At 39.3% G+C, this 60,948-nt stretch overlaps 1 protein-coding gene across 3 annotated transcripts; it reads left to right on the top strand.

Annotated features, from left to right (window-relative positions):
• Nucleotides 1–3,837: 3,837 nt before the first annotated feature.
• ect2 (epithelial cell transforming 2) lies at nucleotides 3,838–39,790 on the top strand. 3 transcript variants are annotated; one of them, XM_069680141.1, is made up of 25 exons: nucleotides 3,838–3,970; nucleotides 5,680–5,759; nucleotides 8,340–8,432; nucleotides 10,256–10,438; nucleotides 11,168–11,257; nucleotides 11,658–11,765; nucleotides 13,371–13,444; nucleotides 14,754–14,884; nucleotides 15,008–15,123; nucleotides 15,645–15,707; nucleotides 16,772–16,997; nucleotides 18,613–18,737; nucleotides 20,714–20,833; nucleotides 20,961–21,029; nucleotides 21,707–21,817; nucleotides 22,608–22,704; nucleotides 22,955–23,036; nucleotides 24,226–24,304; nucleotides 24,814–24,933; nucleotides 26,621–26,759; nucleotides 28,278–28,432; nucleotides 29,282–29,389; nucleotides 31,883–32,017; nucleotides 33,217–33,811; nucleotides 39,654–39,725. In XM_069680141.1, the coding sequence occupies exons 1-24, from the start codon at nucleotides 3,838–3,840 to the stop codon at nucleotides 33,778–33,780; spliced, it is 3,201 nt and encodes a 1,066-aa protein (XP_069536242.1). In that variant the 3' UTR covers nucleotides 33,781–33,811; nucleotides 39,654–39,725. The 3 variants fall into 3 exon arrangements, with proteins under 3 accessions (XP_069536242.1, XP_069536244.1, XP_069536243.1); XM_069680143.1 differs by lacking the exons at nucleotides 8,340–8,432; nucleotides 33,217–33,811 and having other exon boundaries at nucleotides 16,772–16,917; nucleotides 18,617–18,737; nucleotides 39,654–39,790; XM_069680142.1 differs by lacking the exons at nucleotides 8,340–8,432; nucleotides 33,217–33,811 and having other exon boundaries at nucleotides 39,654–39,790.
• Nucleotides 39,791–60,948: the final 21,158 nt, after the last annotated feature.

Genomic DNA, 60,948 nt, shown 5'->3' with positions numbered 1-60,948 from the left:
TGTGTGTGTGTGTGTGTGTGTGTGTGTGTGTGTCCCTAACCTGAAGCAGAGGGGGTTGCTGTCTGCCTGAGAGGAATTCATCATCTGTGTGTGTGAGAAACACTTTTGTTCCACTGTGCTAGAGAAACAAAAGCCAGTTCACAGAGCTCTGGGCCTTTTAGAAATTATGATTTTTACTCTTTCATACAAACCCGCTCTGGAAAAGTGCTCTTCACCTTCCCTTTACTCTGAGAGGTGAAACTATCTCAAACATATTTTATTGTGACTGTCAGTACAGATTACATTCAACTTTATTGTTTTTGTTAGTGTACTGGGACAAAACTATGCAGTTAAGCATCTAACCAGAAGTAAGATATACAGTGGGTAATGCTGGACAATATAGGGTAGATTTATATTAAGATATAAAGTTTGAACAGTATTGACATGAACATTGTGACTAAAGCACACACGATATACACAATATTAACAGAAGAACTGTAGCAGTAGGAGAATAAAGTGCAGTACTGCACATAGCACATTGAGATGCATTTGATAAAGATGCACTCAATGGTGCAGCAGTCATAGATCACCAGAATCTGAGGAGACAGATGGGGTTTCTTCAGTCTCTTGCTCTTCGAGAAGAAGAAAAGCTGGAAGCCTTCTTAACCACGACCGAGTGTTCTTGGTGCTCTGCGGCTAAATGTTGCAGATTGATTGGTCGAAATTGTCTGGTGCTAACTTACGTAAGCACGCATGAAATTTAGTTTTACCGGAAGAAAAAATGATCAAATTTTGATATAAGATGACGAAGAAATGGATTTTATGTATTTTTTTTGGCCTATATTGTCAAATAGATGCACAATATTACCGAGGATGTGATCTAAAAGGATTAAAATTACATTTTTCATTTCACCTTGACATTAAATATTTCTTAATGCAATGACAAACCTCAGGTCAAGTGCTTTTTAAAAAAAAATCTGTTTTGTTTAACAAAGCAGATTGCTACAGCAGCTTGGTAAAAAGCATCATTTTGCAACAGCCCTGTGGATTAGGTTATTTTCATTTATTTTACATGGCTTGCGGTGGTCCTAAGGTCTACATATAATTTAAAACACAAGACAATTCTTTAATTAAGCCAGGAGTAGGCCTTAATGTGTACTAGTTAAACCAGGAAATTTAAGTGGCTTTCATGGACGTGGCCTAAGTTTAGCTTAGTTAGTCGGTGACTATGGAGTCCTGGAGTAAGGTAAGTAAGCCTAAAAGAGAACACCAGGGTTAAGCCTCATTAGGTTAAGTATGAGCACATGCTGTTGGTCTAATGGTGCTCATAAAAACCCGGAATGGAATTGAAAAACACAGTGACTGGTGTGAACCTGGAGATAAAACAACGGCAGAAGCAAAGAGAATTTGTTCAAAATACTTTAGTGAGTCTGAAAAAAGTCTGAAAAAACTAAAACAAAACTGTGTCAAACAATCCAGTAACTGAAAGTAAAAGCCAGACTGCTTTCACTGAGCAAGAGAAGAAGAGTGGTTGGGCTGCAATTTGCAGTAAATTCAACACAAATTAAAATATAACAAGAAAAGTTTAACTTCTTGTGAGATATCTTTATTGTTTTCAGTGTTTTACTTTTCTCATATTTCTATTTTTGTGACATACACTTTAGAATGATATCTGCCTTTATAGACTCTGTGGAATAACCTTAAACTGGTGTAAACAAATAGAGAATGCAGAGATTGGAAGAGAGCGAATTAATACTGGTGAATTGTACACCTCATGATGACCTAAAGTAAATTGGTCAGTGTTTTTGGTCAATATATTCCACTGTCTGCGTCAATCTTTATTCTTTTTTCATACCAAGGACCAAATGAGTTTATTGCTTCTAATGGAGTATTTTAACCACCGCAAACAATATCTTAAGACGGCCTTGATTTTCTCATTTGATTTTCCGTGCACAATATTTAAATAAAAAAATAAAATTAAAAAAGCCATAATAAATACACTACATATTTAAATGCGTCTCATCTGGTTGTGCTTCAATGTAAAAGCATCTCTGTATGCAAGTCCTTGTTTGTCATTGCTGGCCTGAGCCATGGGCACAACTGCCTGATCCTGATTTTCCATTGGAGGATCAGGACAGTAGCGCTTTTTCAGGTAGTTGTGCAGCACTCTGATTACACTTATCCACAAGTACTCTTCTGGCTGGCCTCTGTAGTGCATGTTGGTCTTCATTTAGATATTCCAAATAGTCCATGCTTCTTCACAAACAGGACTAAGCAGAAGTTAAACCTGCCTCTTTGAAGGACTAATTTAAGCTTCAATTTAGGCCTAGAGTAGCTCTAACCTTCCCTCTTGCAATCAGCTTAGTTCAATCCAGAACAGGATAAGTCTATGACTATTTTAAAATAGGTCTGTGCAAGTCGCTTTTAGTTAAGACAGCTCAAACAGGCATTTTAGTCTGGGACTAGGCTTAAGCCTTGTCTGTGAAACCGGCCCTAAGTTTCCTAAACAGTACAGCTGAAATATCGTTTCCTTGTGAACCGTTTCAATGAATATATACTTATCACAGACAGACATAATACATAGATAGGCAGAAAATTAGGCTTCAATATATCAATTTAGAATCCACGTTTTTTCGTCTCGCAAAATAATTCATTTTGTCTGAAGGTTGCAGCTACGGGAAGCAAGCAAACGGAGCAAAGTCTGTGCGCATCGTGATTTGAATGAACGGACCAATCAGCGGGCTTTCCAGGCGGAAGCCGCTGGCTTTCCGTCATTCTTGCCCAATCAGCACGAGGCAGCGTTGTTTGCCTTGCTTTTTGAATTGTGCTCGAACAGTGGGCTGACACCTACCCTGGATTACTACTAGCTGTCAACAAACTAAAGCAGCTACATTTCAACATTTTTTATGTTTTATGCTAAAAGGACAACATGCAATGATATCAGAATTGAGATTTGACGGAAGATGTCACAGATTTTTTGAAGATTATTTTGGACCGAAGAGGAACTCTTCATTGTATCGTGGTGACTTTCTAGCTCGGTAGCTAATTTAGCTAAGTTAGCTGGAGAGCTTTATATATTTAACTGGTCAGCGGCCAGTTAAGCTCCGCTAAGTTCTCCTTTTTCTGTTGTTCTTTTATCAACGATACCAGCCGTCGAAAAAGTCGGTAAGTTTGGCCAACTTTGAGTTAATTTTATTGTGTTGGTAGAAACGTTACATACTTGCCACTTAACGTTTGCTCACTTCTGGTGACGTTAAGCTACGGGAATTTGGAGAGAGAAGCTAACCTAACTGGGTTAGCGTTGCAGTAAAGTTGATTATCCCGTTCGCCGGACAATTAAAGACGTTTTTCTCATTATACTATAGAAGAAAACTTTAACATAACCCTGACTCTCTTTTGACATCCATTAAATGTTCTAAACTAACTAGTGTGTAAATAAAGTGTCCTGTCTTTAATTGTTTGACGTTAGTCATAACCATAATTTATACGTTTTATTTTCCGCTCTTAGAATTACTGTACTCAGCTTGTGTGCATTGAGTATTTTTATTGTGCCCGTTAGAGGTTGTTACATGGCTGCTCATATGTAAACAACCAAACAAAAGCTTAGTAAAAACTGCTTTAACCTCTTTGCCTAGCTGAACAAACGTTAACACAGTTCACAAATAAGTTGCTTTCTCTCTAGTTGAACTGACATACTTAGGCAGCATTTGTGTTTGACAGTTGTCATATGTCTTTTCTTCCTTGTTACTATTCTCTCTCTCCTCCCTGACTTGCTATGTTCTCCCTCTGTGTTTCCCCCTTTTTAATTCCTGTAACTTTGGTAGTTTGGACAGTTTGGGTCCTCCTTCGGTTCCTGCCATGGCTGACAGCAGCATACTGACTTTGGGGACAGCTCGGAGCCTGTTGGTGGATTCTTCAGTCTATGATTCGAGGATCGCCGAAACCACCAAGGACCACATATTACTGGGCATGGCATGTGAAGATGGAGATGGTCAGTGTGCAGAGTAACATTTATTTTTCTTTTGCCCCTAACCCTGCTCCTCTCTTAGAATATCTCAAAATACCCCAGACAACAGCAGATACAACACATATGATATGACATTCAATTTCAGTGTAGATAAAAAGACCTAGATTTCCTTGTATGTGTGCAAGGCAGTCACTTACAACTTTTACAGAAAGACAAACAAACCAGTGTTATAGATTCCAAAATGCTGTGGAGGAATAGCGCAGTAAAACCTGGAAAAAATAATTGGCATCAAATCTAATCCTTACATCTCCTCCTGTACAATCACATGTCAGTCTAACACAACAAAATCAAATTAAACATTAATTATAACCACCAGTATGATCATTGAGTTGAATCAACACATCTTTAAAATATTGTCAACAAAAACTTTTTAATTCATGATTTTTTGCATGGGTGTTTATTATGGCTCCACCATGGTCTTTGTTGTAACCTCTGCACAATTGCGTATGCATACAATTAATGCACTTAACAATGAATACGAACATACCTACCAGAGTTACCCTCTTATCAGTGACATTGTGTGTAGGTACTTTGGCCCAATCGACAAAAATATACCAGAAGGAGAAGGCCACTGTAAAAGAAAGTGGAAGAAAAGCTGAATAGGTTCAAAGTCAAAACTAGTGCTTTTACAGTCTTTGTGTTGCCATTGAACAACAGCTGTTCTTTGTTTGCATTTTTGTTCTGATTTTTACAACATTGCCATCATCCTGTCTGATGAAGGAGAGAAGAGCAAGAACATTTTAGTTCAAACCCTGCTGAGACACTACAAAGTTTAGTGGTATATAATATTTTTCATGTCCTTGTCTCTCATAATTAAGAAATATCACATGAGAGGGGGTGATACTCGACCGGTCGTAGGCCGCAGATAATCACAGTCGTGATGATATTCAGTACAAAATCATATTCTCGAATGTGATATTGCTTTTATACAACAGTAACACAAGCTGCAAATTGTAGTAAAAAGTAAGAATCAACAACAGATTACTTTTTGCTCCACCAACCCAACTAGTTCCACAACTTAACTGAAACTGGACTTTTGTTGCCAAGCAACCCAAACATTCTTCTACACTCTGTGTCTACAGGTTACCACCGTTCAGCTGTTTTTTTATCCTGAACATTTATCTGTAGGTTTAAATTGTGTGATTCAGAGGTACCAGCTTCAATAATGTAGACTTACACAGTCTGCTGTAATGTTAATTAACAGTTTTCAGAACACCTGGCTAAGGCGGAGTGATACACAGAGTGAAAAGTCCCAGTGATGTTTTCTATATAGCCACTAACCCTAAAATGGTCAGCTTTCTGTAATCACTACGCAATTACAGGCATTTATTTCTGCAGCTTGAAGGTGTGAAATAGTCTGGCAGCCGATGTAAAACAGTTTTTCCAAACGTTTTTTAACTTGGGATTTAAAAAGAGATCTCATGTTCCATTAAAGGGAACATCATTTAGCTTATTCCTTTTTTTTTTTTTTTGCCCTCTTAATCAATGATACAGGTGTGCTGTCTGGCTGTAACCCCCGCCTATCAGTCAAAGTGAGGAAAACTTACATCACTGCCCAGAGACGGCCGACTCCTTGATCTGTCTCTTTTACAATTCTATTTTGTCTGTGTGTGTATCATATTCTCCGTTCGCCCCTGGTTCACAGTGTCTGTCTGTTGCTCTTCATCTCACAGATATGCTGCCAAAAGTCGAGACGAGGGTTGTTCTGGTGGGAGATGCAGGCAGAAATGGAATGCTGGTCAAAGCACTGCAGGTACATCATTCCTCTATTATTATGAAGGTCCACTTGGGCCCACTTTTATCAAGGTGGCAGGCATCTACCATATGAAGTGGACAACTTCACTGCTCTTCTCGGTTTGATAAGTAGGACACAGGTACTCTGTTTTGATGGATGATACCAAGCTTCCGGATAACAACTGAAAATTCATCGTGAGTTAGATGTTTGTTAAATTAATTGATGACAATATAGATCGGCTGAGACTTTGTTTTTGCTCTTATCTTGGTTTTCTGAGGCATATCTCTCCGGTTCTGTTAGTATCCATTGGATGTACCTTTTAGCGCTTGCTTTATTTTTCCAATTTGGTAACATTGTTATGTTTAGAGTGTTTAATCTAAGGGAGAAGTGCACACACTTTTCTCCAGTATCTGTACACCCTCATACATGCCTGTTAGAGGAGATAAGGTATGTAATACACCGGTCTGTGTGTAGTATTTGGCAGTCTGCAGAGCCTTCACAACTTACAGTATTTAAGTGAAGATTTTGCATAGGAATGAGTGACCTGTAACATTTGGTAACAGCTGCTGGCTGTGGCTGGTCTGTTTATTTTCAAGCTCAATACACAACTCTACTTAGCTGAGAAGGCCTTTAACTTTGAACAATGTTTTTGTGCTTGCATAACAAGTGAGAGGCAAAAGAAAATTACCTTGTCCAGTTTTCTTACAATCTTTGACAACAAGGGAATTAATACGGTTAAATGATGACATTAATTAATCTAATATATGCATGACACCACCTGGTTGACATCTGTTATCTGGTCGTGGGAGACTTGTAATTTTTTTTTATACTCCAGAAGAAACATAATCTGGCCTCTGACACAACAACACTGTATAGCACGGTCCTCTCATAGCGGTTCTGAAGCTTTTGATTCAATCACAAATTCCCTCATTAGATGAGAGACTTCTTAATAACTGTTGACAGGAAACCTTGGACTGCAAATGTAGTTCATTTATTACTCTTTTTATTATAAACTTGAAACTGTGGGAGTTTTTTTGATTTGTGGATCTTTATCAGAAAAGAAATTTATGTAATGTCATCCCCAATGTAAGAATGCCCTGGGAGAGCAGCTAACACTAATGTGCAATGGTCGCGTATTCGAAGTCCACAAGAACTGACAGTGAAATACAGTTAATATTACTCGGGTTGTATGCTAACTTGTTTTTAGAGGTGCTAGTGCCCTGCCCTAGGTCTAAAACCAACACAGAGTGCACCAATGTCACTGCAGCTTTTTCTTAAAAAAATTTGAAACTGGTTCTTATACGTTTTTCGTTGCATCCCAAGGAACTATTGGCACCAAATAATTTTTCATGTTTGCACACTCTAATTTTTACTTGTATAAGTGACCCCAATGCTGGCCCTGTAGAGTGCTAATTGTATGCAGCTAGACATTTTTAACACATTGCATGTTGTTTATAAGCGGGATAACATGGTAGAAAAGTTAGGTCAGCAAAAGCCGCGGCACGTTAGGGAAGCAGACATAAAAAGGCTATTTATGGTATTGCCTGAGGTAGTTGCGTAATGAACTCAACATCCTGTGCTAAAGGGTCAGGCACTTCTATAGAGGGTCATCTATTTTATTTATGCTATTGCAGTATTGCTGACTTTTATTTTTAACTAATATGACAAAAGTTTGTCTTAATCTTCGGTTAGTTTATTTTTTATGACATATGAGTGGACAGAAGCATTATAATTTAGGACTGGGCCTCACTTGGGAAACCACAAGACAAACCCAGAGAAAGTAAGTTTAGAACACAGAATTGTTCTTCATCTGTTGACACTTACAGCATAACTTGCTATCTAAGTGTGTAGAGTTTTTCTTAGGGAAAATTATGTGTGTATCAGTGAATGTTTGTTTCTTCTCCAGTAAGCAGCATAGTTTTGTGTCTGTCTTTGAGAATCAGCATGTGAAGGTGGTTTGGAGGCGTGGCGGCAGACTAAGTGCTGCTAGAATGACTTCCTTCCCAGGTCTCCTGAGCCCTGTCACTTCTGAAGGCTTCCTGCTTAAATCATCTATTTCTCCCTGCCAATCTGCAGTGCAGCCACATCCAAAGACATCTGCCGACAGCTCCATCAGAGCGCTCCCGATTGCCTGCCTGACCGCCCGCCGCCACTGCTCATACAACCCACAAAAAAAAGAGCCCCCCCCCCCCCCCACTATTTCTTTACGTCCTTTTTCTTTTCTATCCTCCTCTTTTCCTCCTCTCCTCAGCCCTCCCGGGGGCTTTGAACTTTTATATTAATTTTTAACAGAAATTTTCTCTCCTCCCCAGCAAACCCCCTCTGAAGCTTGATATTTGTTTGAAGTCTCTGTCTTTAGACTTTGCAAGGACAAGGACTCCGCCCAATCCCTTCCTCACCTCCTTCTTCCTGCATCCCTAAACCAAGCCAACCTCTCTTTTGTCCTCATGTGGGGGTTAATTTGTATGAATTTTCGTCTGGCTTTCTTTACTTTTTCTTTCTCAACCTTCTGTCCTTCCTATCTTTTTTTTTTCTTCTACTCTCCGCCTCTCAAATGCCAGTGTTTGACATCCACTTCCTGCTGGTTGGTTTTTACAGGCCATCAGAGTAATGGAGGTACCCGTGGTAAAGATAAGAGAAGGCGAGGCGGGCGCACAGGAGAAAATGATGATAAAATCTATAGTCAATATGGTACAGTACAGTGTCTGCCTTTTTGTGTGAATGTCTGACACTTTGATTGGAACTTGGGGAAGTGCTGCATGAGTCTTAATTCACACTGGCAATTCACTCAATCATTGTGCATTGTCAAGTCACTGATGGTGAAATGATTTGTGGGTGAAAATTTAAATAACACTGAAGAACTACTCAATATCTAGATTGCTCTCGAAGAGAGATTTGCACTCAAATGTCAATGCAAGTTTTTAAACTGATGAGTAGCCATTTAAAGGACATTTTATTACTCTTCATTGAACTTGAATGTGGCCAGTTTTCAGCTGTTTTTACAGCCGTTATAATTGCAAGCAGTCCACTAAAACTTTATTAAACAGGTCTTGAGTGGTCAATTGAAATGCACCTAAGAAGATTTGATTTTTGAGTGTCATCTCTTGTTAAATAATTTAACATATTTGCAAGAATATGTTAATTTGCTTTCTCTCTAAAAGTGAGATAGAATGATTGATCACAATCATATTTTTTATAAAGATCTAGAATAAGGATGTGCTTAGCTCAAATTAGCTAAACTGGAATCAGGGGGTAACAGCTAGCTTGGCTTTTTCCAATTTTTAAAAACACCAGCACCTCTGAAGCTAAATAATATACACATACACATAACTTGCTAGTTTTTATGTGCCTATTTAAGAAATAATGTTACATTTTTGCAGAAATTCTATGTTGGAACTATTTACAAGAAACTTTATGCAACAACTTTTTTTTCGCAGGTCATCTCGCTTTTAGAAAGAAAGCAAATAATTATATTTTGCAAAATGTGAAAGTCCTTTAACACACAAATGTCTATGTGGTTATTAACAATGTAATATAAAGTCTAATTATAACTGTATGTCCTGTGTCACCTACTGGAGGGGCCATATCTTTTGAATGGATATTTTCATATTTTGCATGGGTTTCACATTTTTGGGTGCTTATTGTTCACAGTGCTTATTGTTCAGTGTTTTTCCAGAATTACATGTTTAAAAAGGTAGCCTCTAAAATGGGCCAGTTGCAGGTTTCTACATAGAACCTTGCTTTCGCTGACATTGACCAATCGTCATTCACCGTCATTCACCTCAGGCTGCCTTTTTGCACTAGCTTGTAGTCAAGTGGTTGTCAAGGTTTCAACTTACCATTCTGATACCTCCTGGCGATTCTGGCTCGTATAAGGCCGATCCTAGAGCAGCCATGTTTTCTACAACTTTGGAGTGACAGAGCAGTAAGGCGCCCCCCCCCACATGGGATTGCACACGTGGGGGAGGGGCTACGCGGGCACTCAAAATACTGTCAGCCAGTTGTGGCTAAGGTCTAACCTTTGAATGGCAAAACGGCTTGCAGGAGAGGCTCAGAAAAATTATTAAATTTAAATATGTATTTTTTTTTTTAAACGAAACGAACTTTACCAACGTGATACAAAAACATGTTGGAATAATAGAGAATTGATTGCACAGCTAAAATATGTCCCCTTTAAGCTATTTGTTTGATGGGCAGGGGGACAGGTAGTACAAGTAATGTCACCCTTCCTAGCCTTTACCCACATGCAACCTGACTTTTTTTTTTTATTATAAGAGAGACTGCAGTTGATTGTTATTATTAATTAACTTATTGTCTTTTTAATTAGATTAATTGACAGTTCATAGTCTTCACTCACTATAGACAACATTTGCTAATAGTTACATCAACTAAAATTACCACAATCCAACAGCGTCACTAACAAGGCTAACTGTTAATTGTATGCTTCTTAATGTTCTGTTTGCTTGGCTGTCATCAATTGCTGTATCACTTCATATTTTCATTCTTTTTTTCAGGACATCAACACCCCGTGCATGATTACAGACAACGTCGAGGAGTTTGGAGACGGAGAGAACACTGATTTTGAGACAGTGTTCGTCCTCACAAACTTTGATTCCCCTGAATACAGCTACCTCTACAAACGTGACAACCGCATTGTTGGGCCTCCTGTTGTGCTGCACTGTGCTGCAAAAGAGGAAGTAAGTCTTTAAGTCACTACATAATTATCTAAATGACATTAATGGCTAGTGGCTGACATTAATAGTGATGCCATCAAAAAGTAACTAATTTGAATATCTCAATTCCCCACCTTGGTCTGAAAGCATAGCTTCTTGAAACCTTTTTGAACTAGGAATTCAAATGAAAAATTTACAGCTTCACTCTGAGAATCCAGCTCAGGGAAATATATCATCTTTTTGTCATGTGGGGAGGGATAACCAGAGACGAGATGAACCTTGATTTCAGAAAGCAGGATGGAGAAAAATTCATTACGGCTCTGAACAGGATGATAAACGGGAGCTGCCTCCACCTGCTGTGTTGTCTGTCTGACAGAGACTAAACATGGGATGCTAATGTGGAACATGAACAATATGCCCTGCCTTTGGCTGCTATCAACAAGACAGAGCACTCCACACATTTATCAGCCTAAGACAGCACTTACACATACACACAGTCATAGACAGCATTGCAGATCATGATAAAGATGTATACCTATTATAACAGGGGACCTAGTGGTATTCCATTTTGCAGTGTTTCACCTCAGTCGGGTATTTATCTAGCTTAAGAACCATAGGGGTTTGGAGTCACTACTTATGTTAACACACATTTGAATTACCTCACATTAAAATATGAGAATAAATAAAAAAATTAAAAGGTAATTTATTCAATGTTTTTATTGCTCTGATTTTTGTATTTTCTCTCTCCCACAGCCTCTACAGTTTTCCTGTCGTCCTCTCTACTCCACTACTATGCTCAACCTGTCACTGTGTTTCACTGGCTTCAGGAACAAAGAGGAAATTGTGAGTTTATTAAAGTTACATTATGCAATTCAGACTATTTTTATATATAGATGATTATTTTGGCTCTTTATTTATTCTTAATCTTCATATAATGATTGGTTATTTTTTTATATTTCTTAGTAACAGACTACCATTTTCAGGAATCATCATTCCAGTTGCATTGTGAAATCAGTTACTTATTTTCCCCATATTATTTCAGTGCAAGACATGTTGCATTCACTTTTTACTGTAACAATCAATGCCTCATATGCATGGCTAAAAAAGTATTTAGAATGTCTGTGAGGATTAAGGATTAACAGTAAACAGAAAAAAAACTGGCATAGAAAAATATTGCATATTCCACCTTGATATTTGTCCTCTACGTACTAAGCTTGTGCTTGGTGTGTTTTTTTCCATGTAGAAGAACTTGGTGAATCTGGTACATCACATGGGTGGAACCATCCGGAAAGACTTTAGCACCAAAGTTACTCATCTCATCGCCCACTCCACCCATGGAGAGAAATACAGGGTTCGTACATGCATACGTTTTTTTATTTATTCTGATCTTGTAATCTCATTCCCTGTTTGTATTTGACATTAATACAATTAATAAATGTTTATATTTGGTAAGACCCTTGGCAAAATACAATGTTTATCCCATTTCTAATAAATACCACCTGATAGGTGTTTCTGAATTGTTAATTTTTTTGTTTCAATGAGACCCAAAACACAGAAAGTATAACATATTAAAATAATTGCAGTGATAATAATATTTCCTGCTTTTGTATGGCAAACAACAACTTCATGAATGAATCATCGTTTGATATGATTATATGATTGGGGGTAGACGGTAGCTCAGTCTGTAGGGACTTGGCTTGGGAATCGGAGGGTCGCTGGTTCAAGTTGAGTTGCCCTTGAGCAAGGCACCAAATCCCCCATTGCCCAGGGCACATGTTCATGTGCAGCCCCCTCACTCTGACATCTCTCCATTAGTACATGTCCTTGGAGTCCTATTTGTGCATGTCTGTATTTCGGGCCTATGTGTTTGTAGCATGTTTCTAATAATAACAGAGTGAAACATTGAATTTCGCCTTGGGGATTAATAAATTATATCTTCTTCGCCTTCTTTCCCTGTCGCCCTAATACTACCAGAGAAAAGATGGTCAAATCAAGAAAAGGAGGACCCTAAATGCAACTGAAAATAAAAAAATCCTGAAACATTGCTCACTCAAAAAAAGAATAAAAATAAACAATAGTGTAGACGCCCGTTGTCATTTTTAGAAAGTTGGAACTACAAACCCAGTAACTGATTTATTTATTTTTCTACTAGATATTTATTCTACACCTTTTCTTCCTGATTGTGTTACACATTTCCCATTCTCTGCTTGAATGAAAAGATAAAAAGGAAATTGTTTGAAGCCAAGCCTAGCTTGAATTCCAGTGTCTGGATCTGATGTCAGAAAGTGGTGGAGGCCATAAATTGAACTCGGATTAAGAAAGGATCCAACTGGGAATTAAATTACCAGAGGGATAGGTAGACACTCATCATTCTTTTGGCTTTTCTCTGCATGGATTAACAGATGCTTGATATGCTTCTTCTTTCAATCATCTCTGGCATGATTTTCTATTTAATCTTTTTTGTCTTTCCCTTTGCTCAGTTATTGCTACACTTTTTTCACCTCACCGCCTCCCCTTTTCTTCGTCAAAGTCTTTTGGAGGGTGTATTTTGTTCAAGCAGAACAAGATAAAATGTCGCAAGTGCTTGTTGGCTTCCTGACAGGCAGTTGCTGCTGTTTTCCATTTGAAAGTGAGATTCTAACAAAAAAAGGGGATTGTATCAACCACGGAGCGTTGCATACTTGTTTTTGTAATGTGCCCGAAGTGGAAACTGTTTGTACCTGTTGCATTTGTATTTTGATTCTGAGTGACTGGATGATCCGGAGTAATGAAAACACAACAAGGTGATTTTTGTACTCTGAACATCGACAGTAAAAAAAATTTTTTAGGTTATATAATTATATAATTGTGTCTTTATAAATGTCATGGCCCTCTGGTTACACATTTACTGATTACTTTTTTTTTTTCCTCCTCTCATCCTCTCATTACTTTTTCTTCTTGTGCCTTTATCTCTCAGCTGGCAGTGTGCATGGGGACGCCCATCCTCACTCCATCATGGATTCTTAAGGCCTGGGAGCAAAGAGATGACGTGTGAGTTGAAAATCGTATGCTGTGTTGTCATAACCGATCCATTAAATATGCCTGAATCAGCCCTGATACTGATGAGCTCTGGACATTTCTAGTTATATGAGGCTAGGAATTTGTTCTTATTCTTATATAGAAATACAAGTAACTTGGGTAACTTTTCTAATGAATAGATTAAATGTAAAACACAAGCTGAAACAGAAATTATACATTTCTTTGACGCCTTGTACAAGGCATCATTGGTGGGAAGAAGAAGCGATTCAGGTGGAGTTGGAGTCGGCGAGCCTGGTATAGCAAGATCAATCCGCAAGTGCAAATGAGTCCAGAACCTCTGAGTACAATTTTCCAGGAGCTTTATCACCTTGTGCCAGACCAAAACGCCTTTAGAGATTAAAAACATTGTATGATGTATCGGTAGGTTTAGAGGCTAGGTGGGTAGTTTGGACATCCATTGGTTTTTGCTTCTATATCTACATAATATGAAGACATTTGGAATGACATAGTTTAGTAGCCAACAATTGACAACCGTCCAATTCTTTTAGTAACAATGTGATAGCGCATTTTAAATGCTCCATATCAACTGCAGCCATCATGTATAAAAACAAAAAGATGAAGTGATGTACATCTTCGAAAAACAAAAGTGTAGTGCGTACGCCTAAATAGATTAAAGTCTAGGTGATGTGAAGCCCCAGTGGTAAGTTTTGCCCCTAGAAAAATTTTGAATAAGATACTGAATGTCTGCAATAGCACGCCTTTTTCTAAGTCATGTTAAACACAGATTTGCATTTTTATTTATTTATTTTATTTATCAAATGATGAGCAGTAAATGAAAAATGGTGTTGCCCACAGAGAGCGCAGACCAAAGACAAAGCACTGCAATACAACAGAAATTACAATATTTCTGCTATTGACAATTATAAATTATTTGTTTAGGAAAAGTGCGACATGATCCAATTGACCAAAGAAAAAGAGACAGACCAGCAACCACTATTTTGTACAGTTTGAACTTTGTCTTCCTGTGATTGTTACAGGACAGTAGCTTTTTCTATTTAATGATCAATTGCAATACAAAAATAATATTTTGCATCTAGCAAAAGAAGAAAATTACTCTAGTGTGAGGAACAGTGTACATGTTTACATTCATTGCTTGATCTTATTACAAAGATTAGAACATATAAAGAACATATTTTCAGGGAACTGTACACTAGGCAGTTGAAAGACTTTGCACATTCAAGTAATTGAACACAAACCAGGTTGTATAAAGGATTACATGATTTGATAGTGACCTTGTTTTTCCCCACCTTTATATGTAAAGGCATTTCCATGCAGGAGAAGAAGAGTTTCGAACAGAGTTCAAAGTGCCTCCTTTCCAGGACTGCATCCTCAGTTTTTTGGGTTTCTCAGATGAAGAGAAGGTCAACATGGAGGAAAGGACTCTTAAACACGGTCAGTGCTGCAGCACATAGGGATGAGCTAATAGTCAGTAAATCTGATCCAATTTTAAGTATATACAGTACGTATGTATATGTTTATTTTTTTCATTATCATCTTCCCTTTTTTATTGTTAAGGTGGCTGTTATCTTGAGGTTGGAGATGAGAGGTGTACACACATGGTGGTGGAGGAAAACTCAGTAAAGGAGCTGCCAATTTCTCCCTCCAAAAAACTCTTTGTGGTCAAACAGGAGGTATGCCTTCAGTGTTTTTAGAAACATTAGAGTTTGTTTCAGTGCTTCTTTTGAGGACAAGTTTGACAAGAACTATCTCGACATTACAGAATAGATGGTTTACTCTGAGGTTTTGCTAAAGGACGATACAGACGCAGAGGTGCAGGAGGAAAATAATGAATCCTCTCAGTTGTTTCCTCCTAAACAGAATGGCAAATGATCATCTGATCAGGATTCCTTTTAGGTTAAACCTCAGTCGATACAGTCTCTGCTCTCCCTCTCTCTGTCTCTGCTGTCAGAGAGGGGGATCAATAATAGATTTCCCGTTCCAGTGGATGAATAATTTGAACCATGGTAGAGCGGTGGTTTAGTTGTAGTTGTAACCACACAATCAATATGGCCTTTTCTTTACTCTCCTCTAAAAACCAATAAAACCGGCAAAGTGTGGGTCATTATAGTATCAAATCTTTTTTATTTTTTTTCTATCAACCTTTGTCATAACCCTCCGGTCAGTAAAATCAGTTTTCTTTCTTCTGTTTTAGTGGTTCTGGGGAAGCATTCAGATGGACGCTCGGGCCGGAGAGTCTATGTATCTCTATGAGAAGGTGAGTGTATTATGAGTAATGTTATTGTATGTGGATTAAGAATATGGATCCCTTATGAAATGCAAACACTAAAGAGGATTTTTTTCTATATTTGTGTAAGAATTACATGCAAAGTATAAACATATTTACTTCTTTTTAATGATTTTTATTACCAAACTTATATTTACTTCACCCTTCTTTTGGTTTCAGTACTTTTTTTAAATTATGCTCTTCTTAACTTTGAAAGTAAAAATGGTGGATTAGGATGGACCTTTGTACCCTTTTTGAAACAATTGGAAACTGGAAAAAAAAAAGGTTGCATCCCTATGAAACAGTTAGTTTTGGAATATAACAATTTTAACCAGACTGATGTGTCAGTACAGCAATGTCATAAACAATGTGTCAACCTGAGGTATCTGTTTTTCAGAGTCTCCCACAGGATGCTTGCCGCTGCTTTTGTTTTGGCCTTTTCCTCAGATCACACACACATTTCTCCTGTAGCCTCACAGCAGGGATAACTATGCTGTCCTAAACACTTGTGTACCTGCGTGGTATCGGGGGTAGCTGGTACAAAAGGCCAGGGTATACTAGAAGCTAATGAACCACGATACAGAGTGCTTTTTTAAAGGCCAAAGGTTTTTGTTTTTTTTGTAGTTCCAAGTGGCCAGTTGTTTCTTAAAGGTGTTAATTCTGTGTCACTTGAGACAGGAGTTCACACCCCGCCTACTTTCACACCTGCTTTCACCAGACCAGTCATTTATGGAATCAGGGCCTTTTACCAGGCCTTCCTGTCCAATTGAAAACCATAACACACGACACAATTGGTTGCTCAGGACTCAGCTTGGTTATCAATGGTTAGGAAAATGTGCAATTGGATCCTTCAGCTATCTTACCCAGTGACAAAACATTGAAACCTGGCATACGTTAAGATCCTAAGCAAATGAATCTAGAATGACAATATAATACAAGCAAGACATGCGATTTCAAAATAAAATAAAAATACAATAGCACATTATGATTTGCCTACATTACTTTTCATTTTATATTGTCCTCTTATATTTTTCTTGTTTTCCATTGTTCTTCAGAACGACAGTCCAGCCATGAAGAAGGCCGTGTCTCTCCTGTCCCTCACCACCCCCAACAGTAACCGTAAGCGTCGGCGCCTCAGGGATACGCTGGCTCAGTTCACCAAGGAGACCGAAATCTCCCCCTTCCCTCCGCCACGCAAAAGGCCGTCAGCAGAGCACTCCTTGTCCATGGGTTCTCTGCTGGACATTTCTAACACCCCTGACACATGCAAGGCCTTGGCAGGTAAGAGGAAATTGATGGGGGACTAGAAAACACCTGCTTGATCCAACCCAAACCCTTATCTGGTTGACAGTTATACCATTTATGTAATATATTGATGGAAGATTAGAGTATATTCCCTTGTTTGATGTGGTTGATTCCCTCTTCTTCAGAAGAAAACAGTCACAAGGTGAACCCCATTTCATTCTAGCAGACAGAGTAGGGAACAATTCAGAGAGCAAAGAAGACGATACTGTGACCAGGAATAGGATAAGAAGAAGAAAAACCAGGGAAAGGAGGATTAGGACAGACAGGGAAGAGAGGAGGAAAAGATCCAGCTTGAGTACAAGCACCCTTCAACAACACAATGAGGACCGGCAGGAACCAGGAACTTCAGCAGGTCAGGTTTTGCTTCAAGAGTGGGGCTGTGCTAATATTGTTGGCAGATGTTAGGGAACTTTGAGGCTAAAAAAAGGTCGTTGGAAGGACAAAAGCTTAAATTAGTCTGAATTTATTAATGAAACTGAAATCCTTGTTTTTATGTCATGCCAAATAAAGCACCTTTAAATAGCTTACAGAATTTTGTAGGTACCTTTTTTTTTTTTTTTAAGGGATAAATACAAAACATATATTGTGTTGGATGATGCCATTCACTTGAACTTATTTCCATCAAAATGAAAAATCATTGTATTATTAAATTGGTTCTTGAATCTGACTTCCACAATGATAAGAGAGAGTATTTCTTCAGGCAACATAAGAATTGCTGATTTCTTATTACAATTTTTTTAATAATGCTAAATAACGGTAGCAGGAATATAAGATGTATACGAGTTATTTTAATCATCATCATTTCAATGTGTTTTCATTTGAAACAAATTCAAAACACACACAAATTATAGCCTGCCATCTGTTTGTGTCAAGTTTGCAATTCTGCTAGCTACCGGTGCTATATCAAAGCTCAGCCTATGGTAACGTTGATTGTTTTGAGATCGGCGGTTGCACTGCAGATCACGACAGCGCATGTCCGTGGCGAAGCTTTAGCTAGATTATAGCACCACCATCTGGGTAAAATACCGAAACACAACAACATACCTCTCTGCATTTTATACTGGTTTATTGGTCGCCCCAGTATATAGGTATAGGTATAGTATTTTTTAGATGAAAAAAATGTATTAAAAGTGCGTCTTATACACCGAATTTTACCGTAAATCCATGTAGTTACTGTCAAATACTTAAAGTTACTCCAACTTAATTTCATAAGAAAACTCTTTATGAAGTGTTTCCATTTTTGGAAAAATATCAGGACTAAAGCTGATAAGGGTGAAGCAAATAAATGGCGTTAAAACACATGCATACATAGCTTATATCTTAATGAATTGCTAAACTAGAATGGTAACCAGAGAGCAGAGAACCCAGACGAGGCCAATAGTTCTGTGATTTATGATGTGTAAATCTACAAGTCTACCTCCTAAATATGGCTTATATTGTCCAAAACTATAAAAACTCAATTTGGTCAATATTATTGCTTGTTAGTGAGCTGTAGCAACAACTATTATTGCTTGTTTGTCAGTGGTATATGTGTGTATCTGTCCGTGTTTCAGTGCAGTAGTAACAACTTGCCTTCCGCTTGTTCCTCCAGAGAGTTCGAAGCCATCCAAGAGTTCAACTCCGGTTCTGTCTAAGCAGTCAGCCAGGTGGCAGGTCTCCAAGGAGCTCTACCAGACTGAGAGCAACTATGTCGACATTTTAAGCACCATCCTACAGGTATCAGTGTGTGTCTGTGTTCGCACAATGTGGACGATTCTAACACTCTCAATAGCTGGCCAGTCAGTTGCCCCTGACAACAGTTTCAGGCTAAGCTACAATCATTAAAGGTGTGGGTGAGGAAGTGTGTTTGTGTGTATAGGTGTGGATGTGTGTGTGTTTGCATGCTCTCACTTGGCCTGTCTTATCAGTCGGTCCCAGCAGAGAGTCAGACAGCTGACCAGTGAGGGAGAAAATGACCTGCCTGACCATTCCTCTGTCTGTCTCCCTATCCTAAAAAATCTTTTTCTCTCTTTGCTTTTTTCTTAGCTATCTTCCTTAGGCTTCCTCCATTTATGTTGCTTTTTTTACTCTTTCTCTCTGTATCTTTCTCTTCTGCCTCAAATAACTTTCCTTGCTTTTCCCCATCTCCTACAACTTGTTTTAACTGTTCCCTGTCATCACAAAAAGCTGACTGGTTTGAACTAAATCTAAGAATAATAGGTTAGCCCTGCGGTGTTGCGGATCAATCCAAAAAACGACTTGCTTCGTGCTTCTAAAATCCCTTTTATAATGCGTCTGCAGCTCCACACCATTCATCAAAAGAAAACAAAGTAGGGTTTGACTCCATAATCCAGCCATTAAGTAATCACTTCATGATAGGTATGAGTCGTGTTGCTGTTGATTACTGCCTATTTTCATAGCCAATTCATGCTCCTTTTTTTAACTTCACTTAGCAGAAGGGGAAATATACTTAATCTGTAATAGTTGCCTTTTTCATTTTACAGCCATTTACCAAGGCAGCAGATTGTATATATGTTTAGGTGTGCTGCAGACAGTAAACACATTGGATTTAATCTTTTAACATGACACAACAGTAACACAGGTTCACTACCTATGTGGGGATGGCACTAAATGTGTTATCATGGAGAGCCAGATCATTTATACACTGTATATTTGTGTAATCTTGGGTCATTTGTCATTGTCAACAAATTGTTCTGCAGTATTTCCTTTGTACTTCTGTAGGTACAGATGAAAATATGATTGCCCTGTAGAAAATTGAAACTGACCATCAACTACGTATCAAACAGCTGCAGATAAAAAGAAGTGGTACATGCCATTTTTCATTGCAGTCACTTTGTCTCCTGTGTTCCAGGGGGAAAGTGCATTTTTTTTCTTTGAACAACGCTCATGTCATTTTCATGTGGATCCACTGAGGCACTACTTGTTGTGAAACAAGAGCATTAGACAGTACAACAGGACCCTCCCCTAACAAGTTAGACCGACTGAAATTTGTATATGACTGCAGTCAGGGCTAACTAAGTGGAACTGTCAAGACCTCTACCTTTCATTTTTAAGGTCATGGGCTCAGTTTTGCCCACCAGCCTGTGAAGACACTTTTTGTTTTCTTTTCTATATTGTTGTAACTTACAGTGTTTTGTTGGGTTTAAAGCAAAACAGATTGGATGCCAGTTACAGACCTTTTCAGTTGGTCTCACCGAGTAACCTAAAGTGAAGTGAAAGTGAAAAGGGGTTGAAACATACCTGTGTTAAGCTTCTTCTTTTTCATGTATTTGATAAGTTTGCCCAAAGATAAAAAGAGAGTGAAAAAAAATGTAATTCCCTCCCCTAATATTGCGATACAACACATTATTTTATCTTGTTTCTACCCATGGATGACAGGTGCCAAAACTGCCCAGTGAATGAGTTTTTAGTCTCCATGATACCATGTTTACTGCCCTTATTTAGTTTTTCGGTTAGTAAGTGTGAATATAAAGAGAACAAGAACTTAAAGGCGTCAATGTGTCATTTTATCTTTGGTTTTGGACCAAAAAATGGAACATTACTTGTGAAATGACCCTCCAACACTAACATCTTGTTGACTGACATGCAGAAAGTGATGCCAGGGCTTTGAGTATTGCTCACTGATGTTTTATTTTTGTGCATAATGTAAGCATGAGTTAATGCACTTCGTTCATATCGGTTTTTATTTACAGCTTTTCAAGATTCCTTTGGAAAAAGAGGGGCAGGTTGGTGGACCCATCCTGGCCCAAGAGGAAATTAAGACAATATTTGGCTGCATCCCAGACATCTATGATGTTCACACCAGAATCAAGGTAGCGTTTCCTAAACTATATACATATCAAAACATAGGTGTTACCTATGTTATAAGTGTGACTAAAATATTTAGTGGTGTTATTTTTAAGTAAGAAGAGTTTTTGTTACTTTTTGTTTGTTCATCAGAGTGATCTTGAGGAACTCCTGTCGGACTGGTCAGAGGACAAGAGTGTAGGAGACATCATTCTCAAATATGTGAGTACAAACAAATCCCTACCGTATCCGTATGTTTATTTTTTTTTTAAATTTGCATGTTTATACAAAAAAGCACAAACGTATGGCTAGTTTTCTGTTGCTGTTCACCTCTCTGCAGTGGTTCAGTATGTAATACGGAAGTTTTGCTGCTTTGTGGAAATATGAATAGTTTAAAAAGTTAAATCTTCTATCAAGCAAGAAGTATAGGATGCAGTCAATTTCGACAATCGCTGGAAAAGGTCAAAACCATTGATCAAGAGCTGTTTCAATTCCTCAGCTTGAGGACCCCACTACATGCTCGCATGGATTGGGTATTTATTTGTGAATTACTAAAACAATTTGAGGCAAGGTTTTTGCTTCAGGGATAATTACCATGTGGTACTTTGTTAAATAGCATCATAGGCTAGATTCTTTGATTCAATTGCTTTGATTCAACCTTAATTTGTACAAGTTTGATAAGCTTAGTTTTATACTTAATGCAATAAACAGTGGCTCACCTTTTCAAGTTCACCAAAAAAAGAAGGTCATAGCATTGTACGGCAGGAATGTGGTAATGAGGGATTGTGAGTAGTGATCTACTTTATAGAGAGGGAAACGAGTGTGTGAAGGATGAATCCTCATTCTTGTTTTTGTTTATCTTCTGCTGGATGCTTCTGACTAGTCTTCTCTCTCTCCAGTCTAGAGAGCTGGTGAAGGCCTACCCACCCTTTGTCAACTTTTTTGAAATGAGCAAGGAGACTATTGTTCGATGTGAGAAACAAAAGCCGCGTTTCCATGCTTTTCTCAAGGTAGGACTCTATTTGTATTTTGTGTTTGTATGTTTGAGTGGTTGATGGCCATACAGGTGCATTTTGCACAAGGGACTTTTAAGTTGTGGCGAAAAATCAAACAAACAGGAGAACCTTATGTTGTATTATAGTTCATCACAGCAACACTACAACACCTTGTCAATCAGCAAACAGTTAACTTAATTTATCCCTTTCACAATGTCAAGAACAGTGTTTCCCAATCTGTTTGGTCCCACACATCTTTAAAATGCCACATTGTTTTTGTTTTTTTCTTACAGTTTGGCAGGATTTTCATTTGACATTTTTTCTGAGGTCTGGTATGCAGTATTTGATATGAATGTAGCAAAAGTAGAAAAGTCAGAACAACAAAGCATATTTTTCTTATCATTTCTTATTCCTTTTTGTGCCCCTTCATTTATCTTTGTCAATTTTTGGGATTCCCCAAGCCTTGGTTCATAACTGATATAGAAAAGTTGCTTTTTCTGTGCCTTGAAACCTACCAAGCTCAGCAACTCAAGCAAGTTAATTTCTTAAATGTCACATAAATGAAAACATGGCTTCCATAAACTCAGTAGGGGTTTAGAAAAAAAGGTCTCTCTTTTAGATCTCTTCTAGAGACTGGTGATTTCTGGACCTTGAAATGTGCATGACAACTTTTTTTTTTTTCAGACAGAGAAAGCTTTCCGTGATAGCAGAAATCTGAGAAAAACTGAAATTAACGTTCAATAGTTTTTTCAAAAGTCTGAAGTATACAGAAACTTGCTGTCACTCTAATACTCTCGTTTTACAGATCAACCAATCCAAGCCAGAGTGTGGCAGGCAGACACTGGTGGAGCTTCTCATCAGACCTGTACAGAGACTGCCCAGTGTGGCCCTTCTTCTTAATGGTAACACACACACTTACACACTCCTTTGTAAAAACAAAACTAATTTCTTGTGCTAATTACATTCCTTCTTGTCTTTTCCTTCTTATCTTTGTCCTTCCATAGTGGTCTCCTTCCTCCATTATCTCCTGTTGATACCTTTCTGTAATTTCTTTTCTCTCTGTTCTTTTTCACTCACCTTTCTCTACATGATTTTCATCTCCTCCTGACTGTCTTCTTCTTGATAAATTTTCCCTTTCTTCCACCATTGCAGACATAAAGAAGCATACGTCAGATGACAACCCTGACAAGATAACACTGGAGAAAGCAATTGAGTCTCTGAGAGAAGTTATGACGTGAGTTGGCATGACCTTACTCTTACTTTCTTTTGAAATGATCACACAGCCAGCATTGTTTTATCATTTATAAGTCTTATCATACTATGTCTTGACCATTATATACTGTATGTTCACTCGTAATAATTGGCTAGAAATGGGTGATTTCAGCTATGGTTTTGTTTGAGAAGATTTTAAAGCCTTGACATATCTGAGACCAGAATTTGGTGAACTGCTTGCAATATTTTTAAATCATAGGACCATGTCACGGTTTGCTCAAGTCCTTTCAGCTGTAGTCAAAACAACCACGTGACTTTTACAATAGGTGCAAGTTTGGTACACTTCACCCAACACTTATTTGGATTGCTGAGTTGAATATTGTTGTTTTCACACATTTCACATGTGACATTTTTGGAGAATCAGGTCTGTACACTGTCCAGAGTTGCTCTTTCCACGATTAAGAACACTGCAGGAGATTTTCTGTGAGGTCAGGGGGCATATGGGTAGACAAGCTTCCTTCTCCTCTTTCTGTAACATTATTTTGGACATAGGCTCAATATCAAGGAAAGCAATATACAGGCAAGCAGAAAAAATACTAAGTAGGTACACTGCAACATCAACAACATCATCGGCCTGCCTACTGGCTCTGTGTGAATGCTCCAGACAATCGTCTCAATTGGACATTACACTGGACCCTACTGGCAGGTTAAAGTCAGTTGATGTCCGGTGCAACTTATTTTGGAAGTTTGTGTTTTAGCATGAAGCTCCTATGGGTAATTTCTGGGCAAGTAAAATAGTGCATTGTTTGTTGTATATAGTTATATAATAGTTGTTAAATAGTGAGTCCGACCACTTAAGCATGTACAGGACAAAATCAGCAAAGAGATAAGAAGCAGTTGAGATACTTCAAAAATATAAAACCTTGAATCTTATTGTTACTTTAGTCAAATAACTTTGAGTTCCTGATCAACTAAAGACCACATGTCAGAGCTTGTGTTGATTCATTGGTAAATTAAATTCTTAAAAATTTAGGAATTTAATTAAATTTTCTTTGTCTCCATACATGAGAAGGTTGAGTCAGCTTTTTTCTTGAACAACTAAGACAAGTGATGGATCATCAAAGTTGTTGTATCAGCACCACTGACATGAACGATATAAAATACTTTTCTTCCATTCTTTAATCTCCTGTCTTCCTTTCCTTCCCTACCAGTCACATCAACGAGGACAAGAGGAAGACTGAAGGCCAGAAGCAGATCTTTGATGTTGTTTATGAAGTTGATGGCTGTCCTGTAAGTTTTTGCAATTGTTTGCAATCCTGTGGTTGTGTAGACATGTGCTGACAAACAACTGAAATTCTAAGGTTTTGCATGTTGGTATAGACAATCGGTCAATAAAGCCTTAGTTAGTTAGTGTATTTTTCCATTACAATTAATTAATGTTTTTACTGTTTTATTGATGTAGGAAACAGTAAGAATGTCGCTATTACATGGTTTCTTATAAGAATATGGATGTTTAAATTCCCTTAACTAAGGACTATTTGATTGAACTTTTGAAGAAATAGTAGAAATTATATAGAAATGTTCCAATAGGAAGACTTAAACTCCTGTCACTAGTTCTTTATCCACAAGCTTTCAATCTAATTTCATTCTACCTTCCAATTTTCTTGTATCACAATATCTCCCATGTATACCTCGTTTTCTCTATAAATGTGGCAAATATAACTATAAATATAAGTTTAATTAGTTTTACCTTCAGCCACCAATATTCTGTTTCCTCTTGCATTTTGTCTTTTCTGCAGGCCAACTTGCTGTCCTCCCATCGCAGCCTGGTTTACAGAGTAGAAACAATTGCCCTGGGAGACCAGCCATGTGACCGTGGGGAACATGTGACGCTCTTCCTCTTTAATGACTGCCTTGAGGTGAGAATGCATGCAACACCACCAATTACCTTTTGACCAACCTCACACATTCACACATAATTCAACTCTTCTTCCACCTTATGTGTATTTAAAATGGCAAAATTAATGGTTTAAAGTTATTTTCATTTTTTTTAGAGACAAATGGGCAAATTCTGTGTTTCCCAGGGTATGTAAATATGTAATGATCATTACTGCCTCTGCTGCATCCTTGCAAGGCTAAAAGGCAGCATTTAAAATGGTAATGAACTACTATCTTTGCTTCCAGTGAAGGTGTGTACTCGGAAAAACAGTCTCTTCTTTGCAATTCACTAGCAAGCTAGCAGTTATCAGCTCTATAGCTTAAATGCGTTAGCTGCTTTAATAAAACTCTATATTGCATTAGATGATTTACATAATGACAGGGGAGAGAATATGGCGTTATATCAAGAATATTGTTACCATTTAAATCGAGCATGCTCCCCACTGACTTGCATGTAAACACTATACACTCTATTGGACATCTCAACTGGACCCAACATTATTTTTATTTTTTTTGTCTATCTGCATATATGTGGAACATAAGCAGGCAGAGTGAATGCTTTACCTGTATACAGTGTCAGTCAACAATTGTGTTAACAGTCACATTTATGTGTTTATCTTCTTTTAGTTTAGTCTAGTAGTTTTAAATTGAGTTTGTTTTTATATAACAGCATAAAGACACAATGATATCTAAAAAAATATACTGTATCTTTATGTTATGTATTTGAAATGAAAATAGTATGCAAGTTATTTATATAGATATATATATATACCAGAGTTTAAATTTGTTACCAATTTAAACTCTGGTATCATTTTACTAACAGTTCTTTTCCTGTACCATGTTTGTTCGGGGAGACTCAGCATGGATCTCAGCATGTCCCTAAACACACGCTGAGATCCATGTGCACATTCATTGGTACGGAGGAAAGGGGCCTTTTGCTGCGTAGCAAGATTGAATAGGTGATCAATTCATGTATGTACAGTCTATCACTGCTGACGCAGGCTGTGTGTGTTAATTAGCAAAGGGGCAGCCTAAGAACAGGGCAGGCAATCATGAAAGAGAGGAGGTGGGTGGCTACGCTGAATCAGGAGTGTCAGCGACACCTCCTAATTAGCCTCTGTGCGTGTGTGTTGGTGTGTGTGGGTTGAACAAGCTTTCTGACAATTTTCCATGTAGTCCTAAATGTATTTATACTGAGTGAATATTATGTTAGAGTGGGTGGCCTCACTTCAGCTCCTCTCCATCATTGCTAATCATTGATTAACTCTTGCATTCATATAATTACTCTCACCCCTCTCACTTAAACTGTCAAAATAACAATGACCTACGATGTAGTGACCTGTTTTATCCTCTCCCCCATCTCTCTGTCCTCCTCCCTCCCTCCTCTCTCTTTCGTCTTTCTCAGCATCTAATTAATGTGGCATTAATGAGTTGCATCGTTTACCTCTATGAAGGCCTCATTGATTTATTGCCAAGTAACCGATAGCTTCACCCACACACTGCAAAATGCACCCACACACAATTTTAGACCTGCAAGGACACACACACACAAACCCTCAAACACACACTCTCATATCTTGGATGTTAATTGGAAGTTGTCTTCATTCACATTTACCTTCAAAGTTGCTGTCTCATTTTGTGCTTGTGTTTGTTGGTTTGTGTCTGCAGATTGCGAGGAAGCGACACAAGGTGATCAATACATTTAAGAGTCCGCTGGGTCAAACGAGACCACCGCCCCCGCTCAAACACATTGCACTCATGCCACTATCCCAGATCCGAAGAGTGTTGGACCTGCAGGACACAGAGGGTAAGATAGTGACAACATGCAAACTCTGAAAACAAATGAAGTTTTTGCTCATCACTTCATCTGCATTCATATGAGCGTGCTCTATGGTCTTTTTTTCAAGATTATTTATAAAAAAAAAAAAATAAAAAAAAAATAAAATGTATATTACATCTGTTGACACGCCCTGCTTTACATTACACACTGAAAGTAGTGGACTTTTTTATTTTTATTTTTAGGACAATGTGTAATATTTTGAGGGCAATTTATAGACTGCTTTCACAATATTTTACTAAAATAGAATTTTGAAGTGCAGAACAAAGAAAAGTCAAATGGTAACCATCAGAATCCCAGAATAACAACCAAAAGATGTACCAATACTTAAAAAGCCACAGAGAAACGGAACCTTTATTGAACCTTGACAGGAGAATGGGGGCAGCATTAAGGCACATGGCAGCTAACAAGTATGATGCAGAGATTCACAGCTGCACATCCTCTTCTGGTTTTATATGGCATCAAGTGGAATTGTCCCTCCTTTAGAGCCTGTGGCATTTTTTGCAATGGCAGCATCCTCAAACTCAAAATTTCAGAGCGCTTCTCACAGGCGCTTACTGTTGCTAGGTTCTGAAAGCTGTCTTGCAGCACTTCCGCTCTGTATATGGTTCATATTTTGCTTTTATTCAAGAAAGTTTTGCAAAGAAAACTTAAAACAATGGAAAGGAATCGTGTCGTGGCATTAGCAACAGCTCTAGACCTGGAAATTGTACCCTTGAAAAAAATGAGGTGTGTGAGATAAACCATGCCAGGAAAAGGCTGGGAGGATTAGTTTCTCCTCTGCCATTATTGTGGACAGGTTGCTATAGGAAGTCCCACCCCTTCCCGATTATGAGTGGTCAGTGAGGGAAAAGTGACATTGGCGAGTGCAATGGTGTTCTATAACTTGAACTATTTTCAGCTGAGAGCGCTGTGAGCGTAGTGACAAAATACAGCTGACACCGAGTATGGTTTTGAAAACCCTGAACTTCATTAGTTTCGTATAGAAAGTAGTCGCTGCCAGCACAAATAACGCTGTTAGTGCACACAGGCCCTAACTCTGCAAAAATCTTGTGTTTTACCTGCTTAAGACGGCCTCCATTTATCAGAATACAGTATTACACGCTGGGCAACTGAAGGGGTCTGAAAGCAAGTGTTTCTTACATAGTGTGTTGTTGCCTTTATTTTGTGTTCCACTTTAGTTTGGTGTGAGAACATATTGTTCAGAGACAAAGGCTTTCTTTATACAGGAAAGTATGATTGATGTTTGCAGAATTTGGGTGAAGCACTAAAGTTGACTTGTCTTCCATGGTTTTCTTTCTTCCACCACTTCTGTCTGCTCTTATCTTTCCATCTGTTTCTCTTCTCTTTCTCCCCATCCAACACTGTTTCTTGTTTCTATCTCATTCTCTTCATCTCAATCTCTTTACTGGCTGATTTCCCCTTCTACCCTTTATTGTGTAACTCTAACATTTGTCCATATATCCCCCTTTTGCACCCTCCCTTCAGAGTGTGTGAATGCATTCGCCTTGGTGGTTCGGCCTCCGACTGAACAGGAGAACTTGTTGTTCAGCTTCCAACTGGCTGGAGAGGAAACAGTTAAAAGCGCCTGGCTGCGAACACTTTGCCGCCATGTCGCCAATACCATCTGCAGGGCTGATTCAGTAAGTAGCCACACATGAGCACATGAGCACTATAAAAAAGAAGGAAGTTTGGTGGATCCACAGGCAGGAAAGGAAGCTTAGCAGCTCTGTTAACAGCAGTTTATGGAGAAACAACCAGTGCTGTAGTATGGGCAGTTTGGTTTTGTGTGGGCACAGTGGCTTTGAATTAATACTTATTGGCTTTTCCACTGAGTATTTCTGGCAGCAGGACAGCATATTTGGGATATAGTCATATGGTACTTTAAGAATGTGTGTTTATGGTAAGAAAGAAATATGTTACAGAGTGTGCTCATTAGTACGTTTTTAATATATCAAAACATCAAAACAACTCATAGCATCGTAAAAAAAAAACAACTGCAGTAACAATCCGGCAATAATTACAAGTGGCAATTCCTAGTTAGTTTTGGTCTTGTTTTAGGATTTCTTTGAGATAAAAAAAAAATACAGAATATTGCCACCCGCATCCTTTCATGGTTTTAGGAAACTATGGAGACTGCCAGCTGTATTTGTCAGAGCAAGCAGCAGGGGGCGATGTTTGCCTCTTGTCTGCCTGCCACCTCACAGCTGCATTCCTAATGCTGTTTTCACTGGGTCAGCGCTGCAATGTGAATACCAACGAGATAGAGCCCTGCTTGTTAACAAGCCCACTGCAGGGTGCGGGGGAGAGAGAAATAAAGACTGTGTGTGTGTCTTTGTGTTTGTGTGAGCCCTACTACAGATTGCCTCTTGCAACTATTTTTGTAGCTAAGCATAATGTATCTATTGGTATTGATTACATGAATTGCACACTTCAAGTCATGATTTATTATATTGATTTTACGGCTGTATTGTTTTTTCTCTTATAACCAGGAGGACATGATTCAGTGTACAGACCCAGACTCACTACAGGTCAGCACCAAGGATATGGACAGCACCCTGAGCAAAGCCTCCAGGGCCATTAAGAAAACTTCTAAAAAGGTAAAGGCGGAAGAATCCGTTATTTTATGATTAATCTCCCTAACAGCACCTTTTCCAGTTCCGCTTTACATATGGCAATGCATACAAAAACAATACAAAGGCAAAGCATAATACAAGCAGTGTTGGCTGAGTTAGTTTTGAATGGTTGCGGTTGACTCTTCATCTGACAGAGCTGTCAGCCGCCGTACAGGAGAGACTAACGGACTTGCAGTGCAGTGTCTGAGTCAACCCAACATTCGGATAGAGCGCTTGTTTATACTTTCAGTACTTTATAAATTGTTGTCTAGATCATATGCAAATAATTTCATGCTTAATTATGCAGAACTATGAATAAGCACATTTCCCTAAGACATTTAGTGCAGACCTTTCCCCTCAATTTCATTGTGCAGTCATAAAACTGTGGGCTGGGATTGAAATCTGTTAGTTTCTTGTATTCTTTATTTTCTTTTTTTTGCTGCTCTTCCCAGCTTCTCCGGAGAGGGCAGCTAAAGCCTTTTAATATTTAACATAACAGAAGCATGATACTGCCTGAAAGAATCTTTGGATCCAGAAGATGGAACATGTGAAATTGTCCAACAGTGTGTGGAAAAATTGGTTAATCTGATTTTTAAAGCTGCTTATGGAAACATTTGAGTGAACAACTGAGAGCAGTGAAAGTTGAGAGGTTAAAAAAAAGTTATGGGCCAGACTATCTTTCCAGTCATTCCACCAATTTCTCTATTTCTTGGCGATGCAAAATTATCTGCTTTTTCTGAGTGCTTATTTGGCTGTTTTTAAGGTTACTGTATTGTAAGAGGTCAACAGTGTTATCTGTTTGCGAAATAGGTTTGCATGTATAACTGTGACTACTACGTAAATACACAGATAAAAGTGTCAAAATCATAATTGCATATAATGGTAACACTACCAGCAAAATGTTCTGCCTCTTATAAAACACCATGACTTCTCAGATACTGATCCTTCTCAGTAGCTGTCAAAGAGGCTAATAGCTTTGTGGAAGCTAAGAAAGCTGGGGTGCCCATATCTTAACTCTCACCTTTTAAGGCTAGCACTGAAAATGGCCCTTTTTTTTTTTTTTTTTTATAAATCTAGTGCTCATTATTCTGCCTGTCTCATCTGTTAGCCCTTTCCCACTTCTGCAGTCTGAACATAGAGTCATGTTTTGGTGTGGCGGTTATAGCACTCCTGATTTGTACAAAAACAGAACTTCAAAATCTTAACAATTTCCATTATTTGGAGTACTCAGCTAACGCTAATCTAATCAAAGAATCAAAACTCAGCAATCAATCTGAAAGAATTCAAGTGTTTACTTGATAAAGTGGACATTTCTATTTAAAGTGATAATCTCGACGATTTTCATTAAAATAAATGTCTGTTAACTCACTATCCATCGCTGAATGAGGTTACACAATGGGTATTGAGCCGATGGCCCACTGATGAAAGCCTTTGCATTTGCAGTATTACGGACTTGGGTGTCTGTGGCGACGTGGAAAAAATCACAAGTGGCGCCCAGTTAGTGAACCGTTTTCCATCAGCCAGCAGTGAATTGTCTGCCAGAGGGTGGGCGGAGCACACTTGTGTGTAAAGCGGCTGTTTTTCTGGTCTCTGCAAGTGTTGCGAGTAAACAGTAATCGACTGTGGCTGAACAAAAAAAAAAGATCGATGACTACAGATACAAATCCAAAGAAAAAAAAACAACTTGGAGACTCAGATGAAGGAAAACAGTCTAAAAAGGAAAGCAACCAACAGCGAGGAAAATCAAGAGCCAACTGTGGGCGTCACACATGCAACACTTTCTGGATATCTGGGAAGTGTGCCCCCGCAATCATCATTTATCACCATATCTTCGAGATCTTCTAACTTTAAACAGCAAAGTCACTATTTTAATAGTAGAACTTCTGGTTCCAGATCAATAATAATAATGACGGATAGCTTATTACAGGTATTTTGGTATAGACATGAATGTTTTCAAGCAAGTAACAAGAAATGTCAGTAGAGAAATGCCTAAAATATGTGTGAGATCATTTAGAAATGTCTTCTTGACATTCTTTTTTTTTTCCCAACAGAGAGCGCTGTCAAGCTTATATTTTAACTGTAAATGGTCCTATCCACTACATATCTTGGTCTCTTAATATGGAAAGGCAGCATATGTATCTTGTATTGTATTAATTACAATAAATTGACCTTATTGATAAATCGAATATAATTATTTAACAAACTATACTTGTTTATGAAAGCTTTTGCAAGTGTTGTTTTCACTATGTGATGCCAGGCACAGATGGTTCTCAAACAAAACAAAAAAAAACAGACATGTTACTGTGTTTGGAACATGTCATGTTGTATAATTGGTCTTCGCAGTGTTCAATACCAAGTACTATTTACAGATACTCAAAATACAGTGGTATAAAATCCAATATTTCCATGCAAAAATAACACATGACCTCATAAATGTATGGCTAACTAACATTCATTGGGTATGTGTGTGTGTGCCAGGTGACACGGGCCTTTTCTTTCACCAAGACCCCCAAGCGTGTGATCCAGAGGGCGTTCATGGCCAACAGTACTCCAGATGAGAAAAGCCAGAGGCTAAGTTGTGAAAACCGCATCGGCAGCAGCTCCACACTGGCTGTAAGTGTTTCTGTTTACATGCATGTCTGGAAAAAAATCATCAGTCTGTCCCTGGGAAGACAACATGACCTGTATTGCCATTATAGACAAACAAAAGTGTCTTTTTTATTTCATTGATCACTCTGTTTGTCTTGATCTGACGCAACCAACACAAAAATGTAGGTATCTTGTAAAATAATTAGTTATTTAACACATAAAAAGGACATGTTGTTCTCTCATATCTAATTTGTTTGTGACTAAAAGACCAACATACTGTTTATGTCTGCCTTTTTTTACTTTATAAATAGTATCTTCAACAATCACGGTTTCCTTAATCCCCAAAATTGTTTACACACTTTTCTACCTTGTTTCGCATCACGATCAATACTGGGTGGCTGTTGGCTCTCTCTCCATCCATCTATCTGTCCATCTGTTCATTATTTTCTTTCTATTCTCTTCATCTTATTCTCCTTTTGCTGAGAACCAGGCAATTGATCTCTTGATCAAAATATGATGGGACAGCTTTCAGTCGGTGTCAGTCGTTTTGATGTAACTTTATTATAAAACAGGGAACGGGCTTGTGCTCTTAAATGTGCTGGGAAGTTATTTTAGTCATTTCCATCCATATTTTCCTTAACTTGTTTGTTTCATGGCCTGTGTTCGAATGGTTAATAGAATTCTATGAAATGAGTCATATGAAAATAAACATGTAAGTGAGAGGTAAAGGAGGGGGGCAATTGTTTAAAGTTAAATCACTTAGCCAACCTTGTGTCCATGATGTAAGGATATAAAAGGAGTGTGTTTGGCAGGTTGATTACAAAACCCCTAAAGAATAATTGTTAAAACATATTTGCAGCAGATCTTTGAATAGAGATATTTGTTAAAATTAGAGGAAGTTACCCTTAAGTGGCTGAGTGGTTAAGACGCAAAACTGATAACCACAACGTCCCAGGTTAGATTCTAGCTGTGATCTTTCTTGCAAAAAAAAGACAAATACAAAAAATAATAGAGAGACACCAAAACCAAGGGCCAGATATTCTCTACCTCTCTTTCTTGTATGCTCTTTCAGATAAAGCCTTTTGTTTTAACTTCTGAGAATGTCCTCTCATTTGAATTGTTTTGCTGCATGTCTATTCTCCCCCTGTCTCATCTTTTTTTTTCTTTTCCGTGATATGTAAATCCCTGCTCCATATGTTTGTCCTCTCTGTTATGTGCTCTAGATGTCTCGCTCTGCCTCAACGTTCAGTTTGAATGATTCTGCCAAGAGTAGTGCTATGGTGCAGCGATCCAACTCTCTGGACCATCCTCCTATCAGAGCCAGGGTCCCTGTCTGTATGCGTACCCCCTGCAGCCCATCCCAAAACCCTGCTCAATGCCCCAGCCCCAACACCCCCCCCGAGGTCAGCCAAAGCCTCGGCCCAATCTATTGCCCAAGCAACCCAGAACGCAAGTCTATCCTTCATGCTCCATTATCGACGCAACCATCTCAACCTCATACAGGCCTTTACAATTCCAAAAAGTCAGCCTCTTCAATCCACCCAACAGCCACTTCCATTCCAGCTGTCTCAAACTCCATTCAGACCAACACCAAAACCTCCCAGTCAAAACCTAGCCATCCAATGCCCAGACACCTGCCTTCAGTAGGGATTCAGACAAGGTTCCCAGCTCCTCAGCCTGTCAGTGTCAAAAGCAGGACCCATTCTGATTCATCCAGGGATCACCTAGTCCCTTTGGATCCACGCAAGACAGTCCTGACCAGTCCTCGCAGGGAGACTCTGCTCTAAACCATCGCAAAGCTCAGTCCTGCAGCCTGACGTGAGAAAACATTATTGTGTTTAAATTTCCTCTTGGAGTGCACCAACACTTTTTCTATTTCCAAACAAATCCTTACCACATAAACTCTTTGAGCCTTTTAACATCTGAATATCAATGGTGCATTTCTAGTCCCAAATCAACTCCTTAGAAGCTGAGACCCTAAGATAAAGATCATCATATCAGTTATTACTAAAATGATGGTCTGCCATACAGCGGCACTACTGCTAAACTCCAGTGATTAGATTGAATAGATTAAGAAAAATATATGTAAGCTTGTATGGAATTATTCCCCCCAGTTGGATGTGTGTAGGTGTAAGGGCAGAGATTTTAAGGGTTGATTTGGAATAGCTCTGTTCCTCTGAATCACCTGGGTTACTAACTGGTGTTAGTGGTAGTGGTGGCTGGGAATGTTCACAAGGTGGCTGGTTTTAATAATGGTATTATAAAGAAGTTTATAATGAAGCTTGGCTGGTGTAGAGCTGATATAGGTGTGTTGACGAGGTGGAAACTTGCTTCCCTTCTACAGAAAACAGTCCCTTTTAAATATATGCTGTCACATATAGATGTGCATTTTTTCTGTCAGCAGTTGCCCACATTGCTGTCAAGAACTGACATATCCATGAACATTGTTAAGTGGGGTTGTCAAAAGTATGAATACTTTGGATGATGTCGTTTTGAATAAAGGTATTGAAGTACAAAAAAACCCAAAAGAGAATTCAGATTTTCAAATAATCTAAACTGTTCCTTTAAAATGAACTTAAAGAAGTATTGTCAGTGCCAGTGAAAGAATTGCATTAAAATATCCAAATGTCAAGGCATGCCTTTAATTCTGGATGTCTTAATCTTTGTGTTTTTGCTTGTTTATACAAAAAAGCCCACTAAAATTAAAATGTCAATGTATTCATGAGAGGCAGGCTGACTTCTCATCTGAGGTTTAACTTGTGGTGGCAGGTCACCTGGTATGTGTCCTACATTTTAACCATCCTATTCATACGAAAACTACTTTGCCTGTCTGAGAGGTGGTAAGGCGGCTGTCCTTAAAAAATGGTTACAGAGCAATTTTCAAGGAGAGGTTTAAAAAGTTTCAACCTACTGAATTTATTTATTTAATTATATTTCGTAGAGGGAGTTCATATTTATTTATTTGGTATTAATTAGTTTCACAGTTTTATCTAATTCAATAAGAAACAGAGAAAGATTGCCAACTGGCTACAACAAGAACAGACTTCAGTATGTTTTGTCTACACATCTGAAGCTTACGATAGAAGTTTGATTAGAAAGATAGGAATAAAACGAGCAATTTCTAAACCGTTGTTCATAACAACAGGGCGGCTGTGGCTCAGTGGTAGTCAGTTGTCTCTCAATCGGAAGGTTGGTGGTTTGATCTGACTGCAACATTCATATGTCAAAGTGTCCTTGGGCAATACACTGAGCCCCAAATTGCTCCTGGTGACATAGATTTGATTGGAGATTGGCACTTAGGCCTTTGCCATCAGTGTGTGAATGGGTGAATGTGACGTGACCACTCGAAGCTGCTTTTACACGTCATAATATAAGTACAGTCCACTCACCATTTACATTGTAGTGGAGCATGGTAGCTGTGCATACATGCAGCAGGGCAGTCACTAGAATTTTTTCCCTCAGCTTATTTTGGAGGTCTGGCTTGCCTTTTTTAACTACCCTGACATTTTTGTGGAATACATGTACTGAAGCAGACTCACAGTGCAGTTAGAGGGCATCAGGCAGACAGAGAGGAGATTTGCCTCACAGCACAAGTGTTTCTAAACGTTGTAAATTGTCAAACTTTTAGCCGCGGAAACCTTTTAAGACTTGGATACTAAGAGTTGTTTTCAGTTTTAGTCAGATGTTGGATGGAATATTTTTAAATAAAAGGACATTTTGCCCTTCATCCAGACCCTCATTCACCTGCTTACTTGTAAAAACAGCTGAGAAAAATACCTAGACCTGAGTATTGGCCAATACAGAGTACCCTTCCAATACTAGTGCCATACAAAAAATATGCATAATATGGGTTTAAAACCATAACTGATCACACTATAATTTACCTCAAACCATTTGATTCTTGGGGGGCTCTATGGTAAAGTATTAGATCATACAATTGAGTGGCATACTTGCCTATATCGCACTTATTGGAGGCAGTATTGGAGACCAGACCACCTCTACACACAAACAGCAGGTGCAGCAAAGCCCAAAAAGACTGCAGCCCTGCAGTTTAAACTGATCAAAACCTCAGAGTAGGATTACTTAATTGGTTAAACCTGAAATGAAGTTATTGGGGTGGGGATTATGCTTCTCATATACAATATGTAACAGCAAGAACAAGTTGTCTTTCATCAGTTCTGTCGTGGTGGTAGTTATATAAATCTATACATCTTTTCAAAGATGCAGATGGAAAGCAGTGCTGCAGAGTTTTAAGTATATGAATCAGCCTTATATACATATGGTTTGCAGCACTATAACGGTATAGCGCTGGTATGCTAGCAGCTGTTACACCAATAGCCTCTTTATTAGCTGTCTGGTTTCTTCTTGTCAGTCATGTTTCAAGTAGAATTGCACGCTTCTCTTAATAGCCCAATTTGTGACATTTTAATAAAAACGAAAGCAGGGACACAGCCTGAAGTATGTGTCTTACCCATAAGATAAGAAGAAGAAGTCTGTGAAGACACTGTCTTTAATCATACATTGTAAATTAGTTACAAGAAACATTTTGGTTTTTAGAACTTCTTCTATCATCTGCGTGTTACTCTGTGATTATAAGTTTCAATAGACAGTTCCTGATATTTTGCTGTATGTCTTAACTGTCAAAATTCTGCAGTAAAGTGTGTTACTGTAGGACTCTGACCATTGTTCAGTAAGTTGGGATTCTAGAGGTAGTTTCGTGGGCCGGTGGTAATTGGTGTGGACTACAACTCCTTTATATTAGAATTGAAATACAATCTAAGCTTATGTAAAAAATTTCCCAGGTTTTATTTGGATTTACAATCAGTGTTGATGGTAGATGTCGTGAATCGAAGTACCGGTAATAAATTCCTTAGTGTGTGTTCCACTGGCTGAGAGAGCATTGTTCTTCTGCTCACAGAGAGCCTTGCTGACAGTGCATACATGCACTAGAATGCAATGCAAGCTAAATTTAACACTGCTGAATTTATCCTTGTCCATAACATCTTCTGAACTCGTATTTTGGGATGCAATTAATGTAGTTTTGTAGCTAGTTTGCGATACAGAAACGAAAGGGGGGAAAAAGGCCACCAACCACGACAACGCAAGTGACAAATTAAGTTTCCCTTTACCTGCCCCATTGCTTGTACTGCCATGATGATGAGGCAGAATCAGGCACTGCTTTCCTCCTGCAGTCTGTCATAGACTGTTGAAACGAGGAGCTCCTTCAGGTTTGATGTACAGCCCGTGGAGCAGGTAAAAGGTTGCTGTGACAGGGTTGTGATCAGCCCCTCTTAATTTGCTCCAATAAAAGCCACATCTGGGTAAACTTTATTGTTGAGAGTAAAAGCACCTCTGCATGACACTGATGCGATATATCACTGGAAGCAGGGACAATCTTTTGGTGTGTGTGTGTGTGTGTGTGTGTGTGTGTGTGTGTGTGTGTGTGTGTGTGTGTGTGTGTGTGTGTGTGTGTGTGCGTGTGTGCGTGTGTGCGTGTGTGCGTGTGTGCGTGCGTGCGTGTGTGCGTGCGTGTGTGCGTGCGTGTGTGCGTGCGTGCGTGCGTGTGTGTGCGCGTGTGTGTGCGCGTGTGTGTGCGCGTGCGTGCGTGCGCGTGCGTGCGTGTGCGCGCGTGCGTGCACGGACTAAATCGAAAATGGAGACCTTTTCATGCACACTGGCAAAAACAAGCGTTCATTATCATGCTAGCTTAGTTATGACTGTTGTGTGGCGAGGGTCAGATATATTTGCATTGTACCCCATCCACTTCTCCAGTAAAAGCAACCTTTAATCTGCTCATTCATTTAGTCCTAATCATCCTCTTTATTTCTGAAGCCCTCAAGCAACACTAACTAACATGTAATCAAGGCCTACTTTTACTAGTTACTGTTCATCAGCTAATTGGAGCAGAGTGCAGGAGAAAGTAGAGTGCACTTGTGTGGGTGTGGGTGTGTGTGTAACAAAAAGCCAGGTGGAAATCAACTAAAGTGTGATTACGCTGGCAAAGGTTGCATGTCGATTAGTTCAGTGCCGAGGTTTGGCTTTGAATGCAGAGAGTAACAGCGTTTGTCTTGCATTCTTTAATTAAAACAAGGCTGAAGCACACAAACCGACCTTGTCCTTCATACATACACACACTCTCAATCACTTCCGCCTGTGAGCTAGAAGGCTCACATGACAATATATCTCATTGCACTCAGCGATTCAACCAGATTTTTAGGGAAAGTGAATGAATGAACATTTACCATGTTCAGGTTAAAAGAAGGGTAAATAGGGGCGCTGGTTTGGCTCGGTTGGTAGAGCAGGCGTCCCATGTATAGAGGCTACAGTCCTCGTCGCACTGATCGCAGGTTCGACTCCCGGTCTGCCGATCCATTTGGTGCATGTCATCCCCCACTCTCTGCTCCCCACATTTCCTGTCTGTCTTCAGCTATCCTCTGAATAAAGGCAAAAAAAGCCAAAAAAATAATCTTTAAAAAAAAAAGAAGCGTAAATAGGTTAAATACAACAAATCTTTTGATTTGTTATGTGTTAAGTTATTTTCACATTTTACTTACCAAAGTAACAGCTGAGATCTAGAAACACAGTAAAATTTGGACAACAAAGATGAGCAGTCAGATTATCAGACAGGTTTAGTCTTTACTTGGGATGTTCGCAGCTTTACATTAAGCAAGTCTGAATTATCTGTGTAGGATAACAGGTTATAGCAGAATATATTGAAAATGTATATTTCAAACATGGTAGAAAATGTAATGCCCCAAAGGTGGACATCTTAATTTAATTTTATATTGTGCAAGTACAACAGGCTGTGCCCTCAAATCTTAGGTGTGCATTTTGTAAATTAGATCTACACCGATCAGCCAAAACTTTCTGACCACTGACAGGGGAAGTCAATAACATTGATTATCTTGTTACAATGGCCCATGTCAGTGGGTGGGATATGTTAGGCAGCAATTGAACATTTTGTCCTCAAAGTTGATGTGTTGGAAGCAGGAAAAATGGACGATGTGAGCGACTTGACAAGGGCCAAATTGTGAAGGCTAGACGACTGGGTCAGAGCATCTCCAAAACTTCAGCTCTTTAGGGGTGTTCACGGTCTGCATGCTGGCCCGTGTGTTCCGATCAAACAGAAGAGCTACTGTAGCTCAAATTGCTGATAAAGTTAATGCTGGTTCTGATAGAAAGGTGTCAGAGCACACAGCGCATTGCAGTTTGTTGCGTATGGGGCTGTGTAGCCGAAGACCGGTCAGGGTGGCAGGTGGTCATAATGTTATGACTGGTCAGTGTATTTTATGTCTTGTTTCTGCGTCAGAAATATGACAAATGTTCTCTCTCTAACGGCAATATGGAGGAAACTAGTAATCTCTGATCAAACTTTAGTTATGACAACTTTTTATGAATGTGGCTGCTCATGTTTATTCCTATATTAAACTTTGGTATAAGAATGTCAAAGTGATCTCGAAATTGCCTTGGGGACTACAGGTTTCCTATTTTTCTCACTGATTTGAAGAACAGCCAAAACATGAATAAGAGTCATGTTCTAATTAACTACATTGATCCTCTAACAACATAATTGGTCATTAACATTCTATCTCTTGTTTTTCTCGCCTGTCGTACACACATTTTCCTTTTTTTAATTTATTCTTCTTGTCTTTATTTACAGGCACATCATTCCCCCTCTATGGTCAATCTGCCCTCCATGTTTGAGAGGAAGTACCACACATTCAGTCGCTCAAGCACTCACCTCTTCTGAGACGCTGCTGCTGCTTGGGAGCACCAGCAGACATCAACCCATCCTCTCACCTCCTTTGACTGCAATTTACGGCAAGATCTGACTGGACTGGTGTATGTATATGAAGTTTAAGCTACCTGTAAAGTAGGGCGAACTTGTCTTTGTCCGTACTGGAGCTCTGCACAAATCCACAAGAAATGTCATGTAGCCATGTTTTGAGAAATGCACTGAAGCTAGGGACAAACTTCAATCTGATATTTGGCAGTATCAGAGTTGTCCAGCTACTATTAGTGCTTCCTAGCTGAAACTAAAGCAAAGTAGAGTTAATTTGAGATTGTCCGTCAGCTGGATGCCTATCATGTGATGTAGTCAGCTATAATTTCTATTTTTTGCTGACAGCTCACAATAAAAAATATAGTTCCTTGTCTGATCTAACTCTTAAGGGGATTTGGCACGTCTTTTACAACATGCACAATGATTGGTCTGAGAATGTATCACTACGACTAATCTGTAACGGTACTGCCCCATGCTAGCGGCTACAGTGTGGGATTAGCACTGGTTGTGGTAAGGTTAGCCTTACCCTTATAAAGTGAAGGATGCTCTGCTTTTGACCACCGTTGTTAATGTATTTTCTTGACATAGTTGATTTTTTGTTAAACCAGACACTTGTTACATTTTGTGTTTATATGTCTCCTGTTCAGCCTTCTGGTTGGTTACCCATGTTGGCCTTGTTCAGTGAAGTGTTAACACTAACTATAGCCAAGTAAGTAAGTAAGTAGTCTTCTGGTTTGAATATGGATTTCAACCTGTCCCCTAATGTCCCTGGATGCCTGATGTATTCCACTTAGCTTTGAAATTGAACCATTTAAACTTATTTCAAATGTTGGGATATTTCTATTTAACAAATGCAGGTTGCTAAGCTCTGTGTATTATATATTTCATGTAGTACAGAAGTTGATCTCTCATTCCCTTTACTATGTTGTGGCTGTTTTAATTAACTTGCTCTGTGAGAGACCTTTAATCTTAACTGACATTTAGTGTTGTTTTAGTGCAGGGTAGACTTGATGTTATCTGATATAATAATATTAATTATTGTAATTAACCCACCTTCGAAATGTAAAGTTATGATAGCTTCCAGCTTTTATAAAGCTTCTATTTTAACATTTTAAGAGATTTGGTTGGGAAGAGAAAAAAGCACGCCTGCTTTTCTTCCCTGTGCACCCGTCCACGTTTTAAACGATCTTTCTGCGGTGTCTGTCTATCTGTGTGGTTGTTTGTGAACGGATGTTGCATACGTGTATATATTTATTTCGGATGAATACATTTTAATACCAGTTTTCTTTTTTCTCTTCCTATTTATGTTTATTACACTTTTATGTCTGTCATTTCTCTTTAGCTGTTTTTATCCAGTTTAAATCATCTCCTTTTGTTTAATCTTTGTATTAAATGCACTTAAACATGAACCTGATTTGCTTTTTTTTACTCCTCTGTATGTCTTTTTAACAACAGAACAATATATAAAACGTATTCATTCCATTCATTTTTTTAGGGCGTGCTGACTAAATGGGCCGAGACATTTGTGTGAAAATAAATTCTTTTATTTCCTCTTCACGTCCCAGAGTGAGATTTTCTATGTGCAAAAAAACAGCAAACAGTTTATTCTGTAATATAAACAACAGTTAAATCATATCTTTAACAGCTGATCTTAATTCACCATAACATCCCTTGTTACAATATTAGATAGAGTCGATATTTAACCAGTTAAGCAGCTTTAATGGGGCTTGAAATGTTTGATTCACCAAATATCCTTGGCGCTTCCACTTGAGTTTGGGATCTTTGAAGACCTGTTTGTGATTTTCAGGCCTTTTTGTGATTTGCATATTGCTTTGAAGCCAGCTCATGATTGCTCCTCAGTACTCGTCTGTACTTCATGCTCATTTGATGTAGGAGTTAGTTTAGAAGTTTCTGGATCCCCCTTGACAAAAAGTGCACTTCCCCAGCTTCCCCTTTTCTTCATAAATCAGAGCTGCTGTTTTAAATTCACTTTTGAACCGAAAGAGTAAGTAAGGGCTTTGAAGAAAGTAACCCATTTGAGAAATACTGACAAATGGGCAAAACTGGGCAGAAATTATTTAAACTGCTGAAGTAGTTTTACAGCATACTGATTCTGCACACATGCTCTCTTCAGCCTGTGTCTACATGGACATGATTTCAGCCTCCTCTGAGAGTACATAGTTTTTTAGAGGCTGTGACATACAGCTGAACTGGTTAAGGGCCAACTACTTTGAGCAATCATCAATACATTCTCTGTCACCCACCCTGTTGCTCACTAACGGATACACTCCGACGACATTCCCTGGCACGACTCACCCTTGGCCCAGTTCAATTTCTCACATGGAGCCAGGAGCCTCTAACAACCCTGTAAATTGTCCCACTACACAATAATCCTGTTGTTTATAAAAGGAGTTTTTTCGCTAGTTATGAAACGGACTGAAATTAATTCTGATTACTCTACATGACCTACAAACGCAAACCAGACCATCAGCGACACAACTGATTTTTCTTTATAGTTAATTTTAATGCATGAAACTACTGGCGGGGGGTAGGTGCCAGACGAAGTGCTTAACTGCATGCTGCCTTTGTTTACATTTTCTAGGGCAAAAATGTAAAGTGAATGATGCATTTTAATGTTAAAATAAAGCAGGATGAGATTTTTGTTAAAAAACACTGCTTAAGCATGTACAGGACAAAATCAGCAAAGAGATTAGAGGTACAGCTTTGTCCCCCGGGGGGCGCCAAAATCAACAAACAAACCGAAAGTTCCTCACAGGAGCTTTAATATTAATATTTCTCCTGCGTTTATTGTGCCCTCTCAAACATCCTTCTACCTCGAGCATGTTACACTTGAAGACTTACGCCACAGACAGAACATCTGCTCCAAACATTGATGATATTGAATATTTTATACTTCTCACCTCCCCATATGTCCTTGTTCTAACTAAAACATGGCTTTCCCTGAGGATCACATATAATGCGATTGATTGTTACCAGGTGTTACGATGCTATAGTAGAAGAAAGTGATGTACATTTCAGTCTATGTTAAAGACTGTATCACTGCTTCACCATCCAAGAAAAAACCCTTTGCTTTTGCTACCCTCTTTAGTGACCTTCCAAACATTTGATACCACCAATCATATCCAAAGTCCTCAAACTAGAGTCACTAGGTCGAGATGAAGCCTTGCTAAATATGTTACATTTCTATCTTTTGTAGAGAACTCAGACTGTTGTTGCTGATTGTACGCAGCCAAACCATCTTTTTTAGCAACAGTGGGTTGTCACAGAGATCTGTCCTTGTCCATTGCTGTTTACTTTTTACTTTAATAACATAATTCTTCCTAATCAATATGTCAATGTTAATTATTCTGCTGCTGATACAATTTTATATGCCTCAGGCTCCACTCCAGCCCAGACTCATCATCAGTCTGCCTTTGATGCTCTCCAATTATCAAGCCTTTTCCTTGTTTTAAAGGCACAAACATACATACAAAGCTCATGGTATTCTTCACCTCCACCAGTCACTGAATGTCCTGCCATTGAAACTTTAAATGGTACTCTTATTGCTCATGCTGAGTCCAACACATTTGGAGATATGACTTGACAGCAGACCATCATTAAGGATTTAAACATTTGATTAAAATATTAAATAATGTTTCTGTGCAATCAACCTTCAAGTCTTTCCTTCACCCAGTAGATATTCTATATTATATTCTGTCCTATCAACAGCAGATAAAACCTGTCTGTCATAGTGCCTTAAGCTTCATCACAATGACAAATCTCATACTCATCCTCCCGCTCTGCATCACACAGTTGGATGAATTTTTCTTAATATTTAAGAAGGAAGAGCCATCTCAAGTTATCCTTCCACTGTCCAAGCTTTGACATTGCCTCCATCCATCTCTCATTTAAATCCAGTAACTACTGATCATTGCTCTGTAAATACTTAATCTACAGTATTATTCCCTCATGTACACACTAATGTTTGGCAGAGCTGGCTTGAGGTACTGTCTACCTTTCATAATTAAGAAATTAACTTTAACTTCTTTTTTGCTGATTGTGTTCTTGTGAATGTTTCTTGTTCTTGAGTTTTTCTCGAAAATCTCAAGGACAATGCCCGCACATAGGAATATATGATTTTGTAACAGTAAGACCATGGGAGCAGCATAAAGCTCTTTTTATACCCTCACTGCAGAATAAAAGCTTAAACTCGCCCTCCTCAAGGACATGAGCACAATATATTGACCTGAGCAGTTTAGTCACAATACCGCCTGACCTTCCCTTTACCTTTTTCAGTTATGCAAAGTTTTAGTTTGCATTAACAAGGATATTTAAAAGAGCTCAAAGTTGCCTGGAACATAATTTGAATTTGCTTGCAGAATGAAGAGTTATTTTTCTTACCTTCTCCGAAAGTAATATGGGAGGCTGAGCCCTCTTTTCCTGTGGCACCGTCTTCTAGTTCGGGAGGCAGACACCATCTCTAATTTTAAGAAAAGCCTTAAAACTTGCCTTTTTGGATTAGACTTGCTTCAGTCTGTAACTCTTCTAACATGAAGTCCAATATTCGCTCCCACACAGTTACAGGGTCTAGGCACAAAAGAGCAGTCATAGCGGGATGAAGGAGTGACCTTGTCCATCTTTAAACCGTGATGTATTCATGTTGAAATCACATGTACAATTTGCTGCTTATGAAGGGCTGACTATTTGAAGGGCAACAAACTGAATGAGGAGGAAGTAATGATTTATCAGTCATGATTACAGTAAATGGAATTCAACACAATAGATGTGCACTGCTGAGACTGGTCAGGGTGTATTCAATCTATTGCGCCTGTACACTTCATAATGAATGGGACAAGAACACAATTAATAATTCAGAGATCATGATGATTGAAATACGTTGTTGCATTAATGTAATTGTTCTTCTCATGCATGTCACAGTGTTAATCAATTAATAATACATTTTTTTAACTTTTAAAATGTAACTGTTCTGGTGTGCGATCTCAGCCAGAGACTTCCTGAATAAGTAAAAAAATAAAACTGCAGGATGAACTCTTCTTTGATAACATTAATGATCATAGAGCTGAATTAGGGGAAAAATTAAGTAGCAGGGTGGAAAAAAGAGTTTTATGAACTCTGACACAACTAAATGAGGTACAGTAGTAATTAAAATTGTGCTAAATTTATGTTCAGTAAGTTCCCACACCTCCTGCAAAGTCAGACCTTCACAGCGTGTCCTCTTGCCCTTAGCTTAACTATAATCACATTAGCTACCCCCGAGTCGGCTGACTTCCTCCCACTGAGTCAAGGTGTGTTTTGAATAGTGAGCCTTTAAATTTCCCCACATTAGTATTTAAGTCACGGCAGCCGGCTGGAAAGAGAGGTGCTCCTGTTTTGTCCTCTTCACATGCAACCTCTTCAAAGCATTAGAAGATAATCTGTGTCTCCTGGATAAAGCGTGGGATGTGCCGGGCTGCCAGCGAGCAACTGGAGGTAGAGTGCCATGCAGGCCTGAGGCAAGGCGAGACTGGGGAATAGCCACAATGAAAAGGCACCTCTTCACGGAGGACACTCACTCTTTTCATATTTGCCTTTGCCTTCACTTCAAAGTGGCTCTGACTGGCTGTTTAAGGGTGAAACGAAAAGGGAGACGGGCTAAAAGGAAGAGGTAGGGGGGCTAGAGATAGAGTTGTAGGGGTCTGCAGACTCCAAGGTACCAGCATGAAGAAGGCCACATTCAAAACTCAAGTAAAGACTACGATTAATACAGAGCACAGTCTATCTAAATACTGTAATAGAGAAAGTTGTTTTAATGCAAATACCATGTGCATGAATATAACAGAAATACATTTCCCCTCTACAAACGGATTACACAGAGGAGACATGACTAGAAAGAGAGCAGTCTGACATTGAAAAACCTCAGTGGAAAGTGAGGGTGTGGAGATTGGACATATCTCATGTGTAGGAGTTCTATACTGTGAGAGAAGTTTTCATTTTCAGTGGAAGTTTCTCTTTTTTGACCATGACCAAAAACTTAACCTAACTTTAGGCAAATCTGGGGATATTCCAGACAGGAGGATTAAGAGTGTTTGGAGTATGAAACACTCACCCCCTGTCACCTTTAAAGCTACCACTCTGCCAGACATCTCGGCTTATTATTGATTTCCAAGGGGTGTTTTTTTAAGTGGCACAGACCCTTATGATCGGACTACGAATGATCAGAGCAGGGACATGTGTGAAGCTTCTAGGCTAAATTGCTGGGTACCGCATCCAATCCATATGGCTTAAATAAAACATAATACATCATGAGCAACACTATGCCTATGCTATGTCGGTGGCATTTTCTGTGTGGCTGCAAAAAAAGAAGTTTACAAGATTAAAGATGCAGGCAGCAGTGAACAGGCCCTTTGACCTTTGTGCATGAGGAGTGTGGTGCAGTTTTGTTGCTGTAACTTCACTGGACACGGAGTGGTCGACATGGCTTAGAATTGTAATGTGTTTTGGACACTGCACAGATGAGTTACATGTAATTTCTCGTGTCTATTACATAGTGCACAAATCATGCGTTATGTAGATGTAATTAAGGTTTAGACCTAACAGGTCTGAATTCTCCACAAAGCATCACAGATGTCTCCTCTGCTGGTTAATTTGTTCCACCAGCGTTGAGGAGTACATCAAAGTGTAAGTCAGTTTCTGTTTTCAGTAGGTGTTACTATGAATGAATGTACAATTAATGAATATTGGCATGCATCAAACAAGAAATTTAGGGCAAATTAACCAATACATATGACAGAGGAAAAATTTGGCACATCTGCAAACTTCCTGTTAGTTTTGGGGTTTAGGTTCATAGGTTTGTTTGTGATCTGAACATGGTAAATATGCCGACCAAATTTCCTAAATAAGTGAAACGTACAGAAGAAGAGGAAGATAGAGGGATCTCCGCAGGGAATAATAAAGTACAACATTCAATGTTTTCACTCTGTTTTATAACAAACATGCTAAACACACATGGTGCAAAATACACACATGCACAAACATGACTCTATGGACATACATTAACAGAGAGATGTCAGAGTGAGGAGGATGCATATGGACATGCACCCCAAGCAGTGGGGAATTTGGTGCCTTGCTCAGATCATGAAATGACACGGCACCTCTCCAGCTACCAGTCCCAATTTCCATGCTTGGTCCGTACTGAGACTTGAACCGACCACCCTTCGATTCCCAAGCCAAGACTGAGCTACCATTTACCCCTAAACTAAGTTTTGTAGTGGTGGAGCACCTGTGTGCCCCCATCCATTTGTGATCAAAAGCAAATGTGCCCCTTAAACTCAGGCAATCCTAATAATAGGGTACTTGCACCATTCGGTGCTCAGGCCCTTATCTTTCCCTAATTCTTGAGACCCCTGAAATAATTATCTCAAGGTTCTTAGGTGGCTGTAGGTGTTTTTTAGTTCTTAAAAACAGAGTTTGTCTACATGCTCAAGGGGGCCTGGAGATGTATTGCCGATGTAACTGAACTGTAAGGCTGTAAACTACTGAACAGCCATAGTCATTCATCAAGAGAAAAAAGTTTCTCTTATGGTTGACACGTAATATGAATTAATTATGTCATAGGCTAACATGTTAGAGAAGTGCTTCCTGTTAAACATGTCTTTGGCAACCTTAAATAGTCTCATCCTCCATGTGCTTGTGAGGGAGAAAGAGAGCGAGAGAGAGATCATGTGACTCCCGTTGGACTATGGCTGACCTTCAGAACATCAATATGCTCCATGGAGAAGAGAGCTCAGCAGGATATTGACCGGCTCTGATCTGTCTTCCATTGGTTTTTCTCTTCACCCAACTCTTCTCTTCACAGCCAATTACTTCCTTAATTGGCTCAATAAGCCCCTCCTTCAACTACACACAGTCATCATTGCTCATTTACAACAGCTGGAGGCTAGATGCACTCCCTGCTGGCAGGACATGTTGATAGAGCTGCCAAAATATTAGAGTTAGAGTCAACATGTCGAGTGTTTGTTATTTATCCTTCCATCCACTTCATTTCAAACACTGCAGCTCTTTTCATACAGAGTGTTACATTGGTAATACACTGTTCATATTATTCAGTTTTTAGTTTGAATTCATTTTAATCAGGATTTAAGATTTTTTTTCACGACTTCTGTTTATTTTTATTTTTTTTCTCACCATTTTTACTGTCACTTAACAAAATAAAATGTTAATGTCTTGTCCTGCAAACCTACATGTTATTTTAGATTAACTTAAAGAAAAAACATTGAAACGTTGTAAAATGGTTAAAGAAAGATAAATATCGAACACATTTCTACAGGTCTAAAGAGACTTTTCCTTTATCATGGTTCATGAAGTCATGGTTCATGAAGTTGTAACTTTGTGGTCCTCTCAGTACAAAAACACATTCAGCTAAAGTGAGCATTAGCCCTCAGCTCTATGAGTTAGTTAAATTATGAGGGTATACCAAAAATTCCCGTCTTGCTGTGTTTTGACAATGGATTGCCAAATCTCTCCTTTGGCCTCTCCCCCCAGGGGAATTCCCATCACCATATTTAGCAATCAGATATTGTCTGACAACGACAAAGCCTCTGGCAGTGAGGGCCAATTTGTCTGGGCTTCCGGTGTAGCCAGCGGTTAGTGATGAAGGACTACTGGCCAAGACTTCCATTTCCATGCATTGCATCGTTTACAGTCTGACTGAGATACAACAACTAAGAATGGATTGTTAGCTGCACTTGCATGCAGATATTTGATTATAGAGATTATTAATAAGATAAATCTTCGTCAGACGACTGTAGATGGGAGCCAGGAGGGCATTATGGCGGAATGTGTTCTGCCTCTTTTCCTCTCCACACAGACTGTTTTCCCTGCATCCAACCAGAGCATGCTCCGTTAATGTTCCTTTGTACTCGGATTACAAACGTGTGTCAATCCTGTTTCATAGCCGCTGTTATTCTCTCTTCTCACTTGATGAGATAAAGTTAACAAGGACTGATCCATTACCAAGAATTCTGCAAGGAATCGGTCCTCAAGCCCTGAAGGTTGAAATTTGGATTCAGCGGAAAAACTCTCAGAAACTCAAGAGGCCCTGTGTGAGATAAACCCACCCAGGGCAGAGAGAGCAAGTGAACCATGCTGTAGACTCAAGCTATCCAGCATGCAAAGTATGCCTGTGAGCACCAGCTGAGGTAATATGACAAACTTGATTTAACAATCTCTCTGTTTCTGTGTTTTATACCTCTCTAATGCTGCGTTGCTGTATGTTGACTTACATTCTTTGTTTACAATTTGACATAGCCATCACAACATCACCTTCATGATCATGCTTGTTTTCATGTTTCTACTGTCTGGCTGATTCCATGTGAATGCAGCATAACTTTGTTCCAAAAGTGCAATATAAAGGACACTGATGAAATCCCGTAAAGGTCATGTAATGCAATCATTTGCTGAACAAGCATAATTGGTACATAACAGGAGGCAAAGTAACTGCCTCATGTACCAAATATCCTTGATTTGGGGAGTCTGCCTATAGCTACGTTTTCAGGCATTTGTATAGAAGTGATGGCTATGTTCTGTAGTTAAGACTAGACTTTTCAGAAAATCCCTGGGCCTGGTTGTTCACAAGGTTTAATCCAAATAAGAATTATCCAGATTTGTAATGTGTAATCATGTAATCAATCTTACTTTTACGATTGATTAACTTTTAAGGATCACCAAATCTGGATTACCAGTGCTCCAATCTCGGATCCCATCGGCTATAGTCTGAGACAATACAGCCTCTGGGGACATTGGTGAACGTGCCGGGCAGGAAGCGATAAATGACTTCCTGTCAAGACTTCCTTGTCCGCGTGCTGCGTTGTTACAGAAAGAGAGACCGTTTTCTTGTGATTGACTTAAATGAACGGGTCTTACCTTTGCCGAAATTTCAACATCATGATGCAGACTTGTAAGAAGTAAAAATGAAGCTTTGTCAGGTCTGTCCTCAAGAGCAGGAGTAAACTTTTAAAATGCTCATTTGTTGAACGGAGGTCGGATCGATCTGATGCATTCTAGGATGTCGGGAAATCTTCGCGCTGAACAGCGTTTGTGACACAGCGTCAAGGGAATTCGTTTAGATCCAGAACAGATTGTTAGCTGAACTGACATGCAGATGTGTGTTTATAGAGATGAATAAGAAGATAAATCGTTGTCATGCTGATGGGAGCAGGGATGTCATTACGGCGGATTACATTCCGCCTGCTTTTGCTCTCCTCACAGACTGTTTTTCTTGCATATGCCACAGCCTGCTGATACGTGATTGGTCAATATTGCTCAGACTATAAGCGTAGTCCAAATGGAAACCAGAACCCGTTCCTTCCTGGAAATCCACGTCCCTGCCTACAGATTTTACTATGTAGACTATTCAACTGTGTAGAATCTGTAAATAGAGATTACCAGGGCTCTGAATGGGACTTCATACTGGATACTTTGTCTACAGGGCGCGCCAAAATCCACACGTACAAAAGACAGTTGCTTTTATTTGAATATTTTATGTTTGATATTAACAGTTATTTGGTGGGACGAATCTCTATTTTTTCCACAACCCTAAAGTCTACCATATTTACAATGTGATGGTAGCAATTCAGCAATTCAAGAGCCAAATATAAAAAAAAAAAGTAAAGTATGAACATTATTGTAAACATGTTGCTTTTTTTTTTACCTACTTAAAAGATGTTTTACATTTTGTTCCTGTAATCCAGCCTGAATCCACCCCTCTGCTGGGATCAGGATAATCCAGATTTTTAGGATCAAAGTTATCCCAAAGTTTTGAACAAAGTGGAGGTTTATCTGGATAAAAGCCAAGATTGGATTACCTGATTTTATCAGATAACGTAATCCTTTTTTTCTTTTGAACAACCCGTTTTCAAGATTTGATCCTTGAATCTGTTCAGATTAACTTTGAACAACTGGGCCCAGATATGACTAGATGTTGATAAACTAGTTTATGTCTGATTTATTATGATGTCACGATTGTATATGAAAATTAGCCAGATTGAAGACATCCAATGTGCTTAATATTGGAACAAAGAAGGTTGAAGAAGACATACATTATTAATCCCAAGGGGAAATTAAATGTTTTTGCATACGCAAAGGCCCGGAATACACACATGCACAAACAGGACCCTATGGACATGCATTAATGGAGAGATGTCAGAGTGAGGGGGCTGCGCATGGACATGCGCCCAGAGCAGTCGGATATTCAGGGCCTTGCTCAAGGACATCTCGTCAGCGCCCAGGAAAGGCAGTGGCACCTCTCCAGCTACCAGCCCTAATTCCATGCCTGGTCCATACAGGACTCTGTTTCCGAGTGTTAAGCAGTTTTTTTATCTGTTTCTGCATACAGTTTCTTTAGAAAACCTTATGTATGGGTCACAATATTCCTGCCTCTGTGTGTACTTTAAGACTTGGCAAATACTCACACTTTTTGGCCACCGATGTATGTGATGTACTGCAATATCAAGAGCAATTTCATGTGAGCTGAACAAGGCCACAAGTCCAGGGAAACAAACCATTACAAAGAGTATTTTGTCTGTTTTTCATTAAGAAATACAAGAATGAACAAAATGAGAAACGTGAGAATTACAGCTTTGGGTTATTTGTTATCAAGGTGAATAGAGGGCCAATTTGAATCCAGCAATTACAGGCAACCCCTACACACCTGCTCATGCTGGAACAGGTTTCTTTTCCAGCTTGTGTTGATCCTTCTTTTGGGTTTAATTGGCGCTTCATTAGGGGAGAAGCCAACAATAACTCCTCAACACACCTGTCCTCAAATGATTTAGCATTGTCACAACAAAGCTGTGGCTCCTAAATCAATTAATGGATTCCTTGTTGTAGCAGCTGCCAGGTTTCTCCCACGACTCGGGGAGGTATTGTGTGTGTGGGTCCCTCTAACGAGGCCCAGATGAATTAACATGGATGAGAACTTAATTAGAACACACTCCTATTTTTCTCTGCCTCTGATATCCATTCTCGCGGCACTCTATTTCTACTCCTCTTCATCGACAGGTCTCATGTTCCTCTGGCTGAAGTGACGAGCTGACAGAGATGATGCAGGGCCGGCGAGTGGACCTTCGCGGGAAGACAGAGATGGAGAGGAGGACAAGGAGAGAGATGTTAGCAAATGACTGCGGATCGATGCCTCAAATGAAGAAAAATGGCTGCATGGCACCGAGGGCTTCCAGCTACTTATGAGCCCTTAAACAGGTGAGAAACACTATCGACGTCTCGCTAAGCTGAGTGTTTACTCACTACAGAGCACATCAAAAGCAGAGAGAGGCTAAGGTTATTTACATGTTTTACCATAGTAATAATAGGACCAGGGCATTCAGTTTCCCCTTCAGTTCTCCTCGCTTTTACATTTTCCTTTTATACAGTCACTGTGCATGTGTGCATATATAAACTTTGTTGTTCTGGCATGTTCTTGATGATAAGCTCTGTGCTCAGGGGAGATTGCGAAACACAACACATCCCATTCCGTTCATCAATGGATCCCTCTTTTAAGTTTGCAGCAAACAGGCCAGAATTAATTACCAACTAAATGGAGATTCCTGTTTTGTTTTTTTCCCTCCCTGCAGCTCTGTTTGCAAGCATGCTGAGCAGCTTGCTATTTATGAGGCTTTAGCTTCATGTATGTGACGTTCATTTCAACACAAACATATTCGTTAAGAACAAAAAAAAATTAGAAAGGAAGAGATTGTAAGAACACAGAAAAGAGGTTCTTTTCCCTCGAGGTGAAGCTGTGAGCTAACCAGATGTCTATTTACATAAGCTGGCTGTAGCGGGTGAATACAGCACACGCTGTGCAAGCTTAAATGCAGGCTGGGTATTTACTGCAGGTTATAGGACCTTAAGCCGCTCACTGTGTGATTTCAATGAGCGCTATCTGAAAAATGACTTAAATCCACAGGGGATCTCTGCTTGTGGAGAGGATAACAACAGCTTACTAGGGTTAATTTTCATTAAAAAAATATATACATTTTATTTGTAAGGAATTTTGCTTTAGAGAAAATGTGCACAGATATGTACGTTTTTTACAATAAACAAGTGAGGCTGTAGGAATAAAGTGCCCACGTGTACATGTAGAAGCGAAACAGCATTATCATTCATCCGGAGTCAAGAAGTGTCAGTCCAATATTCATTCTTTTTTAGCTCTAGTTTGGTCTCTGCCAGCTCTTGGGGCAAATACAGCATAGTTAGCTGCCTAATACTTTAATACTGCAGCAAGCTGTAATCGCCTACTGATAAACGCAGCTAAACAGCTTGAGGGCTTTGAACAGGCACTTTTTTTTTGCTTTAACAGAGAGACACTTCTAACAGTCTCCACTGACATATGACTGCCCTTGGACCCAAACACACTCATGGTTCAGCCCCTGCACAAGGAAAGAACTGCATGTAATAACTGCCTGCCAACTGTACCAACAATAACAGAACAAATGATTTAATGTGCAGGAATATGCAGCTACTTTAAACTTAGGTCCGTTGTCCCAAAATGCAAAGCGGCTTTCCGTACACGCCCACCTTCCAGGACCAGGACGCTACAATATGTTGAGCAGCTCACGCCTCATTTTGACTGAATGTGCACACGTACAGAGACTCTGGGACCTCGCTCTTTGGTGTTTGTGTCTCATTCTGAAGCTGATGTGGCTCATCAACCCCTAGAAGCTTCAGCCTCTTCTTTATCTTTCTCTCTCCTTAGTTACATTTTTTCAGGTTATTTATTTATTTATTTTTGCTTTTCGCCTTTATTAGATAGTACAGTGTAGATTGACAGGAAATTGGGAAGAGAGAGTGGGATGCACCAAAGAGTTAGACTCGAACCCACAGCCAATGCTTCAAGGACTTTGCCTGTGTACATGGGGCACCTGCTCTACCAACTGAGCTAGACCTGCACCCCTTTACATGTTATCCTATCTCTCTTATTACATTTGTTTGTTCGTCTCCAAGTTCTACACTCCGTCAGCTTCTGATGTTGCTTGATATCCTCCTGGATTCATGTCTTCACATGATTTGTTCACATATTTAACAATCTATGTGTATATTTAATTTGTGCTTCATAATTTCTTCGGCTTATTCTGTTCACCAAGATTCTTTTGCATGTAGTGTGTCAGAGGTATCCATCCTCTGTGACTCTCCCTGAGTTTTCTTTCAACTATTTACTTGTTAAAGGGTTTTTGGGTTGATCTTGTGAGGGAAATGTTGATTAAATTTGGGCCATCCAAATAATTAAAAAACTCAAAATCATTTTATAGCCATACTGGAGAGAATTATAAGAACATTCCTCATGTTTATGAGCACCAGAAAAGTCCTTTGCAGTTGTATTCCTTTCATTAAATGCTACAGTTTTAGATGTAATTTTGTATTGTCAATGCATTGGCTCTTTAAAATATTTCACTCCGCAATTAACTTTTTATTTTATACATTATTAGTTATTATTGTTATCATGTGTTAGTTCCTGGATGGCCTCCAACGGCAGGTGTTCAGGCTAGTACGTTTTTTAGGCTGCTCCCACAGCCGGCTGCTTTTTCTGTGATAGTGCATGTAATTCTGTTTATTTATTGTTTACGCTTATGCAGCTGCATAAAAGCTGTAATGAAAAGCTGCTGCCTCCTGTTGAAAGGACACATGGAGGCTTTTATTGTGAAGCAGGCACAGGAAACTGTTTTGTTTGTTTTTACATACTGTTGTATCAGTCGGCTAGAGCGAGGTCCTTTCTTTTATGAAAAAGCCCAACAATACAAACTCGACTTGCCCTCCTTTGTGTTTCTGCATGGAGCGCAGCCGAAAACAGTGATCTGAATGATCAAAAGCAGCTTTTTCCGTCCTGCAAACACTCAAGGTCACACCCTTGACGTCCAACCCCGGAACGCGCTTCACTTCCTGCAGCCCTTCTGTTGTTTGAAGCACGGAGCTGATGCAAGAGGCAGACTGCAGCATCAGAAGACGGGACTGTCAACCTGATCAAGTTAACAGAGACTCCAGTCGTGGTTAAAAGAAGGGCTGCAGAGCGAGACACAGCGAATATATGTGTGTGTGTTTTTAAGTATCTGTGCACTGTGTGCACATGTGAGGCGCTTTGTTCTGTCAACCCAGGAGTGATAGGATCGCTGGGTCTTGTGTGTGTTTGCTTTCATGATGAATCATTCATTGACATTTAGTGCAAGGGCTAAGCACACACACACACACACACACACACACACACACACACACACCTACACGCACATCTCCTTTTCTCCCTCTACACACACATTAAGTGTCTTACTCTTCCACCTGACTCTGTAAACAAACACACACATTCTATTTTTCCTCTAATGTTCCCGTCAACACACACTAATAATCTTCTCCTCCTTTTTTCCACTAGTCCGTCTTTTCAGCTCCGGTGGAGGAGTGCGAAAAGGTCAGCACTCTCAGGAAGCGGCGCCGCTGCTGATGAAAGAAGAGAGGAGGCAGATGAATTGACCTGTCATTGGCTGGGTGCTTCAGCTCCAGATGAGCTCTAACTGATGTGGTGTCTGCTAATTCTGCTGTTTGACTCTTTGCTGTAAAGCATATACACAAACAATGTTTCCATTACAGTCCGTGATAGGAGCCCTTGAATGTGACTGTGGTGCTCAGTTGAAACTGGATATTATGATAGATATCAAACAAATACTGTGCTTTTATCTTCAAACCTCAAGGTCTAAAGCCAAACTAGTTGCTGTCAGAAGATGAGGTGATCATTACAGGTTTATCAAAAGAGGGGCTAAATGCACAGCTTGTCCTTTATGGCTGCAGAAAAGGGCATGAGGTCATCAAAATCAAAATAGGTGTCATCAATAGAAATCTTCGTCAACGGAAGCCAAGTATGCTCCAAATCAGGATCCAGCCTCTGGGGAACAACAATATTTGAAGGAATTCTGATGAAAATTGAGCCATAAGCTGACAGCTTTCATGGATGGTTAAAGGGAGGTTTCCCATTTTGTCTCTCTTAAACAGGTGCCCATATGTAGTTTGCTTTGATCTTTTCTTGTGATCATACTTTACTTTAGGAAATCCCTTCTATCGCAATTTACATTTGACTCCCAACCTGTCAAACACAAGTAGTCAGTGGCGCTTTGCTTCAAAATATGACAATTTTGCTTCCTCTCTAGGGTAATTTCTTGATGCTGGGTATTGTTTCTGAAGTTCAAGTGCAGTGGGCGGGCGGTTTGACTTCTTTTACAAAATTACTGACTGTCTGGTTAGACGTATGTCAGGATGCAACTGCTAAAAGAATCCCTTGACACCTGATCGTAAACGTTCTAAAACTGGGCCGTTCACATCAAAGCAACGCAACGCGATGTCTCGAAAGTAACGACGCACTGGCATACCCCACTACTTCTGCGTTAATACTTTATAACGTTAGAATTAGGCCTAGGTTAAATGAATTATCTAGCTGGATTTCTGTTACCGTTATAAAAAGAATAGGATGACAGTGACCGTGACATGCTCACAATGTTAGCTGTAACACTGATTAACAAACGTTGAAGACAGAGAGTTTGGAAAGAGAGGATCTGAAGCCGCCTTTGGCTACTGCAGCGCCAGAGACAGGGTGCCTACGCCAACTAATGCTGTTTCCTGATTGGCTTAAGTGAAATCGGTACATCATTCAGTTCTAAAACTGCATTTGGAGATTTGAAAAGTCAAATCTTCTGCAACTCCACGCAATGGCTTCAGACGTTCCGCAACTAACCAGTTCACACCGCTGCAATTTTTCCTGCAACATTCTAAAGCTGTTTTGTTGCGTTGCAAATCATTGTTCTGAACTGGGGTTTAAACCTAACCAAGTACTTTTTATGCCTTTTGTTTGGTGCTGAAACCGAACCAAACCAGGACTGTTCAAAATGTTCAAAACTCATAAAGTGTAAAATGTCTCTCGGCAAGATTTACTTGGAAAGACTCTGGACATTGCGTGTAATATTTTTTATATTGATCATTATTACTAACTTGATCCTGTGGCCCTGCATAAGGAAAATTGATGCTAGGGTGGTATACCTAGATTGTCATATTTTGAAGTGTAGGGTAGATGAGGAATTTTTATTCTAAGTTCAAGTTGGCCTACTTTTGAGCTGAACTTATGGCTACAATTAAGATCGCTCCCAGCAGGGAGTTTGTTTGTTTGTTATTAATTGTGTACAACATGTTAGCAGCATTTTTGGACATTTAAAATGCATTGTTAAATAGATCCGGTACTGTCCACTTCTGACCCAGTGTTAATAATGATGGTTTCTACATATTTACTCAATGTGACTCATTGAAAGACGTCCATGCGGCCCCCATCAAATGTTTCTGAGTGTGTGTGTGTGTGTGTGTGTGTGTGTGTGTGTGTGTGTGTGTGAGAGAGAGAGAGACAGAGGCAGAGATGAAACATAAGGATGCTAATGTCTTATTGATGATGTAATCCTGGAGGGGCCTATTGAAGATGTTACGCCTCAGCACCGGGGGATGGACAAAGAGAGACAGAGGGGAGAGGCACAGCGTTTAACCTTGATGTGGTAATGAGTGTGGACACGAGGACAGAGACGCTGGGACAACTTGTCCTGGTTGATAACATCAAATAATCTTTCTAATGTTTTTCTATCATGATGTTATGGCGTAGTATACAACCTGGATATCACTCTGTCTCTAACCTATTTGCTGCCATCAGGCACACGACAGCATTTATTTTTCCGAATGGAGAGAACGTGTTTGTTTAAATGGTTTGTTGATCTCCATCATACAGAACATTTGCTCATGAAAAACCGTTGTTCTGAAGATGCTGAGCCTGAAGGTTGTGCCAGACAGTTCACACATGACATGTAAAAGTCCCCAATGTATGTGATGTTTATATCCTGACAGGATGTTCATGTTAAATGTAAATTCATTCATAAGCATTTTGCATATATTCTAGGTGCATTTGTAACTCTCACAACTTGAGTGTTGTTGCATCATCATCATATCAAATAATCTGATCATTTTCTCAAGTAGTCATTCAATCTGTGAAACTTAAGAAAACTGTAAAAAAGAAGTTGCAAATCAAGATATCCCAACACCACAAAATGATGTCATTAAATGTCCTAATTTGTCAGGGTAAGATTCTGCTTATCCCTTGTCCTTTTACAGCTAGATGAGCAGTACATTCTCACATTTAAAAAACTTGGAACAATCAAATGTTAATGTTTTTTTGAAGTGGGGTTGTATGAGGTACTTTTCAGTAGTAAGTGTACTACATTCAGCTAAGCTTAGCACTGCTGCAGTCGAGGTCAAGTGTACCACTCACCTTAGCCACTTAAGAGCCCTACATACAAACAAACACTTCAGCTTAAGTGTACGCTGTATTTTTATTTTTGTCATTTCTTTATATTGGAGACAGCCCTTTGCCTCCGCACTACGTCATACTCCTTGGCCCTGTATTCCTACGCATGCAGCGAACAATATCGGATCAGCTATTTGGGTTTAGCGTTCAGTAGATGAGACAACAAACAAAAGAAAATACAATATTATGGAAACAACGAAATGCAGTTCTTGGTGGGGAGTAGAGGACTCTTATGAACCAGAGAACAAACAGGAAGTACTTTAACAGATGAGACTGGAGAAAGGGGAAAACAGCAATGTTTATACAATGCCACTTCAAAAAAGGAACTGTCCCTTTAATCATTTTAATTGATTAGTTGGGTTGCTTATTATCAACTAAGTGACTAATGTTTGTCGCTCTACTGCGGCTTGCCATCCTGCTGCTAAATTGTGCTGATGGACAAGCAGCTCTTTGGAAAGCAGAAGTTCAGTGTTAAGGTCAGAGGTTGTGAGCACATTTACTGCATTTGGCTCTCGTTCAAATCTCAGTCCGGCATGAACATTCATGTCAGCCGGTTTTCTATTTTCAGATTATCAGATTGGATTTTCAGTCACAGAAAAAGCAACGTTGTAGGATCACCTTTCAGCCTGTGGAGCTGTGGTGCTCTGTCATGTGTCACATCTTCAAACCAAGGGAGGTCACTTGTGGAATGAAACACACATGCCAGTCCTCCCTCTTCACACACTAAGCTTGTCAAGATGTGTGAGCAATTTTTAATTAGGCTGATAAGACAGAGTTGTAATTTTATACCAAACGGCAACATGTAGACAGTCACTGGCTTTGCTTAATGGATATTTTCATAAATGGTACTAGAACATGCTAGCAACTGATAGCAGAACTGGTAGCAGCAAAGTCTGGTAGCTCTGAATTTCTCTGAATCGTTACTTTATTTTTGTTGTATATTTATCATGTTTTGTCAACTACTGATGGATATTTCTGTGGGGAGACGTTTGTTCAAGAGAAGAGCTTCTTTCATTGAAACGGAGCAAATCTGGAGGATACCACCCTCTTCCAGCTGATATTGAGAGGTGTTTTCGGGGTGCTGGTGCAAAGGTGAAGGCTTGGAAATGGAGATGTAAGCCCTTTCTGCCATCAGTCATCATGGGAGCTGTCAACTCTCTGCCCAACAAAGGTGATGAGCTGGAGATAATGGTGAAGACTCAGAAAGTATACCGAGACTTCAATCATGTGAAGAAGGTTGAGGCCATTCCAGACGACACGGATCATCCACTTCATAACACCTTGATGGACCAAAGAAACAACGGTGGTGGACGGCTCCTCTCTCTTCCCTGCAGGAAGGAGAGCTATAGAAGATCTTTTGTGCCCACAGCCGTCAGACTTTTTAATTCTTCAGTAAATAGATGAGATGCCAGACAAGTATACTACTGCTGTATTCAGGTCTCTCACAATAACCACTGTCAAAGATTAGCTGTAATTCTGTTCTTCTCTCTCTTCTCATTGACTTTTTGATGTTTCCGTGTTGCAGTGGTTATTATATATTACATAGTGATTTTCTTGTAGTAGCAGTTTTAGCTAAGCATGTCATGTTGCAAGCAGGGCCAGAATTTATTTTCTGTAAAAAGAATCAGGTATTTTTTTTTGTTTTTATAATTTCTCTATTAATGATTGCAGGTTTAACATCCATCAAACCAGCCAGGAACATATCCCTGCAGTCGTTGGGCGAGACATGGGGGAAATCCTGGACTGATCACTACTCAATCACGAGGCAAGTTTCATAGACATTTTCACTGTATATTTACATAGTCCTATTCCTGACATTCTGATGTGCGTGATTGGTTCAACATACTACAGGAAGCATGGTAATACAATACTGCCCCCATTACTTTTTTCCCAACCGCCCTCATAGATTACAATTATATTATTATAGATTCCCCATTAGACATACAAACAAAAATACAAACAAAAATGTATTTATTAATTTTTAAAAATGGAATAGTAAGTGCTAAATGAAAACAGGAAAGAGAAAGAAGGAGAAAGAAGGAGAAAGAAGGAAGGCCTGCTGAGCCTCTCTAAGTTACCCCTAAGGTCCTCCCTCATCTTTCAGCATCATGCTAGTAAGGATGAATGAATACAGATCTGTTGACTCCAAAATATTGCAGTAAGGCAGCGGTTTTACCTAAATATTTTGGACAAAACATTGTGACAAAAGTTATATAACTTTGAGCATGGATAGCCTTTATAGGTTAAATTAAATATTGCAAAAAACGCAGTCACTATGAGCGATTTACAGCATTTATTTGCATAAACTAAATTAGAAGCTCTAGTTAATTTATCATATTCTCCTCCAGTTATATCTGATCACAGCACAGCCTGAGCAGATCTGCATTGACTACACAGAGGCACTGTTAGGATTTCAGTGTCAGCAGCCACAACTGGATGAGGATGTGATCTCTGTACAAACAGGAAATGGCTGTAATGACTGCAGTGTTGTGTTTATGTAAATAAAAACTGTCAGGAGGCTGATTACAGGGAGAGGGCAGGGCGTCTGAGCACCAGGCCTCTACCTGAGCCATGAATATTTGATTCCTTCTATTGTTCAGGAAAAAATATTCATGAAATCAGAAGAGCTTCACTTCACCTGCCTCCCTTTCCTCCTCCGATACTTTCTCACCCCCCTCCCCTCTTCCCCCAGCCCCGCTGACCTCTGCTCCAATTTTCATCGCTCTCTCTTTCTTCTCCAACCTTGTCATGTCTCTCTCTCTCTCTCTCCCTCGCTCTCTCTCTATGTACGCTGTGGCTTTACATCTTGGC

This window comes from Semicossyphus pulcher, unplaced genomic scaffold, assembly GCF_022749685.1.
Source record: "Semicossyphus pulcher isolate SPU_LCO1_2020_fin unplaced genomic scaffold, fSemPul1.0.p SCAF_4, whole genome shotgun sequence".
Lineage (NCBI taxonomy): Eukaryota > Metazoa > Chordata > Actinopteri > Labriformes > Labridae > Semicossyphus > Semicossyphus pulcher.
Note: the sequence above shows the minus strand (reverse complement) of the source record. Positions and strands in the feature narration are given on the sequence as shown.

Excerpts from the sequence above, each read along its gene's own strand:
- ect2 (XM_069680141.1), top strand. The coding sequence starts at position 3,838 with ATGGCTGACAGCAGCATACTGACTTTGGGGACAGCTCGGAGCCTGTTG. Across the intron at positions 16,998-18,612 it reads CACATGCAAGGCCTTGGCAG|AGAGTTCGAAGCCATCCAAG; the intron begins GTAAGAGGAAAT and ends TTGTTCCTCCAG. Across the intron at positions 22,705-22,954 it reads TGTGGCCCTTCTTCTTAATG|ACATAAAGAAGCATACGTCA; the intron begins GTAACACACACA and ends CCACCATTGCAG.